This window comes from Anolis sagrei, chromosome 1 (genome assembly GCF_037176765.1).
Source record: "Anolis sagrei isolate rAnoSag1 chromosome 1, rAnoSag1.mat, whole genome shotgun sequence".
In the NCBI taxonomy this organism is placed as follows: domain Eukaryota; kingdom Metazoa; phylum Chordata; class Lepidosauria; order Squamata; family Dactyloidae; genus Anolis; species Anolis sagrei.
The window spans coordinates 110,105,867-110,177,955 of record NC_090021.1 but is presented as its reverse complement, the minus strand read 5'-3'; the positions used below and the strand labels follow the sequence as shown (position 1 = coordinate 110,177,955).

The 72,089-nt window shown below is 40.1% G+C and overlaps 1 long non-coding RNA gene across 1 annotated transcript; it reads right to left on the bottom strand.

Annotated features, from left to right (window-relative positions):
* Positions 1-33,108: 33,108 nt before the first annotated feature.
* On the bottom strand, positions 33,109-55,467 carry LOC137096958 (uncharacterized). Its single transcript, XR_010909843.1, has 3 exons — positions 55,329-55,467; positions 38,714-38,901; positions 33,109-37,245 (listed from the first exon to the last, which is right to left on the bottom strand). It is a non-coding gene; the product is annotated as an uncharacterized lncRNA (long non-coding RNA).
* Positions 55,468-72,089: the final 16,622 nt, after the last annotated feature.

The following is a 72,089-nucleotide window of genomic DNA, read 5'->3' as shown; positions in this document are numbered from 1 at the left end:
TTAGTGAATTAATGCGGGACTGACAAGAACGTCATTTGGGCAGCCCCCTTTTTATTGCGGAAGTTTCCGCAATAAAGGGACTGTCTGGACAGGCCCTGAGACAGAGATCCCTTCCACACAACTGAATAAAATCCCACATTATCTGCTTTGAACTGGAATATATGGCAGTGTAGACTCAGATAACCCAGTTCAAAGCAGATATTGTGGAATTTTCTGCCTCGGTATTCTGGGATATAGGGGCTTCAGGTCTCTTTCACACAGCCACATAACCCAGAATATTGAGGCAGAAAATCCACAATATCTGATTTGAACTGGGGCCCCTTCCACACTTACAATATCCCACAGCATGGACTCAGCTAACCCAGTTCAAAGAAGATATTGTGGGATTTTCTCCCTTGATATTTTGGGTTATATGGCTATGTGGAAGTGCCCAAAGTTGCCCAAACAACTATACAAAGCTGGTTCTTTGTATCTCCCTTCATTATTTATATACTATAACATATTTTCCTTGGATAGCTTAGCAGCATTTAATTAGAGGTGTATTGCGGTTAATTAGTGGCAACCCAAGCTTTGTTGTTTGACTCAATCTTTCATGAAATTAAGCTATAATGCTTTCTGACCAAGTTAATTTTTCTTCTCTTACTTCCGCAATTGCCACCCTCTGTAGCAAGCTGACCACATTGTCATGGCCAGCAGTTTGTCTGGCCTGGCTCAACTGCTTACTTGCTTACTTACTTTACTTACTTAGACGATCCCACGTTGAACGAGTAAGATGGTCTTCCATTATGGGTTTCCTTGTGGGTCCGCATATGGCTGTGGAGCCCTATTCTTGCTCTGCATCTTCTTCCACAGTGTGGTCATTGGTTTCCAGGTGGAAGGCGGTCCCGGTTGGGGTTGGCTTGACACGCCTTCCTCCTGGCACGTTTCTCTCTTTCACCCTCCACTCGTGCCTCCTCGAATTCTGCAGCACTGCTGGTCACAGCTGACCTCCAGCTGGAGCGGTCAAGGGCCAGGGCTTCCCAGTGCTCAGTGTCTATGCCAGAGTTTTTAAGGTTGGCTTTGAGCCCATCTTTAAATCTCTTTTCCTGTCCACCAACATTCCGTTTTCCATTCTTAAGTTCAGAGTAGAGCAACTGCTTTGGGAGACAGTGGTCGGGCATCCGGACAACGTGGCCGGCCCAGCGGAGTTGATGTTGGAGGACCATCGTTTCAATGCTGGTGGTCTTTGCTTCTTCCAGCACACTGACGTTTGTCCACTTGTCTTTCCAGGAGATTTGCAGGATTTTCCAGAGGCAGCGCTGATGGAATCATTCCAGGAGTTGCATGTGACGTCTGTATGTTGCATGTCCACGTCTCACAGGCATATAGCAGGGTTGGGAGGACAATAGCTTTATAGACAAGCACCTTGGTATCCCTACAGATGTCCCGGTCCTCAAACACTCTCTGCTTCATTTGGGAAAATGCTGCACTTGCAGAGCTCAGGCGGTGTTGTATTTTGGTGTCAATGTTGACTTTGGTGGAGAGGTGGCTGCCAAGGTAGCAGAAATGGTCAACATTTTCTAATGTTACACCATTAAGCTGTATCTCTGGCATTGTCCCAAGTAGGGCTCAGCTGCTACTTGGGACAGGTCTCCAGCAGATGAGGGCTCTTCTGAGTGTGCAACAAACTCAGAGGGCATTATCTGACCTCAAAGAAGGCATTCCTGGCTTCTGGTATTATCTGTTAAGGCTCGCTGAAATGAGCAGCAGCTGAGATCTCTGTATAAAAATGGGTCTGGAAGAGATAACTCTTTGGTAGTAGATAACATTGTACCTTGGCACTTTTGTCCTGGATCTAGGCTCTGTTACCCCTGGATTAGAATAATGGACACGGACCTTGGTCCCATAATCCTGTTTTGAATCTTGTTGTATTCTAAAACCTTGAATCTGAATTTTGGATTAACTTGCTGAATTTGACTTATGGGCTTGGATTGCGGTTTGACCTTTGACTCTGGGCCCTTCCACACAGACATATAACCCAGAATATCAAGGAAGAAAATTCCACAATATTTGCTTGGAATTGGGATATCTGAGTCCACACTGCCATATATTCCAGTTCAAAACAGATAATGTGGGATTTTATTCAGCTGTGTGAAAGGGGCCTGTCTGGCTTAACTTTGGGACTTTGACTCCAGGTTGTACTCTTAATTCTGGAATGTTGTTATGTGTGAACTCTTGGCACCTGACTAATTGGATGGTAACTTTCACTATTGTTTATCCTTCCTCCTGAACTGGCTTGGTTTATCTACATGAATTGGACTTGACTTTGATTTGTGTTACTCCAACTGTGACTCTGTTTTGTTGGCCAGACTTTTGAAAGACTCAAGACTGAAGTCTTCCTTTCAAGTAAATATGATCGTGTCTCATCCTGTGTTTGATTGATAAACCTCAGCACTTGTTACCAGGAGAGCTCCAGAACACTATAGCATCGGCTCAAGGAGTCTGGCAGCTATCGTGCAAATAAAGTAAAATGATATGACAGCTATTCCTAAAAGTGGTGATTCTATTATTTAAGCTAACTTGAATCTTCTACGACTATATTACCCTGTTCTTTTGACTCATTCATTTCCTCTCTACATATATTTTTATCCTGGATACTATATAGAACAGTTGCTCTGCCCCCACATATATGAATCAAGCCTTGGAGCTTGAATGAAGCTGATCTCACTAATGTAACATTCTCTAGTCTATAAGATTTCTGCAATTCCCCATCAGCCCTAGCCAGCAAGTCCAATGGTCTGGGAATCTGAGAGTTTATATTCCAGCAATATATGGAGTGCATTTCAATAATTACATGTGTCTTAAAAATAATCTATTGCAACTGTATATTAACATGTGTTTGTCACTCTACCAGTCATGTTGCAAAACAGCATAAAGACTACACACTTAGTGTTCTAGTATGAATCTATGTGGCTAAGGAATTTTAAAAAACAAGTACTATGAGGGAAGCTGTTCAGAAATGTGTCAAGAAGAACTGCCACTGGCCTATGTGAGTGACACATCATTGAAAGATGGTGCTTACAGGAGATGCCTGCAGGGGCTTCTCTTTGAAGTCACTGAAGCCAAAAGCTGCAGCAACTGACATCTGCTGCATGAGCTGGTGGTGGATGACGCTTGGAAACTATGGCAGCCTAGTCCAAAGGAACACCTGCTCTATCCAATCACGGTGATCTTCCATCTTGCCCACCCACACTTTCCTTGTAAGAGATCCAGGCTGCGACAACGATGCTGTTCTCATTTCCTGAAGTAAGGAGGACATGCCTTTAACTGATTTTGTGACATAGCTGCTTGCAAGCACAAGCCAATGACTAAGTAGAGCATATGAAGGAATATTGGTCTGCCAGCTAGCAACACTTTTACTTCAAGATTGTGAGCAACACTTACTATGAAGGTAAATGTCCTACAACAAATGTTTCAGTCTTAAATTAAGTTTTCTGGAGCTGAGTTTCACAAAAATGCAGCTCCCCTTTTCTCGCTATAGTGAAAAATCAGACAAATATGTACAGCCCTTCTGTTTACATTTCACAGTCCTAATAAAATCAACACATAAGGGTTTGATTTTGGATGCTCACATGTACTTTGATTCTGATTGGTTATACAGCTTTTTCTTAAAGGCAAATTGCATGTGAGGCTGTAACAAACAGAAGCAGGACCCATGTTGCAAATCCCCATTGCAGCGTCACTTGCTAGAAGGATGGGGCTGGAAAAGTCATCCTTCTTACACCTTGATCATCAGCTGAACAGAACTGCTTTGCTCAATGGGGCTGCTGGCTCTTAATGGGGATTGGCAGCATCATTTACATAGTATTACTGAAAACAGAGCAGTTGCAGATTTGTAACTGTGATATAGAATGTAAATCATTGTTATTCAATTGTTTGGTTGACTTTCTTGTTTATATTGTGCCTTTTGTCTAATTTAGAGTTCAAGGCAGTTTACAGAATATTATAACGAAAACAGATTGGGAACATCACTAGAATTTGGGCTGAGATGGTAGCACAGCTAGTTAATCACTAGCAGCAATAAATGACTGCTGACCAAAAGGTGGCAAGTTTGAAGCCCGAGTCGGGGTTGAACTCCTGACTGTTAATAGCCCAGCTTACTGTTCACCTAAGCAGTTTGAAAACAGCTGTGCTGTGAGTAGAGAAATTAGGGATCGGTTAAAGCCGGGAAGTTAATTTATCATGCCACAAAAATTCCAGAGAGCAAGGAGGAAATACTATGATCAAAAGGTTCAGCGTCATAGTGGATGAAGCAACAGCTTCCCCTGTGGCTGGAATCGAGCAACCTCCAGGATCCAAAGTGGAAAAACTGCTGAATGACCTCTATCTGTCTGTATGTCTTGCATGTCAAAAAAATGGCATTGAACGTTTGCCATGTATGTGTGCATTGTGATCCACCCTGAGTCCCCTTCGGGGTGAAAAGGGCAAAATATAAATACTGTAAATAAGTAAATAAATATGTTTTAGAATAATAGAAAGGTATAGCTGGAAGGGCCTCAAGGACCATCCAATTTAGTCCCATTCTGCCATACAGGAATTTACCATTACATGCTCTGAATGATGACAACCCAATCACTGTTTAAATATCTCCAAAAAAAGGAGACTCCATCACTCTGTGAGGCAATGTAGTTCATTCTCAAGCAGCTCCTGCAGTCGAGAAGTTCTTCCTAATATTCAGGCATATCCCTCTTTTAGTGTAATATTAACCCATTGCTGCATGTTCCAGTTTCTAGAGCACCAGAAAACAAGCTCAGCCCATCTTCTGTATGCCACCCACAGAGAAATTTAAAGTGGCTGACATGTCACTTCTCTGTTCTTTCCTCCATCTTAAACATACCCAAATCCCTAAGATCAACAAAACAGACCACTATAAAACCCTGATTGAATAGGAAGATTTTAACTTACTGTTGGAAGGAGAGCAAGCAAAGGTCTTTGCCATCCTCCCTGTATGACAGGGTGTTCAAATCAGTTCACGGTCCCCAGCCTATTTGGGGGCCAGACTATAGTTTGAAAAAAAAAAAACACAAATGCATTCCTGTGCACACTGCATATGTCTTATTTGTAGTGCAAAAAAAATTGAAAGAACAATACAACATATAAAACCAAGAACAATTTAACCAATGTAAGTGTACCAGTCTTTCGATGGGAAGTGTGGGCCTGCTTTTGGCTGATGAGAGAGTCATGTTAATTAAGGTTGTTGTTGTTGTTGTTGTTGTGTGTTTACATAAAAGGGAGGACAGAAAAAAGCAAGGGGGGGGGAGGCAGGCAAGCCTGAAGAGGGAGAGCTAGTGGAAATTTGAACAGGCTCTGCAATCCACCCCCCCCCCCCCAGGCCAGACTTTGGACATGCCTGCTGTAGAGGAAGTTCCAAAGTTTGAGTACAGTCACCTAGAAGGACCTCTCCTTTGTACCCAACAAATGTTCATAGGTAGGTGGTGGACTTAGAAAAGGGTCTCCCTTAAGAGTTCAGGCAGGCTTATATAGTGACAATGACCTTCAATCTAGTATGGATTGCTATATGACGGTGTTGCCATTCTTTCAAGCAAAAGTGCCAATCATTATTCTTGTCCTTATGACATGCAAGAAGGGAAAAACCATTGCGAAAGTCAAGAGAGCTCTGCAATCACCACTCCTATAATGGTCAAATATTTAACCCTTGCTTACAGATCTCCTGAAAAATTATCAAGTAGAGAAGTGGTGCTGGAGGAAAATTCTGAGAGTGCCTTGGACTGCGAGAAGATCCAACCAATCCATACTTCAGGAAATAAAGCCCGAGTGCTCATTGGAGAGAAGGATATTAGAGGCAAAGATGAAGTATTTTGGCCACATCATGAGAAGATAGGAAACCTTAGAGAAGACAATTATGCTGGGGAAAATGGAAGGAAAAAGAAAGAGGGGCCAACCAAGGACAAGATGGGTGGATGGTATCCTTGAAGTGACTGGCTTGAATCTAAAGGAGCTGTGCTGGAGACAGCTGACAGGGAGCTCTGGAATAGGCTGGTCCATGAGGTCACAAAGAGTCTGAAGTGACTGAACAAATAAATAAGAGAAGTGGCTCTATGCCGTCGTGCCTGGGGCTATAGAGAAAGAGGCATGGACGTGAAATCTTTCCCCAGGGGATTGCTTCTTGCCCTCCTTTAGGGAAACTGGAACTACCAAGAACCAGAACACAACAGGTAACTCGAAGTGATGTTTATTGTTGACAATGAGTTCACTTTCTTAGGCACAAACTTGATGTTTCAACAGGGAAAAATACTTTACAAACTCTAAAGTCCAGGGTCCTAGGAGTTATAAGCTAAGAAGCTTTTCCTGTTCCCTCTCTCTCAATGGTTGTGAATGCCGGAGCAAACCACAACCCCAGTTCAGTGGCCTAAGTTGAAGGACAAGACCTTCCTATGGTGCCAAAGAACCGGAATGAAGGTGCCTGAGATCTTCACGATATTGTTCAGGGTGGTCTGAACATAAAGAATAAGATTCAGGGGTCAAAACCTAAGAGTTGATAGTAAAAAATGCCTTTGGGCCAAGCTTTGAACACGTCCATTCAATGAGTCTTTTTCTGAGGTAAAAAAGGTGAGAGAGATACCTTTCCTTTCTCCCTTGGAAGGGGCGGAGCCTAAACAAATGAACTGGGGAAACAAGCCAATTGGTGCACAACAACAATAAATTGACAGCTATAATAACCAATGAAATTTAACTATACATATACAAGGTAGACAGGAATAAAATGGCAGTTTAAATCCTGCAACTAACAGTTCTAAATATATGTGGCGCCACACGCGCCGTCACAGGCTCCACTGCTAATAAATGGGGAGATAGACGTGACATTTCATCATAGCCGAGCAACACATTTTATGAGGCATTTGCCTATAAGAAAATTTGTGGGACAAGGAAATTCAAGCAAAGGAAGGCATACAATGAAATTAGAATCATAGAATCATAGAATCAAAGAGTTAGAAGAGACCTCATGGGCCATCCAGTCCAACCCCCTGCCAAGAAGCAGGAATATTGCATTCAAATCACCCCTGACAGATGGCCATCCAGCCTCTGTTTAAAAGCTTCCAAAGAAATTGTGGTGTGGTTGTTGTGAAAATGAGATTCTTAGTAGTCCCTATCCAAATATTTTGTTGGAAACAGTGACCAGGCTGGAACTCTCTGGTATTTTAGGGAATGACACAGTACTGAACTATGAAACTGAAGACTACACTGGCCCACAAGAAACTACATGTCAGCTTTCAAGACATTGCTTGTTGTCTGAATCTTCTCCAAATTCATTTTTTGTCCGAGGGAATGTGTTAGCAGACATTTCTTCTTATACTTTTTGCCATAGTCATAAACACACCCATAAATCACTGCAGTCAATTGCTTTCAAGGGACACATTCATTTAAGCAAAAGTACCTTTTAGGGAATCTATACTTAGAAGAAATAGCATTATATCATTGGGGGATGAGCTTTCTTCGATCAATCCACCAAGGTATTTCCATTTGTAGTGCTTCATCTACCACCTACCTCATTCTCCTTTTGAATGGATTGCACAGTGAAAAAAAGCTTTAAAAATTCCAGTTAGTTTAGTAGGGAAAAGGAACATCATTTAAAAATGTTGGAAGTCAATGCTTCTTCAGAATTAGCAGCTGACCTTTTGCTATTATACTTCAGTTATTCTTTTTCTTAGTCCTCTGACAAGTTTATCATTTCTCTAGAAAAGGAAAATCTGTAATGTCTTTCTTCAAAAATGCAATATGAATGACAAACTTTTTAAAAATCTGATGCGGTTACCATGGGAACAAAACTTTTGATTGAGATAATACAGTATTGTATTTTTACATTTCTTTTTTAAAAAAAATACAAGGCACTATTCAGCATTGTGTATTGTTCAGAGTACACAGAAAATAATCTTTCCAAATTGCTGCAAAATGGGAAACAAAGCATATTATAATTTATTTCAAAAATTCCTCTGAAGTTCTAAGCAGAGAATTCTTATAACAAGAGCCTAAAGAAGTTCTTTTTGGTTCTAGTTAATGGAAGTCAAAGACATAAACATGCCAAAGCTGGTGATTAACATAAAGACTGCTGGAATCCAAAAAGCCAGAGAGTATGTGTTGAATTGTTGGATGAGTACAGGAGCAAATATCCTAAAATGTATCCAGTGGGCCTTAGAAAATTGCAATATTAATTATCTTTAAGCAATTATAATAAAAAGTAATGTGCAAATTGATAGTGTTAATATGCTGTGTACATTTTGTGAAGCAGGAATTGTGTCAAGTTCTGAAAATTAACTTTTAATACTTGATAAATATGTGGCATCAAGACAGTCTGATTTAAATTTAAAATGCTAACAATTTTGACAGTTTAATGACACTTATGTTTAGCATTGCAAAAAGCTCATACTTTCCCATAAAAACCAACAACAAAAGAGTCTGAATGCTGTCATTACAAATTCAACGATGATGTACAATAGTTTTGGAGCAACTGACATTTGCTTATTTGAAGCTAATTTTCTATGTCTGCTTGATGTCCAAATCTCAAATCACCACGAAATGTAGTTTGTTCGTGGAAATATGCCTTTGTTTTTAAGGTCCCAGAAAGGTATGACTCATCCCTAAAAGAATGACTCAAAACAGTAGTAGACTTCAAAGACATCCATGGCCATGGTAGTCTGGATTATCAGTGTGTAAAGCAGGGGTCCTCAAACTAAGGCCCGGGAGCCGGATGCGGCCCTCCATGGTCATTTACCCGGCCCTTGCTCAGGGTCAACCTTAGTCTGAAATGTCTTGAAAACACATAACAACAACAACAACAATCCTATCTCATGAGCCAAAAGCAGCCCCACGCTTCCCATTGAAATACTAATATGTTTATATTTGTTAACATTGTTCTTCATTTTATTATATTGTTTTTAAGTGTATTTTGCACTACAAATAAGACATGTACAGTGTGCATAGGAATTCATTCATGTTTTTTTTTTCAAATTATAATCTGGCCCTCCAACAGTTTGAGGAACTGTGACCTGGCCCTCTGTTTAAAAAGTTTGAGGAGGACCCCTGGTGTAAAGGGATCTTGTAGCACTTTAGAGATTAACTGAGAGAAAGATAAGATTTTGTAAAAACAGTAGCAATAAATGAACATTCTGGATTCTTCTTGATCTTTGTATTGAGATTTGGGGATCCACTGTGAACACTGAGCTGGCACCCAACAGAAAGGTCTCCAGCTTTTTGGGAGAAGTTTGTTCCTAACTCTCCATCCTGTGTGTAAACTGGTTCCAGTGGGTTTCCCAATTCCCCAAAATCTGAATTGGAAATCTGTAGGATGATAATGAATCATATCCATCCTGGTTTCACCTACAGAAGCTGTTCCATCAACCTAACTGCCCCACTGGATCATGACCACTCTGTTTTAAGTTTTTTTTCAAAAATAGCTCTAAAACTAACATCACTACGTTGTTTCAGGGAGCAAGCTGTTTCCAACTTCTGATGTGCAGTTGGCGAAAGTGCTATGCCAGGATATGACACAAAATCTTTAGGAATAAAGGCAGTTGTTCCTTTCCTTGGGTCTCTATTCTCACTGCTGTTCCAATCCAAGTTCTTGCCAGAAATAAAAGGACGCTAGAAGTGGCGCAGTTGTGGAGTCAGAGTAAAATTGCCAACATTTCATAAAAATGAGCTTCTTCTAAAATCCCCCCAAAATCCCAATGTGTTTTTGAGCCTAAGCTCTTATTCAAGGGGACTATGGAATAAGAAAAATGAAAGCCATCCTTTCCCTGGAGGAGAGCTTATGAGATTTTTTTATAGGAGTTTAATATTTTTGCAATAAATCATGTGCATTGTGTGGCATTTTTGTTTTGTTTTATCTTCTGTTTGGTTGTAGCTGCTCTTTTTGATTGACCGGTGCTCCCTCTTTGTTCCTATCACATGAAATCTTTGTTTCACCTATTTTCTTATTTTGTTTGCTGTTACAATGCATTCCTAAGATATCCCCATAATTTCTTATGAATAAATTCATTTCTTTGAGAAACTCACCTGATCTCCCCTTATAGTATTGAGCAGCCTGACCCTCTATTCTTTCTTTGAAATAATAGTAATAATAATAACAATTTCATTATAACCTGCCCTCTTTCCCCGAAGGGACTCAGGGCGTAGCACAGAAGGACCCTTACAATTATGAATTATCAGGAAAAAATAATATGATTCAGATGAAAGGTCTATCCTCTTGAGGATCCTGTCTCCAGACAGATATCTGGGAAAGTCATCAAGGATAGTTGTCTCCTGTTGGTTTAAGAAATCAATAGACCTCAGAAAAGCAGTTTATTCAGACTGTAACTCCCAGAATTCCTGAACAAGTATGGCTATTATTAAGCTGGCTAGATCATTGCAATCTCAAAAGGTAACTTTGATAAGCTTTGGAAATCAAGTTTGTTGCATTTTAAAGCTAGGGTTCCTTTTTTCCAAAAGAGTAATAGTTTCTTTTTTTAAAACCCTTTTTAATGTTTGCAGTTCATCCTTTTTCCTCTCCCCTTGTATCAGGAGTAAGAATGTGTTGCTGTGAGTTTTCCGGGCTATATGGCTATGTTCCAGAAGCATTCTCTCCTGATGTTTCACCCACATCTATGGCAGGCATTCCCAGAGGTTGTGAAGTTTCTTGGAAACAAGGCAAGTGGGGTTTATACATCTGTAGAATGTCCAGAGTGGGAGAAAGAACCCTTGTCTGTGTGAATACTGCAATTGATCACCTTGATTAGCATTGAATAGCCTTGCAGCTTCAAGGCTTGGCTGCTTCTTGTCTGGGAAAATCCTTTGTTGGGGTGATTAGCTGGCCCTGATTGTTTCTTGTCTGGAATTCCCCTGTTTTTGAATGTTGTTCTTTCTTTACTGTCCTGATTGTAGAGTTTGTTAATACTGGTAGTCAGATTTTGTTCATGTTCATGGTTTCTTCCTTCTTGTTGAAATTGTCCACATGCTTGTGGATTTCAATGGTTTCTCTGTGTAGCCTGACATGGTGGTTGTTAGAGTGGTCCAGCATTTCTGTGTTCTCAAATAAAATGCTGTGTCCAGGTTGTTTCATCACGTGCTCTGCTGTGGCTGACTTCTCTGTTGAATTAGTCCGCAGTGCCTTTCATGTTCTTTGATTTGTGGTTGGGCAATGCTGTGTTTGGTGGTCCCTATGTAGACTTGTCCATAACTGCATGGTATACAGTAGTCTCCTGCAGAGGTGAGAGGATCCCTCTTGTCCTTTGCTGTACGTAGCATTGTTTGATTTTCTTACTGAGTCTGTAGATAGTTTGTAGGTTGTGTTTTTTTCATCAGCTTCCCTATGCAGTCAGCGGTTCCCTTAATGTATGGTAAGAACATTTTTCTTCTGGGTGGATCTTTGTTTTTATCCACTCATAAAAGGAGCATCCATAATCGACCCTTGGAAGAGATGGAAGAGGAACTCCATGAAATGTTCCAGAAAATGCAAGCAGAGACCAGAAGGCATGAGTCACTTATGTGTCCCATTTAGGGTTGAGAAAAGATCTCAATTCTCTGTCCAACCTGCAGGATTTCCCCCACTCTTCTTTGGTGCTGAGTTGCAAGGAAGGAGTAGGGATAAGGATGTGCTGTGATCACTCTGACTTCTTTGTATATTTTAAAATATATTTTCCTAATTTACTAACTTACACATTTTCCTAATTTATTCATGTATCCCCCTTCTTGACTAAAGTATTCTGGTCATTTTTTTTCCACAGTTGTGCACCCTTGAGCAGTGTGGCTCTTTTTCTGTGCACTTTAGTTCTCCCAAATGCTTCTGAAACCTTGTAGATGTGTGAACTCTTGAGGGAAAGTGCTTTTCTGCTCACAAGAAAACTGAGGAGGTGCGAAAATGCTACTTTCCCTGGGACTGTCAAAACCAATGATGCTCTTTTCCATCCTTGCTCTCATTCCTCTGTGATATAGATAGTCCTATGACATTTTATTGGCCAGCAATGAACATGTCCTCTGTAATTTAACTAGTTCCTTCAAAAGGCTAGCAGTAGACATGTCTTTAGGTACATCTACACTGTAGAATTAATGCAGTTTGACACCATTTTAACTGCCATGGCTCAATGCTATGGGTTTTGTAGTTTAGTAAGACACCAGCACTCTTTGGCAGAGAAGGCTAGAGAAAATGTAAATCTACAACTTACATGATTCCTTAGTACAAACATCTCTTTCTACAGGAATTTACTGGATAGGAGAGGGTTGCAAACACCATCCTTCTGTGTACCAATTTACAGCAGAACAGAGTCCTATAGCTCAATGTGGCTACTGATATAATAATAATATAACGTTATTTTTATACCCCACCTCCCTCTCCCCAAAGGAACTCGGGCTGGCTTATGAAGGTGCAAGCTCAGAGAGCACAGAATTTAAAAATAACACAAAACAAAACTATGTAAGAACATATCACAATAAAACATAACATCATAAAAACAGTACCATGCTGTGCAATAAAAATTCTGAGTTCAGAGGGCTCAGAGTTTGTCCAAAAATTCCTAGATAGAGCTAAGGGAAAGTGCAAAAGTGCAAAATTCAATGACTGTTGAGATAGGCTTGAAGAGTTGGATTAGGAGGTGTCATACAATTATGATAGTATATTTTAACTTATTTTTATTGCCACAAACTTCTTCTTACTGTAGAGGTTTTCCGTCAAGTTCACCAGAACATTATAAACTTCCACCAAGAACTTTTCCCCCGCTCATATTAGGGGGAAACATTGTGAGCCTTTCTCGTATTTCCCCCATTGGTAACTACTTGCTTGCAGCTTTAAGGAATGAGGAGGGTTCCTGCGATCCTCCCATTGAATCACTTTAAAGGCATCTTGTCAGTACAAAGCAGATAGCAAAACATTGTTTCTGAAAAAGAGGGGAAGTGTGAAGAATAATGAGCTGCACAGCAAGAAGGGAAGTAAATGGAATGAACTAAGGTGAACTAAAGTGAGCTGGAGCAGCTGCAAAAGAGGCTAAGGGCTCGGCTTCCAGATTACTTAAGGTGCTTTAATTACCCTTTAATGCACTTTCACAACCTCATCACCATGATGGTCTAAAAGTGGTAAATTTTCTCTCCCCCCCCCCTTCCATTTTTGGTGCACACTTTTGAATGATGAGTCTAATTGCAGCAGAGTTTGTGAGCAGAGAATCAGAGGGAGAAAGGGGGTTAATTAAACTGGAGGAGAAAAGTGTTCAGGATTTTCCATACCTTGGCTCAACCATTAATCCAAATAGAGACTGTAGTCAGGAAATCAGAGGAGTGGCTATTGAAGAAAGGGTGACTTGGAGAACTCTCTTGGGGTTGCCACACATCAAAGTCCACTTGATGACATTTAACAACAACAACAACAATTAAGTAACATCTAAGAAAAGATATTTTCATTTTGAAGTCATTTGCAACCAAAGGTTGTAGGCTTAGAAGTGATAGGAAGAAGGTAATCTAGGGGAAAGTTGAATTACTACCTATGTGGGTGCTTCCAGACAGCACTTAACCACGTGTTTTAAACAGGGACAAAAATCCCAGGACTTCAGAAGAGGTCCACAAACAGACCTGCTGGTCCCAGTATTTCTGCCTGCATTGTCCAAACTTGATGCTTTGTTGCAAGATTTAGAGGTTCCCAAGATGGCTGCCATATGACTTCCGCTGGAAACTTTGGTGGTTTTTTAAAACAAACCTCAAGATGCAGATATATGGATATGCGGAGATTCACTGCAGTGAATCACTCCAAAAGTTCTGTTTTTTGTCATGGCCAGAGAAACTGTGCCCTCCACATATTTCATAAAGTTTCTGGCACACAAACAAAATTTTCGCATTGTACTCAACTATCACCTTTTTTTTAGAAACCGACCAATCAGAAACAAACATCTATAATCCAGGAACAAACCTAGGGCAGATCTAGACAGCCCCTTTATTGCAGGAGTTACCTCAATAAAAAGGGGGCTGCCCAGATGACATCCTGGACAAACCCGCACAAATCTGCCACAAACCAGGAAAACCCTGGTTTGTGGTGAATTAATTTGATAGCGGCTTTATTCCACAGTGGATAAACTCACTACTTCTGCTCCAGACAGTCCAGGCAGCGCTCCAGACAGTATTCCCTCAGTTTTCCAGGCTAAATTAGTCCGTAAAACTGGGGGAATACCAACCCCCTTCCCAAAAGCTCCCTAAACAGAGTTTAAAAAGAAAAGAACTCACCCGGCCTCCATGTGACGGCTGCTGGAGTTCTCCTGGCACATACAAATGATGCGCCAGGAGAAAGGGGGGGAGGAGGACAATCACTCCTGCCCCCCTTTCTCCTAGTGCATCATTTGTACATGCCAGGAGAACTCCGGCAGCCATGCCATAGAGGTCGGGTGAGTTCTTTTCTTTTTAAATTCTGTTTAGGGGGCTTTTGGGGTTACGGTGTCCCGGTGTTCTACTGGGAAGTCTCAGTAGAACATCTGGACACTGACCCCAGAAAGCGCGCATTTTCTGGGGGGGGGGGGTTGGGTGGACAGGGCTCCAGGAACATTTGTGTTTTTTAAATGCGAATGCTCCTGCAATAAAGCCCTGTCTGGAAAGGCTCCTAGATTTAAAAAAATCCCCATGATTTCTGATTGCAGGGACATACAGACATTCAAAGATACGGATATTCGGCTCAAAACCATGATATTCCCACATCTGGAAATCTCACATTTTTTGCCTTTTGTAGCAATTGCTTCCGTGTTTACAGGGAATGGCATCTGGCCACCCTCCTGTTTGATAAAGGTTCTGTCTGGATGGGCCCTATGTGCCATATAAGAGGTATTGCTGTAGGAAACCATAGTAAATTAACAACTGTACAGTCCCAATTAGTTTCCTTTGCCTGTGTGTGTATGTGTGTCAGACAAAGAGAGATTTGTACATAATTTATATGAGTGCTATAATTCACATTGCTTTATCTCCTGTGTAGCAGATAACTTTTGAACAAAGGGTGAGAAGGAAATATTAAGACACTAAACAAAGTGATGAATAAATAAACTGTTTTCTCAAAAGTGTAGATGACACCAAATATACATACATTTTTCATGAAGAAAGAAACAGTTTTGTCATAAGTGTGGATGACGCCTAAAGAATCCCTACATCTTTCATGATGTGTGCTTTTTAAATCTGAACCTTTCTTTTTCTTTTTTTTAAAAAAGCGCATTGCAATTCCAAATGCACCCCAGTTTTCATAACAGCGTGATAGAAGTAGATAAGAAACAGCTTGTTATCGGAACTCATATTTGGGCACATTATTTACTTTGTTTCGTGCCTTCTATTGGAGAATTTTAGTTGCTATGGCAGCATTCTATGACTTTGCAGAGTTGTCACGGGGTGTCCAAAAATGCAGGGGGTCATGGATTTTTATCTGGATAACAAAAAACTCTTTTTTTCCAGTCTATTTTGTTGTGTGTTTCCAGCACACATTTGGCATCATGATGTAAAACATAAGTCTCTCATCCTTTTCCTCTGATGTAAGCAGGCTCCTTACATTTTGAACTGTATAAAATGTACACAATCTTTGGAAACAAGGTCAATTTCTTCTGAAATTAATGTGAATGAGCATTGATGTGAATGTACATTAGTACTTCTTGGATTCTGTGATATTAAGGTCCAGCAGGTTCCCCCCACACTTCCACCTAGTATTTCAGGGACCTATACTATATTTGTGCCCATTAGCTGCAATGGATTGGCCGCCGATAACTTGTAGACTAACACCAGTTCATGGACCACCATTTTGGGCAGCGCTGATCTATGCACTGTGTGTGTGCGTGTCAAGTTATGGTGACCCTAGGAATTTTATAGAGTTTTCTTGGGCAAGGAATACTTAGAGGCTGTTTTGTCAGTTCTTTCATCTGAAATATAGCCTAAAGCACCATGATTCCATTTTACTTACCATAGCTGCATTGTATGAAATCTGAGATTTTCAGTATAGGAAAAGGTGTGATAGGTTTAGTGTACTGCCCTTGAATTACAACACTGTTTCTCCTTGGCAAGGAATTAAAAGGATCTCAACACAGCATAAATTCCAGGATTCCACAGGATGGCACCATGGCAATTACCAGTAAAACTGACATCAATTGTACCATGATGTTATTGTTGTTTATTTGTTCAGTCGCTTCCGACTTTTTGCGACCTCATGGACCAGAGCTCCCTGTCGGCCATGTCCACCCCCAGCTCCTTTAAAGTCAAGCCAATCACTTCAAGGATACCATCCATCCATCTTGCCCTTGGTCGGTCCCTCTTCCTTTTTCCTTCCACTTTCCCCAGCATAATTGTCTTCTTCAAGCTTTTCTGTCTTCTCATTATGTGGCCAAAGTACTTCATCTTTGCCTCTAATATCCTTCCCTCCAGTGAGCAGTCGGGCTTTATTTCCTGAAGTATGGCTTGACTGGATCTTCTCGCGGTCCAAGGCACTCTCAGAATTTTTCTCCAGGACCACAGTTCAAAAGCGTCTGTCTTCTTTCGCTCAGCCTTCCTTATGGTCCAGCTCTCACATCTATAGGTTGCTACGAGGAATACCATTGCTTTAACTATGCGGATCTTCGTTGCCAGTGTGATGTCTCTACTCTTGACTATTTTATCGAGATTGGTCATTGCTCTCCTCCCAAGAAGTAAACTTCTTATGATTTCATGTGTCTGCAGTAATCTTCGTGCCTAGAAATACAAAGTCTGTCACTGCCTCCATGTCGTCTGCCTCTATTTGCCAGTTATTAATCAATCTGGTTGCCATGATCTTGGTTTTTTCATGTTTAAGTGCAACCCAGCTGTTGCACTTTCTTCTTTCACCTTGGTTAGAAGGCTTCTCCTCAGCTCCTCCTTCCTTTTAGCCATCAAACTGGTATCATCTGCATATTTAAGGTTGTTAATGTTTCTTCCAGCAATTTTAACTTCAGCCTTGGATTTGTCAAGACCCGCACACTGCATGTTGTGTTCTGCATACAAGTTAAATCAGTCGGTGAGAGTATACAGCCTTGCCATATGCCTTTCCCAATCTTGAACCAGTCTGTTGTTCTGTGGTCAGTTCTTACTGTTGCTACTGTTGCTACTCCAGATTCCTCAGGAGAGGGACGAGGTAATTTGGTATCCCCGTACCACCAAGAACTTGGCACAATTTATTATGATTGACACAGTCAAACGCTTTAGAATAGCCAATAAAACAGAAATCGATGTTTTTTCTGAAGATCCCTACCTTTCTCCATTATCCAGCGGATATTGGCAATTTGGTCTCTCATTCCTCTGACTTTTCTAAATCCAGCTTGTACATCTGGCAACTCTTGCTCCTTGTATTGCTGGAGTCTACTACTTTGCAGGATCTTGAGCATTACCTTAATAGCATGTGAAATAAGTGCCACTGTATGAAAGTTTGAGCATTATTTAGTGTTTCCCTTTTTTGGTATGGGGATATAAGTTGATTTTTTCCCAATCTAATGGCCATGTTTGTGTTTTCCATATTTGCTGGCATATGGCATGCATCACCTTGACAGCATCATCTTTCAAGATTTTAAACAGTTCAGCTGGGATCTCTTCGTCTCCTGCTGCCTTGTTATTAGCAATGCTTCTTAAGGCCAATTCAACCTCACTCCCCAGGATATCTGGTTCACTCACTACACCATCAAAGCTATCCTCGATATTATTATCCTTCCTATACAGATCTTCTGTATAGTCTTGCCAACTTCTCTTGGTCTCTTAAGATACATATTTTGAAATGTAACATGTAGCATTTGGAACCCATTCATTGCAAAGTGATTTAATGACTCTTCCCATGTTTCTGATGCATATTTTTTATGCAGACTTCCTTTTCACTTTTAAAGAATTGTTGTTATTGCTGTGTACCTTCAAGTCATTTCCAATTCATGGTGACCCTAAGACAAGCCTATCATGGTGGTTTCTTGGCAAGATTTGTTCAAAGGGGTTTTCCTTTGCCTTCTTCAGAGACAGATAGGGTACAACTTGCCCAAGGTCACCTAATTGGTTTCCAAGGTAGAACAGAGATTCAAACCTTGGTCTTCAGAATCCATCACTTGACTTTCCTATAGGGAGTAGAACTTTTTAAAACATTAAGCACTCAATTAATTTCACTTGAATGTACTAGGCATGGGTAGGCAAATTATATGCATTTGCATGTTGTTGGGATGTACTTCTGTTACTATAGCATGGTAGCCATTTCTCACAGCAATCTTATTGCTATTCTGGCAGCAGATATCAGCTGTAGTTAGTGCATAAACATGTATTATTTTTATATTGATGGATTTCCCCAAAAATCTTATTGATATCACTCAGGCATAATTTTCATCATCGCCCTAGGCTACTTTTACCACATCTCTCTTCACTATTAATGCCATCCAATTTCTTTCTTACAGTTACGAATGTGTAACCTAGATTTACACATTTGTAACTGTTTGTATTGACAATCTCTACATATTTAATACATTAGAGAACAAATAGGTGTCATGAAAGTCTCACCATCCTAACTGACAGGACAGCAGCTGCTGGAAGCAACAAAAGTCTATCCTCCTATTGATCAGGACTCACCAAACTGACATTTCCACACACTGCCATCACAGCCAATCTCCAGTGCAAGGAGGAATATGATAAGGATCCTCCTTTTTGATCACACCAGAGTTAGTTGGTAGGAGGGCTGATGTAAAAACATTTGTTTCTTCGTTTGTTTTGTTTGTTTCATATGCCACTTGTCTCCCAAAGTGAAACTCAAGGAAGCTCACAAATAAAACATCGGCCAGCTATGCCCTGATTAAGAGAACAGACCCTTGTAATTCACAATATCACAGATAAATACAGATGGCAGAGTCAAGCCATAAGAGACTTTTTAGCTATATAACTAAAGTATTTCTATAATTCAGCAAGTGATCTAGAATTGCAACCAAACATTTCTCATACCATTTTTTGTCACTGATGAGAATTCCATAGGACATGATACAATGGTTACATTATTTCAGGCTGAAGAAGCACTCTTAGATTTGGATCAATTCTGCCTTTTTGATTGAAGTCAGTGTGGGATGAAAATACAGTGTTGATATGTTTATTCACATACACTGCATTGTTATTTGAATACCTGCTTGCTCAAGAGTACATTTCATCAAATTTAAGGCTTAATTTTGAATAGACAGGTTTGCCAGTGTCACATTTTCTCTGATGTCAATAGGACAGCTTTTTATTCACTCCAGGACATTATGGCTTATGTTTTTGTTTTTCAGAAGAAATCGGATGAAATCAAAGTAATGATGACTTAATAGGGTTTTTAAGAGCTCAGTATTATAGTTCTATGACTACCTGTTTTTAGATATCTGAGTGGTTTATTTAAAAGTAGCCCTACATTCAAATGTGTCCCTAAATGGTATTAAAATATTTGTATATTTCAGAGGATGGCAACAGAAAACTACTTCTGCGTATTCTTTGCCAAGGAAAATTCTAAGAAACTCATGGGGTTGCCATAAGTTGACAGGCAATTTCAACCAACATGAAGACACATATACCATTATTATGACATTTTTTATTTGGTCTTTCACTTTTTTCTTTTATCAAGTAGAGCGCTAGTTTTATGTCTGTCCAGCTAAAATAATAAATCCTGGTTACAAAGAACATTTGTTTTTTTATATTGCCATTATCTCTTTCAAAACTTCATACCAGCAAATATTGGCAATCCTTTACTGAAAGCAAACAAAAGTCAAATAAACCTGTGACCTAGATGTTTCACTGACATTACAGTTCTTCTTTCATTACCATGAGGTGATTTGAAGGAAGATTTTTAGTTAACTAAGAAAACTCAAACAATAAAGTTGGTTATCATTTTTTTTAAAGAAAACAGTACTGCAAGGTTATGAGACAAATTATATACGTGCATTATTTGCAATAAACATTTTAAAAGTGTGATTTACCTTGGGCCACAGCAGGATTTGTATTGCTTGCATGAAACCGAATGTCAAAGGAATGTTTCTTCACAGTAAATATTATTACACTGCTGTCATTCTTATTAACATAAGGTTAAAGTTGTACAACTGCAGACAGTTTTTTAGCTAGCTGGACTCATTAAATATGCTGGAGAGCGCCCAATTAAGTTTTCCTGTCAGCAGAAAGTGGAGGGGATTAAACCCCTTTGAAATCTTGCTGAGCAAAGAAAATACACTTTGCGGAAGAAATTGGGATAAATTCCTAGTCAATTGTTTCAGGTTGTTTCGTCTGAAAATAATTTCTCCTACACTTAAAAGGATAGTAAAATGAACCATCACTTCCATTTGTTCTTTGGGTGTATGAGCCGTAAATGGCCCTGGCCCAGTTTACCTGTCTGAACACATCTCCCTTTATGAATCACTGCAAAGACTAAGATCTTCTGGGGAGGCCCTGGGCTTGGTCCCACCACTATGACAGGCGTGTTTGGCAGGGACGAGAGAGAAGATCTTCTCAGTGATTGCCTCTCTCCCCCAGCTATGAAACTCCTTTCCTGATGATATTGGATCACCCACCCACCCTGCTATCCTTCAGAAAGATGATAAAAACATGGCTGTGGGACAAAGCCTTTGGGACAGTGCAATAAGGCAATAATAGGAAACCCTCTCCACTGACCGGAGCCAGCATGGTGTTTTGAGATGGTTTTAAACAACTGATCTTAAAGTAGATGTAACTGATTTTAGTGTTGGTGTATATTATTTATAGTTACTTTTGTTCCAGCATGGAAGGCGTACTGTATATATGTTGTACTCCACCCTGCATCCCCTTCGGGGTGAGAAGGGCGGAATATAAATGTTTCAAATGTTTTAAATAAATTAGCAATAGATGGAGCCAATTGGCGTTAAGGGGTCAACTCCCCCCATAGTTTTTTCACACCCCTGCTCACCCAGTTGTTCACCTGTTTGCCTGCCCCTACTTGCTTGCCCACCCCTTGCTTGTTTGTTCCCCCTTCACTGCTCGTCCTCAGGTTCATTTCAACCCCCCCCCCCAATTTTTCAAAACACCCCCCCCTGCTGAATATTTTTCTGGTTATGGGCCTGAAGACATGAGGTGTGACCAAGACAAAACAGCTCCCATTTATATATGCCTACTCAGATACATATAAGCACCAAAGCAAAAGCTTTCTGTGAACTGAGTTCCATGGAAGAGATTTCTCAGATTTGTATAATTTCTCTTATTCCTGATAAGTTATACATGATGGCAGAAGGCCCCTACAGGATGGATGAAGAACACTTACAGGCTGAAGGAGCCCACAGACTATATATATGGCCGACTGGTAGAACCTATGTCATGGCCAGCTGACATAGTAAGGTCCTGTTGTTTTAATAGGTCTGCTGTAAGTGTGACCAGCAATTTTATTTAGATCATGTGTCATAGAATAGACACGGTCATTTTTATCACTGGGCAAAATGGCATGGCCGACCACCTGACAGTAGATTTAGGAAGTCATGAAAGGACAGTAAATCATTATTGTTTGGGTTTTTAGGATGTCAACTAAGGACATAAAGAAAAGAGGAAAGATGTAATATGAATGGAAGTATTCTTCCCCATGGGACAAAATCAAACGCTTGACTTTGAATATCCTGCAGCTAGATTTGGAAGGGGAGATGTGGGGTGTTGTTTGCTATCCTGCCTCAGCCAAGCTAACACTTTTGAGTTGGTCTTGCATTTGAGAAATTGAAACAATAGGGATTTTTTTCCACATGTAGTGGAATTGTGAGAGTGTTTGCATGTACTTGAAAGAAATAAGTAATATTGTTAATCAACTGATTCAGCTTATTCCGAGCTTGACATTGCAAAATATTTTATGGCCTGAATGCTAATTTGTCCAAAAAGATCTTATTACGTTTTTATTGTTAGCAGACTTCCTTTTCAGGAAGCAGCTGTGACTGTTTAGCTTGTGATTGGAAAACTGCTGACAGTTTAAATATCAATAAATGGTGTGCTAACATTGAGGATCTTACCATATTGACAAAAGAACTGAATGGAGACACAGACTTTAGGGAAAATTGTTGTTTTTCAGTAGCTATAGTAATCATCATAGGGACTCACAAAAACAAGCTCCCACAATCCATGGAAACATTTAGAACTATGCAAGTGAATAAAGTAAGTGATAAATTCAAATGATATTTCATTTTCTAAAGTTTTGGGATGAAGTCTACACACACTGATAGTGATTCTACCCTATTGTTTCTAGCTCTTTTATTTTAATTCTGTAATTCTTACCAGTTTGTCTACTTGCATTTATTTTCTTTTATTAAAAAGAAGAAATTGGAGCTCTGCAGCAACAATGATCTTTGTCCAAATGGCAATTTTTAAAAATTCTGCAAATTCAAGCTGGATGAGGGAAACGGGTGTAAGCAGGCATGTAGCCGGGGGGGGGGGGGGCTTGAGGGGCTTCAGCCCCCCCCCCCCCCCCCGAAATTCTCATGGTGGTTCACGAAAAGGCCTTACTGGTGCATTATTTAAACTGTTATGTTTATTCATATCATGATCTGATCACCATACTCAATATATCCCATACGCATGGGGGTATTGGGGTAATGATACAAAAGGTTTGCTAGGCTAGACCCTCTTTCACTCAGACTCAGCCCCCCCCTCCAGAAACTCAGCCCCCCCCAAAACCCCCCTGAAAAAAATTCAGCCTCCCCCCCCCCCCCCCGAAATGAAATCCTGGCTACGGTCCTGGGTGTAAGCAAATATAATGCCACTTTGGAACATAATAAATCATAGCTGCTAGGGGTGGGCAAACTTCCAAGGGTCAATTTGAATTTTGGATAATTTCAGTGATTCAGCAGCCAAACTCCTAAAATACCAACCGGGAAGGACCTTGCTGAAGCCTTATTGGAATGAAACAAGAGCCAGCATATCTTTTGGCTAAATTTGGAAAGAAATTGATGATTCGGACTTCTTTTTCATGATAATAGCACTCGGGGGCAGGAACTGGTGTAATGATGATTGACAAGAGCAGCTGCACACAGTTTTTTCCTCATATGCCTAGCCATAGCCAACCAGAAGAAGAAAGTGGATCATGCGGCTTTTGGTCAAGCTGGTCAATATATAGCCCATGTGGAGCACCTCCATTTTATGACATAGTGGTGTGATGGGGAAAGAATGTGTAGCTCCATTCGCTTTACCTCTCTTACTTCTCTTCCTGTGCAGTCTTGTTGCCTGTGAATTGGGACTCAGGGTGTTAGTACTAGCTTTTTGAAAATTAAATGAATTCTTTTTCTTTCAACATCATTTATTTATTTTTATTTATTTACTTCACTTGTATACTGCTTTTCTCACCCCAGCGGGGGACTCAAAGTGGTTTCCAACATAATTATGGCAAAATTGAATACCTCACATACAGAAACCTAACATAACGATAATAGCATACAGTTATCAATTAAATCATAAAACACGACATCATTTAACATTAAAATATGGAATTAAAAACATATCAATATAAACGTCAAAAGCACACAATCTAACAATCATAGCCCAGACCGTTCCAAATATCATATCTATTGCATATATTCATTCTTATCTTGTATTCTTATTCCAACTTTTATTTCCCAAATTATGCTAGAGAGATGTGGGTGGTTATGCATTGAAGGAGGGGGGCTGTGAGTTGAAAGGACATTTTGAATATTTTTATTTTATCTTACTCTGCTAACAGTACTAGGATTTTGTTTTTTAATTTCTTTGCTTCTGAAACCTGAAGTGCCAGCCCTAGCTACCTAGTACCTACCTACCAGTGCCTACCTATCTTCCTTGTAGTTTGTGTGTGTGTAGTTCAGCACCAGCAACCTACCCCCCTCTTCCCCCAAATATGATGGGAAGGTGAACTTCACCAGTTTCTCCATGGGCGCAAATGGACAAAATCTTCCCAAAACGGAAATGGAGCTCTGGATCCCAAATTACAAATCCAAACACCCCCCCTCACCCCCCCCCCAATCTCCTGGAACCTTCCCAAAAATAGAACGGGGGACAGAAAAATTCGGGGGGGGGGGAAATGGAATGGATTTCTGCTATTGTGCATATGCCTTATAGCTGCTAAACCTGGGAAGAATTTAAGACGAAGGAAATTTCAGAAGCATTTCCCACTTGAGACTGATTAATGTTGTGTGAAGGCTTTCCTTGCAACACAGCTATAATTAACCTGTGCTTAAAAGGAAGGATTTAGATAATTTTGGTTGCAAAATTCTTGGAAATCTGAGGCAGAGAGGAAGGTATATGCATAATCATAATGAGGTGTGAAATATGACAATGTGACAAGAGGTTTCAAAACATTAAAAGGCAACACACATTGGGACTATAACAGAGTCACAGAATCCAGTATGCAAAGGGATCTTATAGCACTTTTGAGATTACTGAGGCCCCATGTGCACTGTCATATTAAATCCAGATTATCTGATTTGAACTGGATTATATGCCAGTGTAGACTCATATAATCCACTTCAAATCAGATAATTGGGATCATCTGTTTTGATAATCTGGATTATATGCCAGTGTAGATCTAGCCTGAGAGAACGAAGTTGGTAGCATAAGCTTTCGTATATTGAGAAGTTGGTATCTCCCAATTGTTCCTGATGTCACATAGTCTGTAAATAATCTACCACAGAAAGTCTAGGAGCCCATGTTTCTTCCTATGTTTTAAAAGTAAAGGTAAAGGTTTTCCCTGACATTATGTCTAGTCATGTCCAACTCTGGAGGGTGGTGCTCATCTCCATTTCTAAGCCAAAGAACTGGCATTGTCCGTAAACATTTCTAAGGTCATGTGGCCAGCATGACTGCATGGAGTGCTGTTACCTTTCCGCCAGAGCGGTACCTATTGATCTACTCACATTGGCAAGTTTTCAAACTGCTAGGTTGGCAGAAGCATGGCCTAACAGCAGGTGCTCATCCTGCTCCCCGATTCGAACCTCCAACCTTTTGGTCAGCAAGTGCAGCAGTTCAGCGGTTTAACCCACTGCACATCAGGGTTACCATGAGCAGTGGAGCAAGCAAACCATGGAGTGGACAGGCAGCAAGCACCTGAAGAAGCAAACGAGTAGTGGGGAGAGAAGCGAGTATCCCTCCTGGCACACCAACGGAGAAGGGGATGGGCAGTCCTCCATCGAAGACTAGTCTTCCTATGTTTTTATGTATCACTAATATTCTGTTTTGGAGGGGTTCTTCAGTTCACTTTTCCATGACTGGGGATGAGAAGAAATAATAGTACAGCCAAGCATTTGTGAAATAATTTGAGGAGAAATTGTTTTGTGAAAATATCCCTTTCACAAAATGCCACTAATTTTTCAGCACACTTGCGTGGATGTAAGTGAAGTAAGGTATGTTTTTTGAACCACTAGGCCTGCTTTTCAATAGAGCATTTCTCTCATTTATGGAAGATACATTATTTCTTTCTATTTTTCTCTCTATTTCTCTCTCCTTCCATCTTTCACTATCTCTAACGGGAGAAAACACATTTTTCCTATTTCAAGATTAAAAATTGGGTTGCATGCAAGGGCACACTTTGATTTTATATTTTTAATATGCCTGCTCAATCAATGCATTTCACCTGGAGAGGTATTTTGAAGAAATATTTTGGAGTATGGTTCCTTTCATATAAAATGAATGCCAAAGGATATGTAATGAATGGCAGTGTAATGATCCTTACATTGGGTGTAAGAAGTAGGGTTCTTTCGTAGACCTTCAGCTGCTGACCAATAAAACAGTATTTGACAGCAAGTATCAAAGCTGGCATTATTTTGTTATAGTGACAGACATTTTTAATTTCCCCGTTTTTTTTAAAAAATACTATTTCTACATCATCTCAGAACAGGGATTTTTGAGTGAACCAATTTGTGGGTAATCCAGCCATTTCCTGGTGAACCTTTTGCCAGGAATTCAAATCAACATGAAATTCCCTTACACTTGACTTCAAAACATGGCAGTGGAGAAACATTGTGGTGGCAGGCAGGAGCCAACTCAGGGTGAGTTTAGGTTATAATGTCTGTATAGACAAGCCTGGAGACCAGTGATAAAGAATGGTATTTTAGTCCCAACAATAGAAGAAATACTAGCACTGAAATAGGGAAAAATCAAAATGTGGTTTTGTTTTGTTTTTATAATAATAATCTTTATTGTATTTTTTGGAAATAACAATGAGAGGGAAAGAGGATTGGACAGGGATTTGGGTAGTGCAAGGGGTTTTGAGGAATGTGGTTTTGAAGAAGATTTGGTATCTAAGAAAAGGACTGTGCCATGATAGCTGTAATGGAGTCTCACTTTTGGCAACTCTAAGAAAGCAATAGTTCCCACACATTTCAAGTAAACATCCTATTGAATTAAGATTCAACCTACACTGACGTAAAATCCAGTTTCTGAATCAAGATGATCTGCTTTGAACTGGATTATATGGCAGTGAAGACCTTATAACATTAGCCAGGCAAAGCATCCCACTTTGCCTGGCTTCACCAGCGAATGAGGGGCAGCACAGTGAATCTGTTCCCCCATGTGCTACTCTCTCATGGCGACACTTCCCCTATCATGTGGGGGAAGGGTCACCAAAGTGGCACACACCTGGAGCCAACCAGCACAACATGGGCAGCCTCCTGTGTTTGGAAGGAAGCTTCCTAGGATGCTTCCACTCTGGCTGTCAGAGGGGCCTCTGCGGTAATTCCAGCAATGTTGCTTGATGGGTAGTGTTCCCATCTTTCACTGGACTGGTCGGGAAGCATCATAGGATGCTAAAAAAATCCCATGTGATGATGTCACCAGGCCCCTCCTACACAGGTCTTAAATTCTGGAAGAAAGTGGGATAGAAGGGGGCGGAGCAAGATGACGTGCACCAAAATGTGTACTGGATCATGGGATGGTATGAAAAACACGTCATGAAAATGTTCACTTAAAATTCATGATCAGGCAAAATAATGTGGTGTTACGGAGCACTGTATATCTCTGAACTCAAGAAAACATGAGAGTTCCTTTCAATATGCTGGTGTAGACTGTTCCAGTGCTTATCCTCATTTTAAAATCCCTCAATAGCTGACAAAAGTGTGTAAATATATGGATCCAAGGGCAGACAGGTGGCTAACTAGGAACACTTCCTTGTGAGAGGAAAATTCTCGTGAGAACCTACTGTTACCTTTACTTTGCTCTCATTTCCTGTTTATTGGTGAAAGGAAACAGACTTGTCATGTCAACAGTGGGCAGCATTGTGTCACAGGCAAGTGACTCCAAAGGGGAACGGGGTTCAAGAAGGCAAATGGAGACATGAGAAATCGCTTGACTTAATTTCTTTGGGGGGGGGGGAGGGAAGGAGAGAGTGCAGACACAACTAAAACTTTCACATAGAAATTATGACATTTTCCAGAATCTGTCAGAACAGAAGAGGGCAAAGGGGCATGATAAGATAGTGGAGATGTGCGTGACAAAAACAAAGTTGCTGTGGAAGAAATACAGGGAGGTCTGTGATCATCATGACCACAGGGAGATGGAGATACTAAAATGCCATACTTTAATGAGGTGGACAAGGTCTCGAGGGGTGATGCAACTATACATCTGAAACGTGTAGCACAGAGTGCAAGCATAGAAAGGGCTTCTGCTGAACAGGCATCCACCAATCAGCAGTAGCCAGATGACAGTTTCCACAGTACTTCCAGGACCTCTTCCAGGAGTCCCACGGTAACAGCAAGGGGAGATAAAGGGAATGGAGGGAAGGAGTGTGGTGGTGGTGGTGTGTGTGGGGGAGCATGGCTTGGGAAATGGTTTGTTTGAGGTGCTTAGTTTTGGTTTGTTTGAGGTGCTTAGTTTTAGCTCTGGTATACAAAATATCTCCTCCCATTTGACTCCTAAACAGGAAACAAAGGCAGTCCCACATTTCTTTATTGTTCTAATAGTCCCATCAGCTAAAGCCACTGTTATACCTGTAGTGTCCTTCACTATTCTTTTGCCTGTTCTTCTGCCACAATATGACCTGAAATGTCCTTGGAGGGAGGGCATTGGTAGCTCCTCAGCACTGTGGGTCATAGTGGCTTATGGAGGTGGGAGGCTGTCTGTGTAAATGGACACCTACGCCACATACACACATACACATTTTGTGTATAGATTAAAAGGGAAAGATTTTGTTTAAATTAAAAATAATACAACAACATAGAAACTTAGCTCCACATAATCCTCATACTGATGCTTCTGTAGTTTTGGTAAGGAGCTCATTACTTTGGTTGCAGTCACATCCTTCAGCTTTAATTTTGTTTGGATATGCTTATATGTAAATTCAATATGATCATATTATAGCTTGTGAAGAAAGCTACAAAGAGTTTGAATTATCTTTGGTAAAGTTAGCTACTGTTTTAATTGTTTTTAACTGTTTTATTATATTTGTGAGCATTGAATTTTGCTATTGCTATCCGCTCTGAGTCGCCCGAGGGCTGAGAAGAGCGGTATACAAATATAGGAAAGAAAGAAAGAAAGAAACACAAAACTCTTGAGTTTGGAAGACATTTACTCTCACAGAAGAAGCACATGATAACATTGCAGACTTGTGGTCTGTGGATGTGCAGCTCCAAAGGATACTCTGATAAAAAAAATGAAGAACATAAGAGATAAGAAGGCAGGATAAAAATTCTACAGCTTTTAATTTCCGTTCATTTTTTACTTCTTGTCAACCTGCTTACTAAATGTAATAATCATTTGAAGCAGAAAAAGAGGCAAAGCATATGATCACATTTTCTTTAAAGAGGGGTGGGCTTAAGTCTTTTGAAAGGCAAAACTACAGGTTGCCTTTTTATTATTGGAGTGATTCCTGGACTCCCAAACAATACATATTTTGCATAACCACATAACTAAACTCACTAGAGTTCATGTTCTTTGAGAGAATTCTACATGGTGTACTTAATTACATTTGTAAAACTAATTAGCATTTCCTGGCCCAACCAGTTCAAACCTCATTTACTAGGTATCATGCACATCAAGAGTGGAAGAGAATCTTAGAAATGGCAGAAATTAACAAGTTAACCATGTTGCTGCAGCAGGAAACAATCAATGACTTTATTGGGAACCTTTCTTTAAATTTCTAGTGAGAATGAAAAAAAAAAGATAACTTTAAAAACATAAAACACTTGTTATAATGAGCTGGGTAAATAATGATAAATTAATTCATAATGGTGATAGTTTAGCTTAAGTATGCACCTACACTTCTTCTAAGGGCATTTCCAGACAGCACCAAAATCTGTGATTTAAATCTAAGACAAAAAATCCCAGAACCTGACAGCAGGTCCACACACAGACCTGTCAGTTGTGGAATATGGTCCCCTGCCATCCTCACAGGCTTCCTCTTTAATGGGCCAAGATGGAGGGCAGACGGGGGATATCCGGCACAAGTTTTTTTTTAAAAAAAATCACTCTGTTATGCATTGGACCATATATGCACACATGAGGAATATCTAAATATAAACACAAGAAGATTCTTCATTCAACCTCTGTTTAAAGTGTAAAATAAAGAGTACTGGATCACAGCTGATTTAAGCCTCATTAAATCATTAAATGCATAGAGGGAGGACAGGCTACGTAGCTTGAGTTACCTGGCTGGTGGGTGGAATATAAAAGTAACTAATAAATAAGTCACCCACAGCAGCCTGGTCATCTAGTGCATCTGGACACCTGCAGTATAAGACAGTTTTTGACTTTTTCTCAATCCAAAGAAACTGGAGTCTTTATCACACCACAGGACCAGAATAGGTAACACTGACCCAAAACATTACTATAGCAAAATTTATTTGGCAGCTAATTTTGCACATTAATCTAGGAATCTAGGAGCTAGAGAAGACTTTTTGGTGGAAGAAGGAGGTATGTGATGGACATCACACAAATACACAGTGCACAAATACAGTCCAGCGCATAATGGAGTGATTTTTTAAAAACCCTTTTGCCAGATGTCCCATCAATCATCCATCTTGTTCTGGTACAGAAAAAGCCTGTGAGGATAGCGGGGGACCCAATCCCACAGTTTTGGGTGGGGACCTGCTGTTAGGTCCTGGGATTTTTTAAGCCCCATTTAAAACCCAGATTTTTGCACTGTCTGGAAGTGCCTTGAGACATGCTCAATTTTAAATTGCCCCTTTCTACAGGCCATGTCTGGAGAAATGATATCTTTTCCTGCTGTTGCCACAGCCTTTCTTCTCAGGGATCCAGTTTGAGTGAGTTTTTAAAGTTTTCCATCATTCCCCCTCTCACTGTTGCCTGTAAACAGCAGAAGCGATTAGTGTCATAAATTTCTCTCTCCTTCCCTTTCTCCTGATGTCCATCACATTCCACCTTCTCCCCTTCTCCACCAAAAAGTCTTCTCCAGCCCCTAGATCCCCCTCCCCTGAGGTGGCATTGTTGACCTTCCCCAAGTATATGTCTGTGCTCTTTTCTTTGCCATCTTTTGCCTGGGAGGTAAGCATGAGCATGCTTACAAAAGTCAACATACAGTGGAACACCAGTGCTTAGGAAACACGCCCCATATCTTTATAACCCAAATGGCTATAGATCACTTCCATGGATTTCTCTTGTTATTGTTGTTGCTTCTTTTGGTCTCCAAGTGGCACAAACATTCAGCTAACCTCACAATACTGTGACTCTTCCTGATGGCAATGGTTTCAGCTGACAAAATCTATTCAATTACCTTTCTTCCATCTTCACATTTCACCTTAGGAAAGAGGAGTGAGTAGGGAGGAGCAATGGGATCTACTGATTGCCTCTACTGAGGGGAGTCATCTGCTAGCTATTGAAAGAGATTATTGTCATATATGTGATACATGTTTCTAATGTACCTATGATCTCTATGTATGTGTGTAGCTGAATCTGTTTGTGTTTTACTTGGTAACTGCTGTTGGAAAGGTGGCACACGTGTATGCTTTCCAATTATTTCTAAAACTTCTTCACCATTTTGTAGAGGGAAATTACTAAAAGGAAAGGCTTTCTCAAGCACCATTGTGGCCTTAAGAGAAGTAAATTGCACACTGTTATAGCACATTTCTGTTGTTGAGAAAGGCAGATGTGATCATTTAGAAACCAGCTCATTCAAAATACTTGACAGCCGCAATTCAATTTCCGCAGTATGTTAGTAATCATCCGTAGTTCATGCAGTGGTAACATCCCATCTGGGTTACTGCAATATGTCATTTGTAGGGCTGCCCTTGAAGATAACACAGAAGTGGCAGATAGTGCCGAATGTGAGAGATTGCTCTCATAGGCAATGGTAGAAACCCTGTCACAGTAGTTTTAAAGGAGCTACATCATCTGTCAATATACTTTTGCTATGAATCCTAGGTGCTAGTCATAACACATAATGCCCTAAACAATGTGGAGGCTTGACATTTAAGGGAGCTCCTCCAGCTCTACCAACTTCTTGTTCTTGTTGCATGCCTTCAGGTGTGGCTTCTGGTACGGTCTTTTCTATATTCCCTTGATGGGAGCTTGTCACTGTTTATTTCATTTCATTTTTGTCTCCCCTTTCTCCTGGTCCAGGATCCAGTGCATAACAATGTCATGTGATGGCAAAAAAAAAAAAGCCAATGGGATTTTGGCCTGCATAAATAGGAGTATAGTATCTAGATCCAGGGAAGTCATGCTACCCCTGTATTCTGCTTTGGTCAGACCACACCTGGAATAGTGTATCCAGTTCTGGGTACTGCAATTTAAGGGAGATGTTAACAAGCTGGAATGTGTCCAGATCAAGGGTCTGGAGAACAAGCCCTCTGAGGAGCAGCTTAAAGAGCTGGGCATGTTTAGCTTGCAGAAGAGAAGGCTGAGAGGAGACATGATGATAGCCATATATAAATATGTGAGGAGAAGTCATAGGGAGGAGGGAGCAAGTTTGTTTTATCCTGCTCTGGAGACTAGAACGTGGAGCAATAGCTTCAAACTACAGGAAAGGAGATTCCATCTGAACACGAGGAAGAACTTCCTGACTGTGAGAGCTGTTCAGTAATGGAACTCTCTGGCCCAGAGTGTACTGGAGGCTCCTTCTTTGGAGGGTTTTAAATAGAGGCTGGATCGCAATCTCTCTGGGGTGCTATGAATGCGATTTTCCTGCTTCTTGGCAGGGGGTTGGACTGGATGGCCCATGAGGTCTCTTCCAATTCTATGATTCTATGATTCTAAAGCACTATGTGGAGAGGGAGGAAAGTTCCTTCTCACTGATAAGGCCCCAAATGTGGAATAAGCGCACCTCGGCAGCTTTGGCATGCAACTTCCATTTTAGGCATTAACCAAAGCTTTTGAATCTTATAAACAGTAGCTGTTTTTTATTTGTTCTTACACATTTTGTTGTGATTGTTACAGTTATATGTTGAGTTGTTTTTACTGATTATCTTCTCTCCTAAGAATGACAGAAGGTGGGTTAGAAATATGTAAATAAATGGGGGGGAAATCAAAGTTGACAAGGCAACTTGCCACTCACAGCGCTTTGCATATGATGAACTTTTGCTTATGTTAAGTTTGATTAATAGATTGATCTGATAGACTGATAAAGGTTTATACCATCATGAATGTTATAAAGAAATAAAGAAGCTCCAGCCTGCCCACACTGTCTCTTATAGCACAATAATTCAAGGTATCTAACATAACTAATTAGCTGCATATTCAGGTCAGGCACATAATTATAGCACGTTATTGAATTCTCCATTACACGATGTAGTGCTGAACACTGTCTTAGAAGACTTTAAATGCAAAATTGGTGAATTCACGTGTTATGTCTGACAATGGCTTATTATCACTTTGTCTCCAGGTTTAGAGGCAATGTGTTTTCCAGTGAATAACGGTTTCTAGCAAATAATATTAGCGGCGGGATGCTGTCTTCATGTCTTGCTTGCTGGGACTCTTGTGCTTATCCTGAAATCCTCTGAGGACTGGCCTATCTCCAGGGGGTTTCACTGAACCCTTGATTTAATTCTTAAAGGAAGGAATGACATTCTTTCTCTGCATGCTATCCCAAATCCAATTCCTGTGGGAGCAAGGAGGGAGTTGGAAAGATTCACCTTGAAAAACAAAGACAGGCCAACATGCAAAGGAAGGCTCTAGAGACAAAAGGAAAGTCCCACTACACCTTATGTTTATTAATTAAAGCCTTGCATAATTTCAATCAAACTTAATTCAGATTCAGTATTATCTAAAGTTTCAGTATTATACAGTCTTTATTACACATCATTTTATTTTATTCTTTCAATAAGAAGAAAGTACAAACTCAAGGCAATTAACTCTTAGGCTGGGATGCTGTTTAGGAAGCTGCTATGAAACAAGGAGGCTTTTAATAGTAGCCGAAAGTAAAGGGGGTTTGAGTTAAGAAGACATCATATCCATATTTTTTGCTGTAGTCCATTCAACAGAGCCCACCTTCCTGCAATTTCCACTTAGTTTATGAATCACAAAGTGGAGAGATTCACATAGAATGTGATGCCTGGCAAGGCAGAGACAGGTTCCTGTTTGCGGGCACCACAGAGGCAGTTCATAATTTCATGGCCAGATATGTTTTTCATTCCCACCTCAAATTGGCATGGCGATAGGTGAGAAAGTTGAGGGCAGCCAATGTGTTCACAGTTGGGCACTGAATAGCTGGTGTGCAGCTCATTCACCCAGCTGAAAAGGCCCAGATGCAGCTTCTGTTCAGGCTAAGCTTCATGTGATTTACCCTCCCTATAATATGAAGGGCAATTTTGCTTATACAGTAGAGTCTTGCTTATCCAACATAAACGGGCTGGCAGAACGTTGGATAAGCGAAAATGTCTCTTGTGATGGGGGTGGGACTGAGGAGGGCCTCCTCTGTAGATTACAGTGCACATGATGGTCTATACAAAGAGATACTGTTAGCTAAATAGCCTGGACCTGAACCATTTAGGGCTTTATAGGTAATGACCAGCAGTTTGTATTTAGCCCAGAAGTGGACTGGCAATCTTTCCATTACTGTACAAGGATAGCTCTTTGCCTCATAACATGCATCTTTAAGATAATTGGGGATAACACTTTCTTCCACGTACAAAATCTGCCCATTAAGAGATTAAACAGTACATTTCTGGATGTCTCTGTCCTCTTGGGGTCCTTCCACACAGATATATAACCCAGAATATCAAGGCAGAAAATCCCACAATATGTGCTTTGAACTGGGTTATTTGAGTCCACAATGCCATATATTCCAGTTCAAAGCAGGTATTGTGGGATTTTCAGTCTTGATATTCTGGGTTATATGACTGTGTGGAAAGGCCCTTGGAGCTGAATGCTGAAATCCGGAAGGATTTAAATTATTTCATCACCTTGAGTAGATTACACTCCATGTAATTCTTCATACATTAATTTCAGTGCAAGATGGGCAGGGAAAGTTCACTTTTCTCCCAATAAAATTTATTTAGGAGAACACTCCATCCTCAAGTCTTCTCACAACGTCTCCTCAGTTCTTGGAGACATATTAAAGAAAGTTTTTTGAAATGTGAAATGGAAAAACATTCTCTTTATGTTCATATCATGTTCTCAACTTTCTCCCACTGAAAATCTAATATACAAATGTTCTTGTTCAGTGACAGTAATGTGGCAATTGTAACAGTTCCTAAGTGCCAGGTTTGTGGGAAGAAATGGTGAAGATTTGGATTTTTGTGGAAGAAATACAACTTTAATGATGCTATTGTTGTAAATGTCATGCAGCAAATGAACAAAGAAAAAAAGATCAGTCTTCAGTGAAGTGTAATCTATAGCGTCTTAAAGTCACTCACTAAAATAATGACTTGCAATTCTTCATCATAGGTGTTCCTTTAAAAAGAAATAAAAATAAAAATATATAGTATATTTTACAAATGTATTGTCAAAGGCTTTTTTTTACAAATGATTTATAGGCCACTGTTTTATGGAGCGGCATGGGAAAGATTTTCCTAGGTGTGGTGATCTTTACATTCTGAACTTAAACATTTTACAGCTTTTCTATTTTTTCCCATAATTTTCCTTCCTTAAACAATTGTTATGCAATAGTTTAGAAAGTAAGGTATTTTGTGTTTTTTGCTGGAAATGGCAAAAGAAGACAAAAGTATACTAAATTCATATATTTGTATGAAAGGACCAAGGCAGTGATATATCCGGCCCATCCCCTGTTAGGATATCAGCCAGGACGCCAAAATCAAGAAATACTTTTCTAAGATCTACAGAGATACTCACAGGAACACCTCAGCAAGCGAGAGTCCAACATTAGAAGGTTAAAACCCAAAACCTCAATCACTGGCTGATACCAAATGAGAGGCTCCCCGCTAGGTACACAGAAGACTGGGTGACTTGGAAGGTGCTGAACAGACTGCGCTCTGGCACCATGAGATGCAGAGCTAACCTTAAGAAATTAGCTCTGCATCCGGTCCCAATTCAAGGTGCAGGTGCTTATCTACAAAGCCCTAAATGGTTTGGGACCCGCCTACCTGCGTGACCGCATCTCTGTGTATGAACCCACATGATCTCTTCGTTCATCTGAAGAGGCCCTGCTTACGATCCCACCGGCATCACAAGCGCGATTGGTGGGGACGAGGGATAGGGTTTTCTTGGTGGTGGCCCCTCGACTCTGGAACTCTCTCCCTAAGGACATCAGGCAGACTCCGTCGCTAGCAATCTTTAGGAGGAGCCTGAAAATGTGGTTGTTCCAGTGTGCCTTTCCAGAATAAGGAAACTCCTAGCATTATTTCCAACACACTTTATCAGAGATCCAGGATATCTGCATGCCCATCCCCCTCCAAACACCCCACCTTGTCATGCCCAGCACTTTTAATTTTAATTATTACATTTGGCCCGGCCATTGTTTTTAATTGTGTCATTGGGTGTTGTTAATGTTATTGCTTTGTTTTTTGAGTTATTGTGTTGTTATTGTTGCTGCTGTTTTTATTATTGTATTTGGGTTTGGCCTCTTGTAAGCCGCACCGAGTCCTTCAGGAGATGGTGGCGGGGTACAAATAAAGGATTATTATTATTATTATTATTATTATTATTATTATTAAATGGGGTTACAAGTGGAGCCCATGACATGCAAGTGTGGAGAAGAGCAAACCGTAGACCACCTATTACAATGCAGTCTGAGCCCTACAACATGCATAATGGAAGACCTTCTTATAGCAACATCAGAGGGACTCCAAGTGGCCAGTTACTGGTCAAAGGATATTTACAACTGTATCCTCAGTTCACTTCTGATACAATATATGTGTGTGTGTGTGTGTGTGTGTGTGTGTAAGCATGATTCTTTTACAATCTAACTATGGACTCCAGCTTGCATACACCCAGGGATCCACAAGGATGAACAATGGGTGAACAACAATGGGCCACACATCGGAATTATTTTCCAGGGCTTTCTGAACAAAATTTTTGAGCAGAAACAGAGGGCTCCACAACCCCACAAAGCCCAATAAAAGTAAACCGAATGTTGAAAGGAAGCCTCTTGTCTTTCTCCTTGTTCTCTTCATTCCTCTTAAGCAAAAGAAGGCCCTGGTGTTTGAAAACTATCAGTGACAAAGATTCACTTCCAACCAAGTTCCATATTGGGTTGCGTAAGACAGAAGGTAGACCAGGACGTACTGGTGCCATTTGGGTATAGAGCTGAATATCTGATAAGGAGATTAATTAAGAAAAGAAGTAAGGACACAGAAATTGGAGAAATTATTAGATGTGTATGAAACACCATAATTTAAAATTACCTTCATAACAAAACATGTTATCAATATTCAATGCCAATGTGAACTTGGCAACCTGAGAAATTTGGGTTTTTTCTCATGGGAATCACTTACAAAACATAACTTTGATTAATTGATGTGTAAAAACTCCTTATTAAACTTCCCATTATTCACAGCCATCCATATTAATGGATATATGTTTCATTTCATTCAGTAGATTAAGTTGTGTTCATGATTACCAATAGCAAATTGAGAGAAAGTATGCTTTTGTGGACTCTGAATGTGCAGTAGAAATTGGACAAGAACTAAAATGAATAGTATTTTCTAGTTTACAGGCAGAATCTGGTTTGGTAAAATTGTTTGCCGAGTCTCCAGGACTATATTTCATTCCCATGAGAACTTCTTAAATTGATTTTTCTCATTTGTCTTCAGTTGTTTTCCAACCAATGATAGCATCACAAGGAGGCAGTACTAACATAATGTATACGTTAATCACAACCGTTTGGTCAATTCACTCAGTAACTCATTTCATAGGCTCAATATGGAAGCCTTGACTGGCGATAAAGGATGTCTTGATATCCAGATTCCAGATGACCTGAAAAAAATGTAACAGATAAGAAATACATGTCAGTTTTCATATTCCCATATTTACTTGAATACAAAGCACTGTTTAATGTAATGTTTACCTCAGTTCAGAAGGTGCACATTGTAAAAAAAGGGATTTGCTGTTGAATGTACCCAGTTTATTAGATTTATATGTGATCAGGAAGCCATACACCTTTTCCAGCCTCAGGTGGTTTCCAAGTGGCCTCATTCATGAGGTCTTCCAAACTAAGGGGGAGGTTGTGAAGGCTTCATGAATGAAGTCAGTTAGAAGGTACCTGCTCCTTGTTCTTTTGCTCACTCTTCACTGCCTGTCTCCCAGATGACAGACCCAAGAGTGTAAGCAAGGTCATTTCAGGAAGAAGTAAGCAGAATGATTGACAGGCAAGGGAAAACAGTGCCCCTCCATCAGACCAAGCTCTCAGGCTGCCAGGTCGATGTGAGGAGGTGGAGCTGGGTGAAGTGGGACATCTGCTGAATCAATGATCAACCCAACAGGAGAGGAGGGGGAGGAGAAGGAGGAGTTGTTGGCAGTGGCAACAAGGCATCTGCATCAGGCCAAGCTCTCAGACTGCCAGGTTGAGATGAGGATGCTGAACCAGATGAGGTGTGGCAGCTACTGAGTGTGTAACTGAACCAACAGGAGAGAGAGGAAGAGGAGGTGATGACAGCAGATTCAAAGGTGCCCATGTCTCTTAGGACAGCATCAACAAAGAATGAATGGGAGAGGGCAGAATTACATGTGTGATTCTAACAGGTCATTGAATCTAATGTGCATCTAATTTTGGTGATGTAATTCATCCAGAAGATGAGCATTAGACTCAAGTAAATATGGTATTTATTTGTATGAGTGGGTGTCTAATCAACAGGAATTATTTAGAATATCTTTAGATGTACTGTCAATAACCTGCCAAATTAAGCTCTTAGGCAAATGCATTTGTTCCACCTGAGCAATATTCCAAAATCCCTCTACCAACAGGCTCTTCACCTAGGTTCAACTAGCCAGTTCCCAATTTACTCAACAATTGTTGAGTGTGTAGTGAACAGCAAGCAGCTACAAGCTTGTTTTAATTAACGTGAACTCAAGACATTCTTTTTTATTATTATTATTATTATTATTATTATTATTATTATTATTATTATATTTCTTACCCACCTCTCTTTGTGACTCAAGGGGGATTCCAACATACTTAAAAACACATAATTGTTATATAAAATGCACATACTAAAAAGTATATTTTTAAAGCCTCAAAAGAGAACACTTAACAATCTCAATTATTCTAGGAAGTTGGACTAAAGCAGACTAAAGCAGACCGTATTCCACTGCAAAGAACACATGAGCTTCTTCCATTAAATTATAAATGTTTTAACTGAATACCTAGACTCCCCTTCAAAGAGCAATACTGATATCCCACCCATACTCTAGCCATTGCATCTGTAGGCTTATAAAATGATCATACCTTGTGTTGCCTTTTCAAAGCAATTGTGCTCATGATTGTCAATGGCAGGCTATGAAGCCATTACCATAAAACTGTTTCTATGTGATTCTTCTCCTGTCCTTGACATGTTATTTCAGGAACCAGTTGCCTGATGGTTCTTCAGCTTTTGAGCAATCCCCAAGGTCAAAAGAACTGAGCTAGAGCTAGAACTGAAGGGTGGATACATATCATAATGGAATTAAACTCCACTTCGCTATTACATGACAAGTTCTATTCAGAGCACATACATTTTTGTAATAAGAAGTGGGGCATTAGTATCTCATGAAAAGGAGACATTGCAACTGCCATGTATATAATCAATGACTTTAACAAATATAGAATGACATTTAAAGTGCAATCACACACTCCTACACCTGGGAGTAAACACTATAGAAATCACTTATTTAAGAACACATGAGTCAATAATTGTGATGTTTGATGACTTCCAATTAAATATATGGACCATGTCTTGGATTTTGGGATTCCAGCAAGGGATGCTCAACTTGTATCTGTGCATGTTGATTTTTGTTCAATGAGAGATTAGCATTCCCTTCATTTTTCCCTCCATCAAAACACCTCCCAGAGCTGCTGCAGAGTTAGTGAAGCACACACTGCCCATATACATTCATTTTCTGGGGAGGGTAAAAAAAGTATCTAGCTGTCTCTTTGCAGCCAGATGCAAAATGATCACATCTATTATGACCCCTAGAGGATGCCTGTAGATCTTAGCATATGATGTAACCATTTTGCATCTGCTTCTGGAAATATAGACAGATACTTTTCTGACCTCTCCTCCAACTCTGAAAAACTTTGTGTGTGTGTGTTCAGAAACACTACAGTTGGTAAAGGAACAGTGAATAGCCCAGATGTAGCATGGTTCTGCATGTGGAACTAATGCACTATGCTGGACCATACAGGATTGGAGCAGTGGTGAAAGATGACAAATAGTAGGGTCTCAAAAGGCAACCTATTTCCGCTCCTTGTCTCAAAGCACAGGTTGTATGATGAAAACAGTTGTGCACCATCAAGTGTCAAAGCTATGATTATACTAACTGAGCAATGAAGTCAAAAAGCAAAAAAAAAAAAAAAAAGGCAGCTCAGGGGTAATGCCTTTGCTCTCAGCTACATGCTCTGAGAATGACCACTTATGATGCTGAATCCATCTCATGTGATCAGAGCTAGAGAAGATGCAGTCATCTTGCTTAGGCTAGTTAGATCTAGGCGAACATTGGAAAAGATACATTGGACTACAGATCCCAGAATCCCTGTTTCTGCTTGGTAAGTCTGTGGAGAATATGATTTCATTGATCTCAATGTTGGATGAACAACTAGAGTTCTAGGGGTGTATCTGCACTGTAGAATTAATGCAACTGGACACAACTCTTTAATTGAATGGATCAATGCTATATAATCTTGGGAGTTATAATTTGATGAGGCACCAGCACTACTTCACGTAGAAGGCTAAAGATCTGTAGAACTACAATACATATGATTTTATAGTATTGTGCCATGGCAATTAAAGTGGAACCAAACTGTATTAATTCTGCAGTGCAGATGCATCCTGAGAGAGAAAGGTAAACTAGGCGATCAGCTATACATAGTGTTCCTGAAAACCTTGGAGATTACAGGCTTTTTCTGGAGAAAAGAAATGATGGGGGAAGAAAACATCTTTGTTATGTTTGAATGGCCTGAAACTTTTCATTTTCCTTCCTTGAAGCAGAATTCTCTGTGTTAGGACAATCCCTTTTATTGAATCAATCCTGCATAACAGAGACCACACAGAGAACACAAACATTTCTGCTCATAATAATATGATTGCCTTGAGCTCAACTGCCATATTAGAAGAACCACTCATAGTTTTCATTTTATATTTGTCACAAAGTTGTCAGTAGAGTGGTGACAGTTTTTTATATACCATCATAACAAATTGTTTTTCCCCTCAATAAAACAAAAGAACTGTCAACTTTGATTTGGACCTTTCTTTTCAGCACTCTCCTGAATTCCTTTTGGTACCTACAAGCAGAAATCCCAAACTACCTTCATTATTACATAGGAAAACAATGGGGATAGAGCAGGAGCTGGGAGAGTAGGCCTGTATGTTCCAAGGCACGTTGTTAAGTTGTAATGTAGCAATCTAAGGATGACTGGCGGTATGAGGGGTGCATCCACACAAGATACTTATAGCACTTTGATACTGCCTAAGAAATCCCAGGGTTTACAACAAATGCATCTGACATCTTCTCTAGAGAACCGATGGCCTGCACAAAGGTTTCTCACAGCCTATTTGTTGTTTTAAAGGTTTATTTACTTATTTCAAAACACTTCACATAATACAGCTGTCTTGTTACACCGTCAATTCCCAAATCTATACTCCCTCCACCCTACCACTACCCCTTCATTCGCATACTATTACATTCAATATAGTTTTGTCAGTTCTATTCTACTACTTATTCTAGTTTCATCCATTACATCTGTCCCACTTCGCCTGGCATCTGGAAGAAAAAAGAGGGGCTGTGGGAAAATCTGTTGCCCCACACGCAGCTCCCTCTCGGTGACGCTTTCCCTATCACATGGGGAAAGTGTCGCCCTCGTGGCAAGGCCACATTGGAGCCAGCTCAACACAGGAAGCCTCCCATGTTGTGGGGAAAGCATCCAGTGATGCTTTCACCCCAGCTGGGGGCAGGGCCTCTATCAGAACCCACACAACTTCGTGTGATGTCCAGTGTGGGTCTTCATCCATCAGATGGGGTAAAAGGCTCCAATGATGCTAAATACAAGCCATCTGATGAGGTTGTTGGAATTAAAGGCTGAACTTCCAGATTTGTTTAGCATAGCATATGCAGAGAGAGCTCACAATCTTTCCTCACAGCAAACCATGATGAGTCACAAAAATGTTCTGTATTCCAATAAAATGAATTATCCCAAGTGTCATTTTGTTGCTACTATTGTTTAGCTATCAGAGTAAGGAATCCATTCCAATTAACTGTAGATCATCCAGATATCCAGTGGAGGGTCTCAATCCACTGTCCACCACTCCTTCTTTAGGGTATAGAAGAAGTGGTGATCTCCTTCTATACCCCTCTGGTAATCTTTTGTCCTTCTGGTAATCTTTTTTCCTTTGATTTCTAAACCATTAAAAAAACAAGTAATAATGGAAATGAAGTTTTAACTTTGGCTACAGCACTGGAATTGACAAAAGCTTCAGGAAAATTGCAATTTTTCTTGCTATGTTTATTTTGAATGATATGCCACTGGAAGCTGCTTTGGGAACCCAACCAAATCCTTTTAATGATGAAAATTAGTGATTTCAATCTGCCTAAATGAAGTTTATTTTATTTGTAAAATAAGTCAAGTGTACAAAGAAAAGATGAAAAAAATATAAACACAGCTGAGTACACAGACACAGTGGTGGAGCTGTACTAAATTGCAATATGATTCAATTACACTTGGTTATTCTAGTAAGCCAGCCAGTTTTGTGTCAACAGTATTCAAGGGAAACCCGCAGGATGTTCCATTATTTATGAGCCTCTTTCAGACGTTATTGATTAATAGAGATCAAAGCAATTTTTCTGACCATGGCATCATCATGTAACTGTCTCAATCCTTTCCTGAGATATCCCCAATAAAGCTGAAAGAGTAGGCAAAAAGTATGCATCCCATCTGATATCCTGTGGATGTTCCCTGCAGAATTCTGGGACTTGCCATTCATTGAAGCTCAGGACATCTCTGGCTGAGCAGTTTAAAGGTCCCTCCCCTAAACTATGCACCCCAGGGATAATGGGATAATGGACCATCATGAGATGCTTGCAATGCAGGGATGTATTATTCTAAATTGGAGGTAATAATAATAATAATAATAATAATAATAATAATAATAATAACGCAAGGAGTCTGGCACAAGCCAGTAAAGGTGGTCCCAGTGGTGATCGGCACACTAGGTGCAGTACCTAAAGACCTTAGTCCTGGATTTAAACACAATCGGTGCTGACAAAATTACTATCTGCCAGCTGCAAAAGGCCACCTTACTGGGATCTGCACGCATTATTCGCCTATACATCACACAGTCCTAGACACTTGGGAAGTGTCTGACGTGTGATCCAATACAACAGCCCGCAGATTGATCTTGTTTGCTGTGGACTCATCTTGTTGTGTTTCAAATAACAGCAGCAGCAACGACAAACTTTATGTATAGACCACCCTATCTTCCCAAAGCAACTCAGGGTGGTTTCCAACAAATATGGCAAACATTCAATGTCCAAAGAACAACCATACAAACAGTTTACTTCAGGACAAAACACACTGGAAAATAAAAAAACAACATAACTATAACTTAATAATTAAAATAGCAAAAAGCAAAAATAAGAAATAAAATAAAAATAAAGATATCTTAAAAAAAACCTGATAAAACACCAAAAATAAAATGTAAAACTGAACACATCAGAGCTCCATCAGGCAAGGTTCAACTGTAGCAATGGAAATCAGAGGCTGAAGCAATCTTCTCGATTTTAGTGGCTTCTGATTCCAGTCATTGGGTACTTTCTCCTTTCACATCTGTTCTGACACAATTGAGTGGAATTGTAAAGACCATTTGTTGACTGTTCTTTCTTATTTATTTATTGTTTTATTTACAGTATTTCTATACCGCTTTTCTCACCCCTAGGGGTACGCAAAGTGGTTTACACATAACTGAATGTTTTCATTTTTTTCAAAAATAAGCACAGTGGTGATACAGGCTAGAATAACAGCACATGTAGAGAGAAATATTAAGTTACCTTTGTGTGTTCATATGCATCTTCAAGACACTTGTAGACTTTACCCCATGATTATTAGAGGGTTTTCTTAGGCAAGTAATACCCAGAGCATCATTTTATCTACATCATAAAATTGAAAAGTGAAAATATGTTTGTTTGTATGTATGTTTCTATCTATGAATCTATGTTTACATGCATTTTCCAAGATGACTTCCACACCAAGAGAGCCCTATGACACCCACCAGCAATGGATCTGGACTGACCCCCATGATCAAAAGAAAATACTTCCGATGTTTGGAGGAATTGACCGTGGATTATGGGAGATACATTCCATACATATCCAGAGAGCTCTGTGAATGCCACTGGCGATGGATCTGGACCAAACTTGGCACACATACCCATTGGGACAAACTTTGAATACTGGAAGGGCTTGGGGAGCAATGCCAAGAGATTATGGGACTTGCAGTCCACCCAAATTCAGAGAGCCCTGTGACTCCCACCAATGATGGATTTGGGCCAAACTTGGTCTACTTTAATAATAATTATGCAATACTGATGGAGGGGGCATTGAGAGAGGGTGATGGGAGTTGTAGTTTACCCACATCCTTATGCCTTTTCTAATGGGACCATTCAGAAAATATAAAACAATGACTTTTTCTAATATTTATCCTTACCAAATACCTAACCCAGACATTATCAGGTACACAGCTAGTATATAATCAAAGTGAAAATATGTTTGTGTGTTTGTGCATGCGTATGTTTGTGGGCAATTTCCAAGTTGGCTTCCACTTCCAGAGAGCACTGTGACTCCCAACACCGATGGATCTTGACCAAACCTAACCCACAGACTCCCCTGCCCCATGACCAACAGAAAATAATGGAGGAGTTGGGGGCCCCTGGATATTGGAGCTATAGTTCACCCCCCACTCAGAGTCGTCAATGATGGATCTCAACCAAACTTGGCACACATATCCAACATGACCAACTTTAAATACTGGTGGGTTTTTGGAGATAATTAACCCATGATGTTGGCAGTTGTCGTTCACCCACATCTTTACGCTCTAATGGGATCATTCATAAAATCCAAAAACAAACAATGACTACTTCTAATATTTATCATTACAAAATACCTTACCCGGGCATTGAAGGGATACCAAAGATGGTACACAATATTTGTAACAATTTTGTGCATGGAACTAAGTTTGTTTACATTGTACCATTAGAAAACAAAGGTGCTGCTATCTCATCCACACATGTAGACAATTTTTGATTTCAGAATTCTGGATGAGAGATATTCAAATATATCTAAATAAGACTTGAATGAGACATATTCAAGTCTTTGGACATTATCAGTTGGCCCTTTTTAAAGCAGGGGATATTGAGGGAAATCATGGGGCAATGGAGGGAACCATCACACTGTGTTCCCTATCATCAGCATCTGTAGTATCCCTTCCCACAATGTTTCCTGTCTGTTCCTACTTCCTCTTTGTGTCCTCTGACTTTGTTCTATGAAGAGTTGGGTGTACACCCGACTCCTCTCGGTTCTGCTGCTGTAATGCTGCCAGCATGGAGCCCCATGGATTCCTGCCAGACGTAGCTCTGCATCACATGATGGGCTCTGGAGGACTCTGTGGTAACAGCAGAGAAGACACCTCTCCCCCTGCATATGATGAGGTCCTTACTGACATGACCCAAATTCTGATAATAGCTCCCTATCACATTACTAGTGCCAATTGCCTTGGCAATGCTAAAATAATTGTTAGAGCATTGGCAAATATAATAGTGAAAAGTACATTGTGATTATAATTAAATAATAGCATAACTGTCTCAGACCTTTTCTCATTTCAATTCCATCTGACTTCACTACTAAGGTTTCCTCTAAATCAGTGGTTCTCAACCTGTGGGTTCCCAGATGTTTCAGCCTTCCACTTCTTCTTGCTTGCATGCTGGTCGCTTCTGTGGTGAGAGAATCAGGGACGCCCGGATGTCTTGCAATCCTGCGAGGAGGCTTCTCTCATGGGAAGTAGCAGCCAATAGTGAAAGGACCAAGGAAGTGACATCTCCAGCTCATCCCTTGTTTGGGTATCAGCCAGCACGTCAATGACTTAAATCTAGAAATAGTTTTCTAAGATCTACAGAGACACTCGCTGGAACACCTCAGCAAGTGAGAGTCCAAAAGTGGCAGGCTCAAACCCAGAACCTCAACCAATGGCTGATACCAAATGAGAGACTCCCCCCTGGGCACACAGAAGACTGGGTGACTTGGAAGGCACTGAACAGACTGCGCTCTGGCACCACAAGATGCAGAGCCAACCTTGAGAAATGGGGCTACAAAGTGGAATCCTCGACATGCGAGTGTGGAGAAGAGCAAACCACTGACCACCTGCTGCAATGCAACCTGAGCCCTGCCACATGCACAATGGAGGACCTTCTTGCAGCAACACCGGAAGCACTCCAAGTGGCCAGTAACTGGTCAAAGGACATTTAACCAACTACCAAACTCACAAGTTTTGTATTTGTCTGTTTGTTTGCTTTGCTGTTAGAAATGTAATATAATGGACTGGTTGCTCTGACACGACAAAAAAAAAGCCTTCCACTTACAGAAATCCTATCATCTGGGAAACTGGCTGGGATTTCTGGGAGTTGTAGGCCAAAACACCTGGGGACCCACAGGTTGAGAACCACTGCTATAAATCCAGATCTCTAGTCTATGTAAAGATGGCAGATCTGATAAAAAGTATGTGCCATAATAATGCCACATGACTCTCACAACCTCTTCTTGTGTCTAATTCAATTAATCATGAAAGATTATTATAGTTCCTGTTACAAAATAATTATAGAATATTTAGTTATTTATTTGGTGAGGGCAAAATAGTGATTTAAGCATTGGGTTGGGATTCTGGAGAACAGTGTTGAAATCCCAGCTCAGCCAGGGAAACCCCATGGGTGACTTTGGGCAAGTTACTCTCACTCAGTCTCAAAGGAAAGCAAAGGCAAACCCCTTGGAACAATCTTGCCAAGAAAAGTGCTTTATGGGCATTATAAGTCAAAGATGACTTGAAGACTTAGAACAGCAACAGAGCATTTCTTCCAGAAATATACTGCTAGACAACTTCTACTGCATACCTTTTCTTTTCCACTTCCAGGAACAAAACTCTATTTCTTTTATGTTATGACAAATGATAGACTAAGTGATGCCACAATAATTCAACAAAATTCTGCCATTATTCTGTCAGTTGTTTAAAGCTGATTTCAGTCTCATAAAATAATAAAACCAGAAAAACAAAATAATGCTTTTGAACTTGGGGGGGGGGGGGGACCCTGACTAGGAAAGAGACCTTGGAATTCTCAGCGAAAATGTTGGATTTCAGACAAAGATGTCAAGATGGCTATGTCCTTACCAAGGGGAATGGTGGGAGACAAAGAAAGAGAAAAAAGAATTATATCTAGACTAAAGGAAGTGCAAAATTCACTTCTTCAGGCTGTAAGAATGGGTGATAACTCAGGTGGTTTAACAAGGGGATTAGACAAATTCAAGAAGAATTAACTTACTTCATTTTTATGTTTTTTTTCCACTCGCATGGAACCCAAAATGGTTTACAAAAGTTAAAAACAAGATTAATAATGGATTGGATGATAAAATATTACAGTCCAATTAAATAACAATTATATTAAAATGCCATATTTTTTAAAAAAATCTACATCATTTTTAAAGATAGTAACATAGTTAAAATATAGCACATACACTGCCCATAAAAAGTTTCCTGTCGCCAATTAATCATGAAAGGCCTACTTGAATAAAATGATCTTTGCCTTCAAATGAAAGGAGAGCAGAGAGGCAGTCAGCCCTGCCTCTAGTATAAAGTAGTTCCACAGTCTGGATAATTCTCTTTCCCAGGTCCTCCCCAGTTGGGCCTGTGATGATGACATGAGTGGAAAACAGTCTTCCTCAAAGATATTGAGACTGGTAGGTTTGTATAAGGAAGCTTCTACCTTTCAGATAATCTAAGATATACAGGAATTTTCAGGTCATATCCAGCACTTTGAATTGTGCCCAGAAATGAACCAGTAACCAATGAATCCTTTTCAACAAGCAAGTTGTATGCTTTCTGAAACTGGCCACAACATTTTGAGCTGCTGAAGTTTCTAGTTTCCTTGGGCAGCCCCACGTAGTGTGTATTACAGTAGACCAAATATCACCACAACCAGATCTGACTTCTCAAAGAATGTGTGCAGCTGGCTCACCAGTTTTAATAGGAGCCCCCAGTGGCGCAATGGGTTAAACTCTTGTGCCAGCAGGACTGAAGACTGACAGGTCAGAGTTTCGAATCCAGGGAGCTCTCCATGTGGGGACATGAGAGAAGCCTCCCACAAGGATGGTAAAACATCAAAATGTCTGGGTGTCCCCTGAGCAACGTCCTTGCAGATGGCCAATTCTCTTACACCAGAAGCAACTTGCAGTTTCTCAAGTCACTCCTGGCACACACACACACACACACACACACAAAGAAAAACCAGTCTTAATTGTTCAAATACACTCTTTATCATTGCTGAAATCTGGTATCCAGGCTCAAGGTGGAGTCCATAAATATTCCAAAGCTACAGATATAGGATTTCAGGGGAGGCCTAACAATATCTAACACAGGCGGAATCCTTTTGTTCCCTGATTGAGACCAGAAACTCTGTCTTCTCTGGGTTCAGGATAAGACTATGAACAATTATTGGTGATGATGGCAACAGGGTCAAAGGTAATATGTTTCTGAATATTAGTTGCTAGATTTAAAAATAATGATAAGGCTATTGTTCTTATGTTCTGTCTGCAGTGGGATAGACCACTGTGGCATGCAGGATTCCAAACTCGATAGATCTTTGTTCTGATCCAGCTGGGTTCTTACATTATTAGATTAATGAATAACTAAATTTACAAAGAAATAAAATATTGAAGAGTTGTGACATTCTGGCAGAAAGACTTCATCCCAACAGCATTTTCTAAAGTATTAAGTGAAACTATTGAATCCACATATTGCAATGGATTGCTTTGAGGTTTTATTTTTTTTCCTCCCAAGTCACCTAGTTGTTCTTTTGTACAGTTTTTAACAACTTCAAAAGTGTGTGCAATTTTGCTCAAAAAGGTTTAAGAGTATATATTTCAGATAGCAAAAGCAGATAAATTATACCGAATATACAATTGGGATGATATTTTTGAATATGTGAGAATTGCAGTGTTACATAATCCCCTGAGAAAATATAAATCACAAGATTATAGTTAAAAAATGATGATGATGTAACAATCTATTGGGCATGCTGCACTTTGCTTCTACATTTACCATGCTGCTTTATTCATCTCAGTGGCTTTTCTTCTATATCCCTCATTACTGATTAAAATATTTCATTTTATTCATTTCTACTTATTTCTTTAATATAAAACTGGTTATGCATTTGACGATTTGCTTTTAGACTAAGGTTGGGAAAGTCCTTAATTCAAACAGAGGAAAACAGAAAAGGAGAAGGAAGAAGGGGGAATTTTAAAAGTACACAAGGCTTCTCTATGTTCCATTGAACTATCTGAGGGCATCATCTGAAAGGCCAGACAAAGCATCCCACTTGGCCTGGCCTCTGCAACAAAAGAGAGGGGCAGCAGAGCGAATCCATCACCCTGCACACAGCTCCCTCTCGGCAATGATTTCTCCATCACATGGGGGAAGCCTCGCCCTCCTGGAAGCTTCCCGTTTATTGAGGGAAGCATCCAATTATGCTTCTACCACAGGTGGGGATGGAGTCTCCACTGGAAGTCACATGTGATGGCCAACATGGGGCTCCATTCTGAAGATGGCGTGGAAGTGTCCTAGGATGCTGATTTCAGTAAGTATGGTGAGGTCCTATGTATGGACCATGTAGGTTTGCATTATTGCCCAGCCTTCACACAAACTTTTGGCCCTGTTGCAAATCAGCTGTAGCTTACAATGTCCTGCTCAATCTGGAGGATTCTTAGTGATTAAACCAAGAAAGTAAACTATGAGATGTGTAGGAAATCAGCAGGGAGGAGCACAATCTAGTATTGCTGAGGAGGGAGTTCCATAGCCGAGGGGCCACCGAGGGGAGTTCCATAGCTGAAGGCCCTATCTCTCATCCCCACCAGTCACACCTGCAAAAGAAGTAGGACCGAGAGCAGGGCCTCCCTGACTGATCTTAATGCTCAAGCTAGTTCATAGAGGGAGATATATTCCTGTAGCTAAGTTGGGTCAGAACCATTTATGGCTTTATAGGCTAAAGCCAGCCATTTGAACTGTGCTCAATAGCAAATTGGCTCATACAGTGGATTTAAAACAAAACTATAATGATGATAGGTCTGATAAAGACAATTTTAAATAATGTATTATATAATATTTTGTTGTTCATTCGTTCAGTCATTTCCAACTCTTCATGACCTCATGGACCAGCCCACACCAGAGCTCCCTGTCGGCTGTCACCACCCCCAGCTCCTTCAGAGTCAAGCCAATCACTTCAAGGATGCCATCCATTCACCTTACCCTTGGTCAGCCCCTCTTCCTTTTTCCTTCCATTTTCCCCAGCATCATTGTCTTTTCTAAGCTTTCCTATCTCCTCATGATGTGGCCAAAGTACTTCAACTTTGCCTCCAGCACCACAGTTCAAAAGCATCTTATCTTCCTTCGCTCAGCCTTCCTTATGGTCCAGCTCTCACATCCGTAGGTGACTACAGGGAATATCATTGCTTTAACTTTAACTATAATATTATTACCATGCATATCTGTAGAGCACTATCTTTATTGATTTAGATTTTTACCTTTTTTCAGACTGGGTTCATAAATTCAAGAGTATCTCTGCTTCAGATACTGGTAGAAATTTTGTGCATTCTTCCTAATAAATAACTGCTATCCTCTTATTGATTGGTCATGTCCTTTTGACCACACTCCCACGTTGTCACAAGGTTGTTCAATTCCTGTTCCAATTTTCAATCTACTCTGGTTCTTAAGTATCCTTCACTTACACATGTATCCATTGGAAGTGCCTCCCGATGCTTAAAGTTTATATGTCTCTTGGTGGGAAGTGTCTTTAAAAAGTTCTGAACTATCAGCCCTACTGTATCCTCCCAGGTGAGACACAAAGGATGAGCCCAGAAATTGAGCGGAAACGCAAACAACAAGCAATAACTTTGCCCAAAGGATCTATCAAGCCACAGCAGTGATTTCATTCCAATCTACTCACAGTTTATTCCAAGCATTAGTATTTTATAGAACTTCAGAGTTAAGCAGAGGAAAACAAGGTGAACATGAACACTATGCAATGCATACATTATCATCCTTATTTAAGGTCAATGTGACCAGTACATAATATTTTTAAGACTTCTTGCTGATGAGGATTATCTCAGGATCTGGCATATTAGTAGAGATGAAGAAGAAGAAACAGGATTTCCTTCTAAAACTTTTTTTCCCATTCAGTCACTGGCTCATTGGACGTTAATCTAATAATTTATTTAGTTTTGTCCTTCATATATTTTCAGACATGGCTGAGCAGAATATGTGGAATATATTAGCACAATGGTCAAATTTAGCAGTTTAATTTCCACAGCTGGGATTTAACATACTTTATCACCAAATTTTATCTTGTGGAAAAGTTATAATGACAGGAATGTAGCTTTCTTCTACAGCATCAAATCTGCACTGTCAAAGCATATAATGAAAATTAGTACTAATCAAGTTTGCCTCTCAGTCTCCCTCTTTCTCATGAAATGGGTTTTAGTAATTCAGAATAAGATGATTAGACAATGTGTGTTCATAATAACCCTTTTAGCACTAGGATTTCTAACTAGGCAATTCTTGGACTTTAGTGGAAATCCTTTGGAATTATGCCAAAAAAACATGGGAGTCATATTATTGCTCCACTGTATTGGTAAAACAGTTACAATCTGTTCATGTGGCAAAGAAGAATGAGTAAATGTTTAAATAAGGCCAAGAGAGACATTTCTGTCATATTCATATTTGTTGTTCATTTGTTCAGTTGTCTCCGACTCTTCGTGACCTCATGGACCAGCCCACGCCAGAGCTCCCTGTCTGCCGTCACCACCCCCAGCTCCTTCAAGGTCAGTCTAGTCACTTCAAGGATGCCATCCATCCATCTTGCCCTTGGTCGGCCCCTCTTCCCTTTACCTTCCACTTTCCCCAGCATAATTGTCTTCTCTAGGCTTTGCTGTCTCCTCATGATGTGGCCAAAGTACTTCAACTTTGTCTCTAGTATCCTTCCCTCCAATGAGCAGTCGGGCTTTATTTCCTGGAGGATGGACTGGTTGGATCTTCTCGCAGTCCAAGGCACTCTCAGAACTTTCCTCCAACACCACAGTTCAAAAGCATCGATCTTCCTTCGCTCGGCCTTCCCTAAGGTCCAGCTCTCACATCCGTAGGTTACTACAGGGAATAGCATGGCTTTGACTAGGCGGATCTTTGTTGCCAGTGTGATGTCTCTACTCTTTACTATTTTATCGAGACTGCACATTGCTCTCCTCCCAAGAAGTAAGCGTCTTCTGATTTCCTGGCCACAGTCTGCATCTGCCGTAATCTTTGCACCTAGAAATACAAAATCTGTCACGGCCTCCACATTTTCTCCCTCTATTTTCCAGTTGTCAATCATTCTTGTTGCCATAATCTTGATTTTTTTGACGTTTAGCTGCAACCCAGCTTTTGCGCTTTCTTCTTTCACCTTGATTAGAAGGCTCCTCAGCTCCTCCTTGCTTTCGGCCATCAGAGTGGCGTCATCTGCATATCTGAGGTTGTTAATGTTTCTTCCAGCAATTTTCACCCCAGCTTTGCATTCATCATATTCATATAGGGGTGCAGAAAAACTCTGTTCAGGTGTTCTATCAATTTATAATTGTATAATTTATATTGTGTTTGTTGTTGCTGGGTGCCTTCGAGTCATTTCTGACTTATAACAACCTTAAAGCAAATATATTACAGAGTTTTCATAGAAAGATTTGTTCTGAGGGGTTGCCTTTGTTTTCACCTGTGACTTCAAGTGTAACTTGCCTAATGACTTTTAAAAGTTAGCTTTCCAAAATTTTATTTTAAGAAGCACATTGAGAGAAATTATGCCATGTCCTTATCAAATCTAACCCTTGCTTGGTTGCATAAAGAAATATAATAAACAGTTCATTTATCACTAGAAAAAGCAACTTCACAAGCTTTGGCAAATGCACCCTCTGTCCTCATGCAATTTCAATTTCACATGGACTAGAATGCCCTAATAGGGAACATTTGAAACTTTGTCTCAGAACGCACTTCATAAATGGCAGAGGAAAAGTTAGAAGAATAACAAAATCCCTATTAGAGTGAAAAGAATGAGAATTCTGCTGCCCTATAAATCTGCATCAGTTTTATGCCACTTTATCTGTTAAGATTTCCCCAAAAGAATCCCTCAATAGTAGTTTGAAGAGAGCACTGAAAATTCTATGTTAGAAATCATAGATTTGGAAGAAATGACAGATTAGAAAGGCAATCCAGACTCTCTCTAAAAATTTCCAGAGAAGGAGACTCCACAACACTCTCAGGCAGAATACTTCATGCTTGGACAGCTCTTAGAATCAGAAAGTTCTTCCTAATATTCAGGTGGAATCTCTTTTCCTGTAGTTTGTATCTGTTGCTACATGCTTTACTATATCATCAGATGGACTACTTTTCGCATCATACACTGCTTGCTCTCCCCTTTCAGGACAGAGCTTATGACATGATGCATGTGTACTTCGGGATGGGCTCCGCCGGGAAAGGGGAGAACAAGCAGTATCTGTTGCTGTGGCATACATGGGAAGCTTCACATGTTGCCTTCAGGACATTGAGGGGAAGCCAGGCGGCAATACTTCCTCCTGTGGGATGGGGGTCGGGGTAAGTCTTGCAATGGAGGGCATGAAGCAACCATGCCCCCCACCAGGACCAGGACCAACAATGGATTCAACATTATGTGTGGCAAGTCCATGGGCCTTTGTCATGAGGTCCATAGTCTCTGGAGCAGCACAAAACAAGTTTACTCCTTCCTCAATATGACATCCTATCATGTTATCTCTCAACCTTTTCTTCCTCGGGATACACATACCCAGCTCCCTATACAGCTCTTCACAGACTTGGATTTCAGATCTTTTACCATTCAGTTGTAAATTTCCCATAATTATCTGAAGAGGGATAGAGATGCAATCCAGTTTATGTCTTTGATGCTCTTGCAGACTGCACTGACAAGATAAATTATCAGAAGACTGTCCTTAAGACAAGAAATTATGTTTCATATTTTTAAATAATTTTGCCATGGCATGTTTTCGGTTTGGGTTTGTTTTGTGTTTTTTGCTGATTTTTTAGTCTCCCCAGAAATCTCTTTAGAATAGCACAATTTGTAAAATGGCTATTTAAATGCTCCCATCACTGTGAAAATATACTGGATGAGTCAGTTTAAAACATTCATTAGAGCCACTTCCAAAATTCATTTGTATGAAAAATGGCTTTGCTCCATTCAGAGAGTGATTGGAATGTCAAGAATTTCATTTCAGGCAACTCCTTCCCTGCACCTCCTCTCCCCCCCCCCACCCCACCCCCTGTTCATTTTTTGATATTAGTGCAGGCTCATGTTGTCTACACATTGGTTTTGTTCAAAAGATATAAGTCAAGATAGTGGAAAGGAGAGGGGAGAAAAGCCCTTCAAGTTCCCTTATTGGCTTCTCACTACTTCTATTGTAACTATGATAATAACAATTTCTAATATGTTTTTCATTTCCTTGAGTGATTCTTACATTTTACAATGCCCTTCAAGATTTTGCTTCCCTGGAGAATTGGAAAAGCAATCAAATGGGACTATTGTTTGGTTAACAGTGCTCCCTTGCATTAAAACCTTAGATCCCCATGCCTTAAATGTGACCCATTAAAATTATGTTTCTTTTGTTGATAAATCAGGACTGCCCAGTCCATGTTTCTTCAACACCCCCCCCCCCTTTCTATTACTCTGTTTCAAAACTTTCAGACTCCCCTCCCTCCCTCTTCTTTCTTTGGTCTGTCTGATGTTTCTGTAGTGTCTGAATGTCTCCTGGGCTTCAAGATGTTTATCCTCACCACAACTTTATGAGTAAGAAGAGTATTATTATCTCCATTTTACAGATGGTGAACTAAGGAACAATAACTAATTGGATTTGTCCATGGCCATTCAAGAGCCTCTGGTAAAAGGAAATTAATCTTTGTCTCCTGAGATCCACAACAGTATTTTAACCATTAAAACTCAAGCAAGCAAGGCCAACAGCTCAATTTACTGTCTCACTTGAGGCCTGCCCTTCAAAATCCTTTGCTCAGCAAAGCCCACAGATGCTCTTTGATCTCCATTTTATTGGAAAAAAGAAGAAAATGTTTTTGTAAAGTTCTGCACCTACTACAGCTGATTTGTGTGCAAAGTGACCCTGAGCACCTTCAAAAGGTAGTCTTTTAAGAAAAGGAAATAACACTTCATCTTTGCATCTGTTCAAACCAATGAACAAATGCTACTTTTATGATATTTTGTGATGTTGTATTTCCCACTCTTTCTAGCTATGAGTAAGTGTTCATCCTCATATAAACAGAGAGAATTGCACTTAAGATCTAATGTCTCCAAGAGTTACCATCAGCCTATCTTAGGTGACTGGAAATGTTTGTAGAGTTGAGACTATACCTGAATACTTGAGGCCATCAATTAACATCTAATAACTTTTCAGGGAAACTGAATATCAACTTGGTAACTTTGAGCTCCTTGGATTTGACCCACAGTAGCTTACATCCTATCCTAACACTTGACCATAATCATGGCTACCAACTCAAATCAATACATACTTGGAGTGTTGTTTCTTTCTCATATAATGAAGTAGACAACATTGGAGTGCTGACAATGTTCACAATCTTCCCAGGAAATTTTGGAATTTCTTTCCTGTACATTCACTGAATAATTCATGAAATCTTTTCTTCCTGCTTTGTGCACCTGTAATAAAGATTCAAAGATAAGCATGTATATTGGGATATATTACTATTATTAGAATTGATGTAGCCAGTTTTATCTTAATCAGAGTTAATTAGACTGCATAAGATTTTTCCACAGTAAATTCATTTTATGCCATTATACTCTGAAACAGGAATGGATAATTTGTTACTTTCCAGATGCTATTGAACCGCAGCTTCTCTGTCTGAGCCAGCATAGCCAACAGTAAGGGGTTGTGTGAATTAGTAATAGTCCAATAGTATCTAGCATCTACTTCAGATTGGTAGCCACATATTCATTCCAGTTTTGGATATAACCTACTTTCCTGGTATGAATTGCACAGCAACTGTTGAATCAGGTTTAATTGGGAAGTGGCCTGAAGTCCGAATGAGCCAGATAAAGTTACAAGAGACTACAAGAACTTCCAGACAGGACTTAAACCTACTTCAGAGCAGGTTAAAGAAACCCACGTTGAAGCACGGTTAAGTCTCCACGCCTGCGCAAAAACAACAGACTTTACCTGTCCGTGACCTCATGCCACCCCGGTAACTTCTGAAAGGGCAGGGGGCCACCAACCCCCCCCCTCCTCAAAAAGCTCTTAAAAGAAGAGAAAACTTACCAGGCAGCCATGAGGTCCCTTCATTAGGCCTCCTGGCATATAGAAATGATGCACTAGGACGCGGGGGGGGGGGGCTGGCGTGTCATTTCTAGGTGCCAGGAGGTTTGCCAGAAAGGCCTCATGGGTATTTGCAAAGTTTTCTATTCTTTTAAGGGTGCTGGGGGGAGGGGGGTGCAGTCCTTGTTTCTCGGGGCTTTTGGTAGTCTGAAGAAGCAAGATGGGTGTGGGGACTAAGGCCCATACCCCATTAGACTTGGGCTTTTCAGGAAGGCCTGGGTCTAATGGGGTATCTATTTAATTTGGGGAAAAGCGGGGTTTTCCTGCTTTGTTACGAATTAATCCTCTTTTACCTGAGGCGTAGTTTGGACACTTCAGGTAAAAGTATGATATGATTGGAATGATTTTGGGCCCTATCTGGAAGGGCCCTTAGTTTGCAAGAAGAAGCAAAACATAATTTATTTGTTGCGTCTACTGACAATGGTTTGAGAAGCAATAGGCTTAAGCCACCAGAGGGCATCTTAAGATTATTGAATGGGCAGTGTTATTTTCTGAAAGAAGATAGGATTTTAAATTAGGTTGAATTTCTATACACCTTTCAAGAGATGGATGAATTAAACATTCTCCGAAAAAGGAACTTTCTGGTTCACAGTTAATTAATAGAGGTGAGGTTAGCAACCCTGCACTCCCCTAATCCTTACCATTTTATTAGCGTCTGAGTTGTCCTCAAAATTATTATAGAGTCACAGAACTGTTCAGCTGAACTAGTTTAAGAGAAAGAAGGTCCTTTTCAATTTTTTTGTTGGGGTTTAGTAATGGGGGCAGATATTTCCATTTTTATTCTTCTTCTAAAGGCAATGTTATATACCTTTCCATATAATAGCAAGCCACATACAACTGTGTATTGGAAGACATTGTACCACAACTGGTGATCAAGTCTCGGTTGGTTGGAGCAGAAGGTGGAAGACCTTCAGAAGTGAGGCCTTTGTTCAAAAAGTTCCACCAGCAGCAGTGAAATAAGGCGGCCATCAGAGGTTTTCATGCCACTTTTCTTGAAGCCTATACAGCTACTGACATGTGTGAGTTGCTAAGATCTAAAGTCTAGGACATTTTGCCGCAGGACAAGGAATGGAGAAGATGACTCACAGAGCAGATTCACTGCAGGTTTTCCAGCTTCCATCAGTGGCTTGTAGAATGGGCCTTACATTATAGATCTGTGATGAATGAAAAATTAGTTAATTGAAGGATTTAGCATATCAAAGCATTCCACATAGCCATTCCTCAGAAGTAAATACCAGCATTTCTTTTCCTTTCTGCTTGTCTGAAATAAATACTAGCGTTTCTTTCTCTCACTCTTTGCCTTTCATGTAACAAATCTTCTTTTCATGGATGCAAAAACAATGTTTTTTTAAAAATGCAGAATTCCACCAGGGAGCCAATGGTTCTTCAAAATGTAGGCATTGTGAAGGATAAGCTTTCCCATCAAATCAAGGTAGTAATCGCCATGCTATTTCTTGGGATTTTTCCCCAATATACAAGGCTTTCCTATATAATTCAGAAGCTAACAAATCATTTACACATAAACTTTTAATCCTGTAGTGGAATACAACCTAATCCCTGTACCTGCAGAACCAATATGAATGGTTTCACCTGTCCACACTTTCACTTATTCAGTTATTCACTTAGGGGCTCCTGTATAAGCTATATCTTTTACTTGGTACCTCCATTATTTGTCCTATTTAGAATGACAGAGTTATGTATTATTTGCAATTTCACGTATCCAAGTGAAATCTGGGACCATATCCTAGATGTATTCAAGGGTCGTATTGCACTGAACTTTGATTTTAAAGCTGTGAAATGTTCAGGCAGATGAAATACAACTTGTAGTTTTTAACAAGAAATCCTTTTCCTCCCCTCCACTAAAAACGTTGTTGCAAAAAAATTCTTTGCTAGCACCTTAAATTACCATTTAAGGTGCTAGCTAACTCCTGGGTCTGCTTGAGTATTTCATTTCACTGGGTCTCTGATTTCTTGTGTGCTAATCAGTCACTGATAAATAAATACATACTTACCAATATCTTGGTGGCATATGCACAGGTATTGACTGGGATATAATTTCATTTTCATTGATTGTGCTGTTGAGGATTGTGCTATGATCTGCTGAATAAGCAAAGGTGGTTAAGTCTGTACACAGATCCCAGTGCACAGTGGAGAATGAGAAACCCCTGCAGTCATGGTCATCCAGGAACTCTGCGAATCCTACTGAGTTGTGAGAGCCGAGGATTTGGGGATTATTGAAGTGCCAGATTATCTTTGCAGTCACAGGCTCCCACCCTACATAAGTCAGCCATCATCTCTTTCTTTCGCCCCCTTCTTCTTGCTTACCTTAATGGGGTGTCTTGTCCTTCCAACCCCAGTTGCAAGAGAAGGTGAGGGTCATTTCTTTGTGGAGTGCTGATATGGAGGAACAGTAAAGATTCTAAGAAGATAAGTTACCAGCACCTCCTTTCTACATATTCTCCCACCCCACCTCTTCTCAGACACTGGTGATTTCTAATTTTTGAAAACTGTTCTCCTAATGGTTGTGCAAGAGCTTTTTTCCCCAAACCTTCACTTACTGTATGCGGTCATAATTTTCTAGGCAAAGTCCTTTAACCCAAATCCTCATGTTTTGATATTGATGGTAAGCATTTTCTTGCTGAAGTTTATACCTATGATGTTGTCCCACAATTGCCACATGAGTTACAGTTGGTTGATTGATTGCTTGACTAAGTAATTGGTTGATCTACATCTTTCTCCCAGAGCAGTACCAAGGATGGGATCCAACCTTCTGAGGGAATGGAAGTACAGCAATGGCAAAAGTCACTTTGGACTTCCACAGATGGATTTAATTACAGCCACTCTATTTTTTCATCCTAGCAATGTTTTAAAAAACCTTGGAGGTAATGTATTACAAGTAATGATGTTATTTTCTTTTCAGCTAATGAGTGCCAAAACTGCCCTGTGTCCAGTTAATGCAATGGTGCTTCATTCTGTAGTGTACACAAGAAAACTATTACTTGTACTGTAATAATGTGCTGTTTTGCTTTATGTATACTCTATCATGTCCCCAGTGAACCCCAGGTTCACTGGGGACATGGACCAATGTTGCCAGTGCTTCCTGGAAATATATGTTTTACTTGAAAACAAGGGCTACAGCCCATTCAGAGTAAAATAGGATCCTGAATGCATATCCTGAATTCTTATAGCTAAACTGGAGGAAGTGAACGAAGTAAAGTGAAGTAAGACTGCTGCCAATAGGTTTAATATACTCTATATAGTAGAACAGGAAGGGACACAGTCTTGAAGGCAGGTGGCCATTTCCAGCACTTACTGACTTTATTAGGGACATAGCACACCAAAGCACTTACCATGACCACAAGTGATATTTCATCACTTACAGTTGCATTCAGGGGCACTTTTTCCTATTTTGTGGTGTGAGATACAAAATACAACTTGAAAGCTTATATCAAATCCAGAATGCAATTGTGGGGTGAAACATTGATTCCAGTGTGTGTGTGTGGTGATAGAATCCAAGGGCTCCAAGGATTACACGGGTTTATCAAGGGCTTGTCATGTTTTTCACTCCTCTGGTAGACTGGTGTGTTGATCTAGTCCAGGCCTGTACAACAAGGAAAGAGCCCCGGGTTCCCCATTGGGCTTTGGCACCTCACATGCGAAGAGCCAAGCACCCAGGCTTCCCCACAGCTTCACGTTGTTCCCATGGGAATGGGGTGAGACTGAGGGAAAGGATGGGGTTCCCTTTGGAAGGGAGGAGAGGAGGGGATGTGGCCCACCAAAGAGTTTGGGAAAAATTACCTTTATAAGGATCAAGTTGTGCAGGCCTAGTCTAGCCATGGCAGAAAATGTCACTGCCTGCCTGCTAGAGACATCTCCTATAGTGGCTGGGATGTCCCATTGCTCTAATCCATTTTGCTTTTATGATGGGACAAATAAATATATAGACTTGTGCTATTTATTTTCAAACAAAGAATAGGAGAGATAAACCTAGGATTTAGAAAGGCAATTAAATGTGTTACCTTTTAATCTGGGTCATCAATCATGCTGCTGAATTGCCCTGTTGGCATCTCCATTGAACATAATAAAATGTTCTCATTCTAAAGTAACTTTCCAAATTTGTAGTTTATTTGATTTTCAATGAATTTAATACAAACCAGTATAAAGTTGTGGACGATGGCTTCCATGGCACTAAATACTTTGGGTTTAGTTCAAACATAAAGGAGCAATCAAAAGTGCTGAACTCCAACAAAGTTCAGCACCTTGAATAGCTCATTTAAAAGTCAGACTAAAAGCTGAATTACCAGATCCTTTCACATTCAACCACCTCCAACATAAATCAAGTTCAAACAGATTATTCCTCCAAATAAAATAAGTTTCCAACTAGACGTTTTTTAGTGCAGAAAACAGAATTTTCTTTGCATAAAATAATATTTTTGCACAGAAAATGCCTTTTCTGAGCAAAAATATGATATTCTAATATTGCTTTTAATAAATGCTGAACTGTGAACAGTCTTCAAAAACCACCTAGTTCTATGTAGTTTCTAAGAACACCTCATAGCAGAAAAGAAAGCTGCTAAAATTAGTTTTGTTTCTTTCAAGAACAAAACTAGACAAGAAATACTTCCTTAATCATACTGGTCCTTTGTCTGAGAGACACATAATGAGAGCCCTTCTTTTCCCCCTCAACCTGTAGTTCTTACAAGATCTAGTCTGATATAGTAGTGGGGAGAAAACTGTTGGAGGCAGTTACGATGTAACTGATTCACCTTTCTTCATATTTTCCAGGCCTGCACAATCTGTGGCCCTCCAGATATTCTGGACTTCAGCTCCCAAAGTTCCTGGCCATTGGACAAGCTGGCTAGGGCTTCTGGGAGTTGGAGGCCCAAACATCTGGAAAGCCATAGTTGTACAGGTCTTTATCTATACTCAAAATAATGTTTTTTCTGATGTAAGCAAGAAGGTGTCAGGATGACCTGCTGTAACTATGAATTCAGATCTTAATCTCTCTTCTAAATTCATCAACAAGGTGGATTCCACTTTATACAATAAATGAAATAAAATGCTGTGGTTAAGAGATTTTGAAAACGATTCTTTCCTACCAACAGCTATTCATCTTGTCAGCATGTTCCTAGGAGATTGGTATACCACCAGTAATGTGCAATACGATGTGTCAGACCAGAGTACCCTCCCAATGACTGCCTGGTGTTCTTTCAAATGAAACACAGTATACAGAATAGATTCTCAGACTGCCTTTAGTACAGCTCTTTTCTAAATGAAAGTGATGTTCAGTGCATCTTTAAGAGCTAATCCCGGGCCTCAAACCATCTGAAAGAAAGTTGTAGAACTGTTTGGTTTTTCCAAACTTGTCTCTCAAAGAAAGAACACAACATAAAGACGGCAAAGGCTGTCACAGAAAAAGATTGCCCTGTGTTTAGAACTAGTACTAGGAGCCTGCAAAAAAGTCATCAGCATACTCTCTCAAATCCCTATTCTGCAATATTTTCTTAGAAGGAAATAATGTTATCCCAAGATGTGAATAAAATTTCTTACCTACATGAATTATATGTGGTCAGTGGCTGCACTCACACAGAGAGGAATCCTATATCATTGTCATAGACTATGTCTCATGACCAAGTATGATTGTAAAAATCTTATCTAGCATACATTGCATCTGTTCACATGGCAAGGCATTCTCCCTCTATCCTGTAAACTTCTGAAACACATTTTGAAGGAACAGTTGAGTCTTGCTTATCCAACCTTCACTGATCCAACATTCTGTATTATCCAACACAGTCTGCCTCTCACCCAAATCCACAGCTGTTTAAATACATTGCAATGTTTTGGTGCTAAATTCATAAATACAGTAATTACCACATAATGTTACTGTGTATTGAACTGCTTTTTCTGTCGATTTGTTGTAAAACATTGTTTTAGTACTTAATTTGTGAAATCAAAATGTAATTTGACATTTAATAGGCTTTTCCTTAATTCCTCCTTATTATCCAACATTTTTGCTTATCCAACGTTCTGCCAGCCCATTTAAGTTGGACAAGCAAGACTCTACTGTACATTGTTGGGAAAACTATCTATTGAAGTGGAGTAATTGCATCCCCTCGCAAAGAAAATCTATTATTGGGGGGAAATGTTGGATCTACCCTTAATTTTGCAGAAATGTTTTAAATTGAAACTTTAAAAACTCTCTTTTAACATTTTTGTAGAAGAAATTTACTTGGCCATATTAATTCATGAACAAAGCCATGTTTTACTTCTAACATCACAAAAGCTAAATTATAACAATAATTCAGTACATATTCTATCATTTAAAATAAGTTCAAACAGAAAAAACAACCAAATTGAAGCTTAATACAAATGTATTGTTGTTGTTTATTCGTTCAGTCGCTTACGACTCTTTGTGACCTCATGGACCAGCCCATGCCAGAGCTCCCTGCCAGCCCAATTCCTTCAAAGTCAAGCTAGTCACAAATGTATATTACTACTCAAATTATTTCCTCTAGTGTCCTACAGCAAAATGATTTTGAAGGTTTTAAGTTGTTAATTTATACAAGTGGTATTAATTCTGTACATCTATATAGGTGTAACCAAATACGGCTATAAGCTAGTGTGATTCAATACAAGAGCTTTACAAAAATAATTCTGCATATGAGAAATTAGACTTTTTAAAAAGCAGCAAAAAGAAGCATTAGGATGATAAAATGCGATAAAGTCAGTATATTCAGTATGTGTTCACTGTAATATAGTTTTGCCAGGATTACAATGCAATATTTTTGAAATGATTATACACAGGCCACCCTACTAAAGAGGCAGAGCAATGTGCCTACCAAAAGTGTCAAGAATATAGCTACTCAACCTTCCCGATAAAGAGGTCCCTCACTGATGCTGTAGTACAGTGTTTCTCATCCTGTGGGCCCCCAGATGTTTTGGCCTTCAACTCCCAGAAATCCTGACAACTAGTAAACTGGCTGGCATTTCTGGGAAATGTAGGCCCAAAACACCTGGGGACCCACAGGTTGAGAACCACTGCTCTAGTAAATGCAGCAAATGCCACAGCAAGAAAGGTAGAGGCCATTTGGGGTAGTGGGTAGCAGTACTTAACTCCTTGGATGGTGAAACATTAGGGGACATTAGGGGACACACTGGATTGGTCACATCTGTGAATATTCAGGCTATCAAACCTTGCTTTGTGAGGCACAAAAGTGAATAATTTACCTTAAATCTGATAGTAGTAATTTATCAGCCTCTCCTTTTGGGTTGAGGTGGAGCACAACATATTGGATATTTTAACTGCAGTAATAAATGAAGAAATGGAGGAGTGATAAAAGAGTGAGGGGTCTTCTGACCACTCCAAGAGTGGAAGAGCGAAGAACACTTTTTTTTTTTTGCTGATGTCCACATTTCTTTAGTTCGCATTTGTCAGAATCCATATTCCACAAGAACTGGTGGATGTTTCTCAAGTTCAAACAGTGTAACGATAGAACAGGGCTCCATGAAGTGACACATGCTCACTAACACATTCATCCATACACATATCTCTCTGTTCAAAAAACAAAATTGACTTAAAAACAAAAAGTAAATCTTTCTTCCTACCCATCCTGCACTTTCTTTCTCCAAGTCAAAACTGAGCAAAAAGGAGAGAGGCTGCATGACTCTGAGTGCAAAGATTTGAGCATCTTTCTATGACATTCTCACCTCCAAACTCCATGATGAAGCTTCCAAGTTGTTTCTTGTCACGCCAGTCAAAGAAAAAACAGCCAAGGATGCTGAAGGCAGGAATCAAACAACTGGGGGGTTGGAGGGGCAAGGAGGTTCAGCAGGCAGGTCATTATGGAGTTTGTCTACTTACAGTGCATTTGAACAAAACAGTAAAAATACAGAACACATTACATTAAAATAAGAACAAAAATAAGATTGTTAGACTACATGAAGCCATTCATAACCTGATTACTTTAAAAGTAATGGTAAAACAACAAATTAAATGTTACAGAACAGAGTAAATTAGAAACAATATATAAATACAATTTGCATATTGTGGAAAATAAATATTTATTAAGACCTTATTCGGTGAATGCAAAGGTGTCTAAAAAAGTCAGGATAGAAAAATATTCAAAGACCAAGAAGTGGGGAAATGAAAAAAGGGCTTTTTGTATTGGGAAAATCCCATAAAAATCATCCTAAAGCCCATTTTTCTTTCTTCTGCTTCCCCCCCCCCCCCACCTTCCTGAGTATCCTAATATAGTCAAATGATTATTTCTCTTTCCCCAGTCAAGACTCACCTTTTTCCTTCCCCACTATATGGACATGATGTGGAGAGATACAGCTCCCTCCAGTCCATTAAATGGCTGCTCAGAAACATATATCCAACTTCACTTTTTTTCTGGCAATAGAAAGATTTTTTTAAAAAACCTGCTGTGTAGGCAGCAATACAGAGTTGTTCCCTAGAGATCACAGTGTAAGCAACTGTTTCAATTGCAAATTGAATTGGTCTTGAAGTATAGCCAATTATTTCCCATGGTGATCAAGCAGCCATTCAATGCCCTTTATAGTCTCTTCCTTATGAAGCATACTCTCCCCTGAGATGGAATCAGCATCCACATCCTTCTGCAAAAAATGGGTATCATAATTGGGCATGAGCAAGCCGAAGTTAAGTACTTCCAGGTATCCTTGAATTCAAGACGCTGCCTTTCCAGAAATAGAACTACAAAATGAAAATGTCAGTCTTGGAAAAAAGAAGCAATTGTTCTGATTATAAGAAACACATTCATTAATCTATCAATGCCCCGTGTTCAATTGCTTGATGAGTTAAGAAAGCAGAGATATACAAGTTATGTATTCAATATTATATACTAGCTGTGCCCTGCCACGCATTGCTGTGACCTATAGTAAAACTTATCAAAGTTGAAGTTGATATCTGGACTATTATGAAAGAGAGGTACCTACCTATTCCTTCCCCCTTTTCCTCCCCCTTTCTCTCCTTTCTTCCTTCTCTACCTCTTTCTTTCCTTCTTTCACTACTTGGTTTCATACTTCTCTCTTTCCTTCATTCCCTCCCCCTTTCTTCCTTTGCCTTTCTTCCTTGTTTGCTTCCTTCTTTCTCTTTTTATTTCCTTTTATTTCACCACCATCATTACAATAACAATAATGCAATGCATTGCCTCTGGGACCTGACACCTCTCCCATTCCCCCTAAAAGGGTCTCATAGGAATAATAGCATCATAATAATCATAGAAATAACAACCTTTACCCGCCACGCATTGCTGTGGCCAACCTTCCCTCTTTCTCTCCTTCTTTCCCTCCTTCCTTCCTTCCCTCCCATCTTTCCTTCTCCTTTTCCTTCTCTATCTCTTTCCTTCCTTCCCCCTTTTTCTTTCTCTTCTGGTCTCTTTTCTTCCTTCTCTCTTTCCCTCTTTCCTTCCCTCCCTCTTTCTCTACATCTTCCCCCTTCCTTCACTCCCTCTTTCCTTCCTTCATTCCCTTTTTTCTTTCCTTCTCTCCTTCTTTCCTTCCCCCTTTTTCTTTCTCTTCTGGTCTCTTTTCTTCCTTCTCTCTTTCCTTCTTTCCTTACCCTTCCTCTTTCTCTGCATTTTCCCCCTTCCTTCACTCCCTCTTTCCTTCTTTCATTCCCTTTTTTCTTTCCTTCTCTCCTTCTTTCCTTCCCCCTTTTTCTTTCTCTTCTGGTCTCTTTTCTTACTTCTCTCTTTCCTTCTTTCCTTCCCTCCCTCTTTCTCTACATCTTCGCCCTTCCTTCACTCCCTCTTTCCTTCCTTTATTCCCCTTTTCCTTTCCTTCTCTCCTTCCTTCCTTTCCCCTTTTTCTTTCCCTCCCTCAGTATCTCATTTCTTCCTTCTCTACCTCTTTCCTTCCTTCCCCCTTTTTCTTTCTCTTCTGCTGTCTCTCTTTTCTTTCCTTCCATCTTTCCTTTTCTTTCCTTTTCTTCTTCCTTCTTTCTCTAACTTTCCTTCCTTCCCCCTTTTCTTTATCTCCCTTTCTCTTTCTTCCTTCTTTCCTTCCTTCCTGTCTTTCCTGGATTTTGACAGGGCGGGAAGGGGCGGGGTGGGGTTTGGAGGTGGCGTGAAGTAAAAGGAGGTAAGATTGGGGCAGGGGAGTGATGGAGCGTGGGGTTGTGTGTGTGTGTGTGTGTGCGGCGGCGGGGGGAGTGATGGAGCGTGGGGTTGCATGTGTGTGTGCTGCAGCGGGGGGGAGTGGGGTTGCACGCGTGTGTGGCGGTGGGGGAGTGATGGAGCATGGGGTTGCGTGTGTGTGTGCGGCGGGGGAGTGATGGAGCGTGGGGTTGTGTGTGTGCGTGCGGCAGGGGGGGTGTGTGCGGGAAGCGGCGCGGCGGGACTTGGAGTGGGCATGGCTTCCACAGAGGGAACGTTGGTCGGAAGACTGTGTGCGCGCGCCAGGGAACTTGCGGCTGGGCACCAATGCGCATGCTCAGTTGTTTTGCCGTTTTGTGAGTGTGTTGTTGTGTTGTTTTTCATTTTGAGTAGATATGTTTGTACCTTATGGGTTGTGTTATGGGCATGGGAATTTTGGTTTAGTTTCGTTGGGGGGGTTGTGAGTTTTGCTGTTTTGCCATTTTGTGAGTGTGTTGTTCTGTTGTTTTTCATTTTGAGTAGATATGTTTGTACCTTGTGGGTTGTGTTATGGGCATGGGAATTTTGGTTAAGTTTCGTTGGTTTTTTTTTAGTTTTGTTGTTTTGCCGTTTTGTGAGTGTGTTGTGTTGTTTTTCATTTTGAGTAGATATGTTTGTACCTTGTGGGTTGTGTTATGGGCATGGGAATTTTGGTTAAGTTTCGTTGGGTTTTTTTGAGTTTTGTTGTTTTGCCGTTTTGTGAGTGTGTTGTTGTGTTGTTTTTCATTTTGAGTAGATATGTTTGTACCTTGTGGGTTGTGTTATGGGCATGGGAATTTTGGTTAAGTTTCGTTGGTTTTTTTTAGTTTTGTTGTTTTGCCGTTTTGTGAGTGTGTTGTTGTGTTGTTTTTCATTTTGAGTAGATACGTTTGTACCTTGTGGTTGTGTTATGGGCATGGCAATTTTGGTTATGTTTCGTTGGGGGTTTTTTGAGTTTTGTTGTTTTGCCGTTTTGTGAGTGTGTTGTTGTGTTGTTTTTCATTTTGAGTAGATATGTTTGTACCTTGTGGGTTGTGTTATGGGCATGGCAATTTTGGTACAGTTTCGTTGGGGGGTTGTGGAGTTTTGCTGTCCGGTTGAACCAACCTAACAGATTTATATATATAGATGGACCAAATCATATTATGTAATACAGTAAAACTTAAAATGTTTTTTGTATCCAACAGTGGACATTTACATGTAGAAGGTCATCAATATGCTGAAGGGGCAGAAGGCAAATCAATTTAACATCTATAAAAATGACTTATTGCAAAAGAACACTAAAATATGTGGGTAAATGTAAAGTTTAGAAAGTAAGCTCTCCAAGTAGCATTTGCACCAGGGTTGTCTACCTTTGGCCCTCCCAATGTTTCAGTCTCCAACTCCCTGAAGTCACTGACCCCATTCGCTGGTGCTTTGTGGACTCAAAGTCCAAAAGACAGGGAGATCCATTGAGTTATACAGATGCTCCACTTTCCTGTACTGTCCAGCAGGAACTGGTGCTACTTTGAAAAGCTTCCCATATAAAGAAGCAGATATGTCATTTAGGCTGTGAAACCACTTTGCTATCTTGAAGACTTAATGCTGACATATCCTTCAGCAGTTGACAGAATTGGTGTACTCTAGTTGGGGCTAACTATTGCATCTAGATCAAAAATACAATTCACGTGTCCCTGGAAAGCAACATAAAACATGCATGTAAGAGAATCTTTTGGATGATGGATGTTTTGGACTGTACTATCTTCCTTCCTCTTTCTTTGCAAACACATTTATCTTAAACATTTCTGTTAGAGTTGCAGTTCTTTGCTTGGCAGTTCCCCACCACTGCCAAGCAAAGATTTCCCTTCCTTAAGTGCTGAAGCTAGGCAAAGAGCATGTAGAAGGAATTTGTGCTACAAATTTTTACAGAGTGAAAATAATTGACTAAATGCATAATTTATGGAATTTACTGAAAATGCTGACCTAGATTTATGCTTCCGTATTAAAAACATAAGATGTTATTCTAATAATAATAGTAGTGCATGCCTTTAAATGGTCTGTTGCGTTAGCTTAGAGAAAGACTGTTTTGCAATTATTAATTTAAAAAGATGTTCTGCAAGAAAGCCCTTTCATCATTACATTGCCTGCATTATGCTGGTGTTGTTGGTCACTCATGCACAAAAAGCCAAGTATCTACTCATGGTCCTAGGAATGGGATGCTTCTGAAAGATGGGAAGGGTAATTAAATGGCTTATGAGATTAGAAACATGGGAAGCTACTTTATACTAAAACCACAAGGTCATTCAAGGTCTGGGGAACATTTTTCTGCCCTGGGGCCCTCTAGTAGCCTCATGGGCTGCAAATAATGACATCAAGCAGGGAAACTTTATAAAATCTAATATGTAACCAAAACTTCACATCTCGTTTTGAAAAACAAGTACTTTTGTATATTAGTGCACAGAAAGAAGAAGAATTTGCACTTTCAGTGGGGAAGGCAGTAGAAAAGACTATTCCAAGGAGTCTGAGGTGTTGAGGTCAGCAAAAACAGCTGGGAAACATTTCCAAGACTTTTTTTTGTGGCCTACCAGAAACCCCTGGGGTCAATAGAATGCTGCTCCAAGAAATATTAACCAAAATTTTCTCTACTGGCCTAGTAGAGGGGGCTTGATGCCACATGGTACTTGTCCTTTAGAATGAAACTCAAAACCTGGTTAGGGGACCAAGCGTTCGAACAGTAGAGGCAGCAGTTTAGAAATGAGACCCAATTTGTGTGAATGACAATGGACTGACCTGGACTATGATTTCAAACCTGTGTGATTTAAACAATGTTTTAGTAATTTTAGTAATTTTATGTTTCAATTGCTTTTATCATTTATTATTTTTGTTGGCATTGAATGAATGCCTGTTGTGAAACCGCCCTGAGTCCCCCTCTGGGGATACAAATATGCAAAATAAATAAATATGCAAAATGGTAGGGCTGGTCCATTTTAAAAAAAACTGGAAGAAAGAATTTTTCTGGATTTAAAATGGCATGGGGATGATTAAAAGCATGGCAAAAATGGTACCCATAGCCTTTAAAGGACAATTGGGGGATTGGAAAGCAAACATTTATTTTTAGTTGGTCATGGGTGTGATCCTCCAAGTTTTCCTGGGAGCATTGTGGCTCACTAGCATTTCAAGGTTGTCTGCCTCTGCCTTAGGGTTTTATTTTGACCCTTCTTAATCTAGCTGATTGCTTTCAACTCCAGCTGGGGATTGCTAGCACTGGCTGGTGGTCTCCCATTCAAGCATATCTGGGCATCAAAATAAGATGAGATTGGATGTGTTCAGAGTAGTACAGTAGAGATTAAGGGTGGGAGAGCAGTAAGTAAGCTTTTATTTGGTCCCCCAATATAATGATCATGGACAAGGACTCTGTTCCTTGCTTTTGAGCTTTGTTTATTTTTAAAACTTTCAGCTGGGGAGACTGACATGCAATAAAATGAAACACTGGCCTCAAAAGATGCACTTATCTACAAGAATGCCCTTGTACCTCACATCAGGCTTGACATTTCACAAAAAAATAAAAATGATGGGTGGCTAAATGTTTTGTGACACATGTTAATACGGGGGAAAGTATTGTGGTATCCCACCTCCTCCTAAATTAAATGAAAACTGCTAACTATAATTAGAAATGAAATCATTTTCTCTTGTTTTGCTGTTAGTGTTGTCATCTAAACCAAGGTTGGATCTACACTTATATATAATCCAGAATGGAGATTAACTGCACTGAACTGGATTATATGGCAGTGTAGATCCAGCTCAAGAGAGATGTGAGATGATATAAAGGGGCTGGTTGTGTGTGTGTGTGTGTGTGTTTATAATTCACCCAAATACCAAAACTGTCCTTTCAAATATAAATATTCTGATGGTTTAGGTGAAGAGGAGAACAACATCAGGAAATGAAAGTTATTGAACCGTTCAGAGTAATTCCATGGGGAAAGATATGAACTGATTTGATATGCTGGAAATGAGAGACCTCCTTTTTGTGTAACGAATTTCTGCCATCGTCTACCGGCTGAGCACAATTCGGCAGAAAATGAGAGAGTAACGGAAAGAGTGGATCATCTGTTCCCACCTCCACTCCAAATCATAATCCACTCAGAACTCATTTCTCATTTCTTTTCCCTCTAGAGGTGGCAAATGAGTTTGCATAATATGTATGTGTGCGTTTTTAAATGTATGTTCATATGTGACACATAATTGAAGCCCATGTAGTTTCCACAGTGAAGATCTCTTTCCATCTCTCCCTGTAAGACTTTGCTCATTTTCTGGATTTAGGATTGCAGCCTATATCTACAGATATAAAGCACCAGTGATTAAAACAATGCAAGGCCACCAAACAGTATGCTTAAGTTCCAGTCACTTGCCAGGCAATCACCATCTCTGTGAGAGGCAACTATTCAACAAAGAACTCCTGCTGCTGAGATGAGCAGCTTGTGAAGTTTCTGTACACACCATTCATAACAGCCAACACAGTATCAGCAGTTTCTTGTTAACAGTTTCAGAAAGAGGCAAAGAGGAGCAGGGAGGCTCAGTCTTTTGATATTGATGAAAGATGTTGCATAGATAATGGTTATTAATCTTATATTCATAAACAATCATTTAGATGTGTAGTGCATGTCTGGTCCAGATAAATTTATCTGTGCTTTTCTACAATAAACAGAAGTCATTTTGCTACACAGTGGAATATCTCAGTTCTGGCTGTTCTTTTTTGTAGGAGGAATTCGCATATGATTGAGTCTACACTAGAGAGACCATTATACCAAAAAGAATGCCCCCCCCCCCCCCATGTATGTGTGTATTCATATATCCACTTTTGTGTGTGTGAGAGAGATTCTATGGTTCTGCATCAAAGCCCATGGGATACAAGAGATGGTGATCCAGGTTAAATCCATTGCTTCCCATGGGATCCTATGGTTCTGCATCAAAGCCCATAGGAAACAAGACACTGTGATCCAGATTAAAACCACTACTTTCCATGGGATACTATTGAGCTGCATGGAACCCCAGAGGATGCAAGAGACAGCGATCCAGGTTAAAACCAGTGCTTTCCATGGGATCCTATTATTCTGCATCGAACCCATAGAACAAGAGCAAAGATCCACCCTGGAACATCTTGTCTCAAACACCTTGCAAAGACTAGAACTACTCCCAAGAAAATTACTGTATTTGAATCCTGTGATCTAAACCTTGCAATATCTCAAACCAGGGAGCCCTTTAAAAAAAAAACCAGGAATCATTTGCAAAAATCCAGCACTTTGGGAGAAGAATCAGCTAGTTAGCATAACATTTGCTTGTACTTTAACAGTTTCTCATTTAATTAATTAATAACTTAATAACTTGACTCTGGAGGAACGTTCGTGTAGAAGTTTTAACTTAATTCAACCATCTGAGTAAAAAATTGAATTTAATTAAGTTGTCTGCCCCTGCAGCTCTGCATACCTCAGCATGCATTCATGGCCTTTCCCCTTCAAGTCCCATGACATATGACTCACAGTTCTTGCAGCTGGTGAGTATGTCATCAATTGCCATATTGCTACCATATCAACTGGTAGTAGAAGAGAAAATAGTGCACACCAAGTAGCTTCCCAGTAAAGCTTTCCTTAGCAGAGCAGAAATAGCATTGTCAGAAGAGAGGCAGCATTTTCAAAACACAAACACTGGCAGTAGCAGGAGAGTTGGGCAGTTCAAAGCCAGCTGAAGGGCAAGATGTCTACAAAATGTGCACTCGCAGTGTGTGCTGGAGTATTCCTTAAGTCTAAAACAGCATGTTTTTTAATTATCTGGAA